Source organism: Tamandua tetradactyla, chromosome 9 (assembly GCF_023851605.1).
Source record: "Tamandua tetradactyla isolate mTamTet1 chromosome 9, mTamTet1.pri, whole genome shotgun sequence".
NCBI classification, from domain to species: domain Eukaryota; kingdom Metazoa; phylum Chordata; class Mammalia; order Pilosa; family Myrmecophagidae; genus Tamandua; species Tamandua tetradactyla.
This window is the reverse complement of record NC_135335.1, coordinates 93,290,327-93,351,274: the sequence shown is the minus strand read 5'-3', so window position 1 is coordinate 93,351,274 and position 60,948 is coordinate 93,290,327. Positions and strand designations below refer to the sequence as shown.

At 37.3% G+C, this 60,948-nt stretch overlaps 1 protein-coding gene across 8 annotated transcripts; it reads right to left on the bottom strand.

Annotated features, from left to right (window-relative positions):
* Positions 1-5,139: 5,139 nt before the first annotated feature.
* ZNF131 (zinc finger protein 131) lies at positions 5,140-32,640 on the bottom strand. Of its 8 annotated transcripts, XM_077117091.1 has the most exons (8): positions 32,581-32,626; positions 31,363-31,501; positions 30,192-30,293; positions 21,705-21,849; positions 14,851-15,211; positions 14,526-14,748; positions 7,812-7,942; positions 5,143-7,052 (listed from the first exon to the last, which is right to left on the bottom strand). In XM_077117091.1, the coding sequence occupies exons 1-8, from the start codon at positions 32,602-32,604 to the stop codon at positions 6,366-6,368; spliced, it is 1,812 nt and encodes a 603-aa protein (XP_076973206.1). In that variant the 5' UTR covers positions 32,605-32,626; the 3' UTR covers positions 5,143-6,365. The 8 variants fall into 8 exon arrangements, with proteins under 8 accessions (XP_076973207.1, XP_076973204.1, XP_076973200.1 ...); XM_077117089.1 differs by having other exon boundaries at positions 5,142-7,052; positions 14,526-15,211; positions 32,529-32,640; XM_077117085.1 differs by having other exon boundaries at positions 5,142-7,052; positions 14,526-15,211.
* Between the last annotated feature and the right edge of the window lie 28,308 nt (positions 32,641-60,948).

The window sequence follows — 60,948 nt, the reverse complement described above, 5'->3', positions numbered from 1 at the left end:
CTTAAACTTAATTCATTTCTTTGGGTGTTAATTTTGTAAATAGAACCTTTTGGTGAGGTTACTACAATTAGGGTGTGTCCCAACAGACTCATGAGGGATATTAATTCTATTACAGAAGGCCTTATAGGGAAAGACACAGAGAGAAAAGAAGCCATAGGAAGAAACTGGAAGCTGAAAGTCGACAGAACCCAGAAGAGAAGTCAGGAGACTCTCCCATGTGCATTACCATGACAAGGACCAAGGCAGTCAGCCCCTAAATGCCAGTTTTCTAGGAGAAAGCATCACCTTGATGATGGCTTTATTTTGTCCTAGCTTCAAAACTATGAGCCAAGGAGTTCCCATTGTTTAAGCCAACCCATTGCATGGTATTTGATTTAGCAGCCAGGAAATGAAAACATTGTCTAAGATCTTTGTGTTACCTGAATCTGAGTATTCATGTCTTTCAACAATTCAGAAAAATTATCAGGCATTACCTCTTTGTATAGGACACATCCCCCATGTTTTATCTTTCTTTCAGGGACTACTACTGAACATTATGTATGCGAGAACTTTTCATTCTATTCCACATCTTTTCTCATGTTGTCCACATATTTACCTTCTGTGCTACATTGTTTTAGAGCTTCCGTTTCACTCTTTCTTAAACTGTATCTAGTCAGTGGTTTAAACTATCCACTGACATTGCAAACCATGATAATGCAAATATAATTAACAAAAATCAAAAGGTGGAAGTATGAGAGTGCCAACTTTTTCATCTTTCACAGAAGGTGGTTGTGCCAGTTTGAATCTGTTTTTCACCCTCCCTAGAAAAGTCATGTCCTCTAATCCTCATTCAATATTGCTAGGTGGGAGCTTTTTGATTATCCATGGAGATGTGACCCATCCAATTGTGAATGATAACTATGGAGTAGATGGTTTCCAATGAGATGTCTCCACCCATTCAAGGTGGGATTGTTTACTGGAGCTCTTTAAAAGGAAACCATTTTGGAAAAAACTTTAGAGCCAGAGACCTATGGAATAAAGAAGGAAAATGCCCCTGGGGGAGCTTCATGAAACAAGAAACCTGGACAGAAAGCTAACAGATGTCGCCATTTCACCATGTGCCCTTCCAACTGAGAGAGAAACCCTGAACTTCATTACTCTTTCTTGAGTGAAGGTAACCTCTTATTGATGACTTAATTTGGACATTTTCATAGCCTTGCCTTAATTTGGACATTTTCACGGCCTTAGAACTTAAACTTGCAACTTAATAAATTAATCCCCTTTTAAAAGCCATTCCATTTCTGCTATTCCATTTCTGCATTCTGGCAGCTTGCAAGTTAGAACAATAGTCAACTGGATCATTCATTTACAGCCAACTATCAAAATCTGTTTTCTTAACTTTATAGGAAACTTTTAGGAACTACTATTTCCTGAAGAAATTCATTTCAATTTATCTGTTTCTTCTGCTTCTCTTTTTTTCTGTTAATTTCAAGCAAAATTAAAAGAATTAAAACTAGCATGATGATCTTCTTTTAAAAAGTTACCTCTTTGCATGTTTGTGTATGTTTGTAGGTATAGAGATATCCGGAATGATGCCTAGTTAACGTTAACAATAGTGGTTTCTGATTAATGGGTTTTAAGGTGTTATTTTATTTTTATGCTTCTAAAATATGTGAATCTTTTACTAGAGGAAGTGTAGTTAAACCACACACACACACACACACAAAAACTGAAAAAGAAAGAAGGTTGCAAATTTCAGTGGCTGAGTGAGGGGTCACTATCTCTCCCTCTGTCAATCAGTTTATCCTCTAAAGTCAACTGTTATTCTGGGTCCTTTATTAAATTCACTTAGACTTTCTTGCCTCATTTAATCATTACTGCAGCAAAGTATAGTCATTTGTGGAGTACTTGTAATCAGCATTTAGGCATTTTTCACAATCAAACAATGAAATACAGCTGAAGGCTTTCAGCCTATTGATACTTGAGCAGAACTGTCTCTTATGAGTTCTTAAAATCAAATTTAAATCAAGCCAACTTTGATGATTTTAGTCCTTAAACTTTAATAAATACTATTTTATTTTGGACTAGGGTTCTGAGTCCATATTTTACCACCAATCATTAATAACATTTATTCCCTCCATAGTGTTTCCTAGCTGTATTTAAAAGTTATAAATCCCTTATATACTTATTTCTTAAGACTCAGTTACTGTTCTAATGTAGCTAATTCCACCAGGTCCTCAAACCACTGATTTAATGACCAGTAATTTCTCATAAGTGAGTTCATACAATGGCATTTACTACACAGCAGATAATAGCTAATATTTTATGTCTACTGTATATTTTAATTACACAGAGGAAGCAAAAGTATTCTTGGTTATTATCTTCAGATTTTCATTTCTTATTGAGCTCTAATATCTCATGTCTGTGGAATATTCATTCCAAAGATTATAAAAGCAGTTACAAGAATCAGTAGAACGCTCTTGCTTGACATGAAAAAAGAAACAACAGTTCATTCCAATGAATGGTAAATGAGCAATAAGTAGCACTTGCTTACACTATAAAAAAGAAGAGCCCCTCAAAAAAGCTCATTCTGCTGGCTAATCGTAATCTGTACTTCTTCAAAGTGCCCTAGGACTAACAGGTTCATTATTACCTGGGAACTTGTTAAAAATTCTTGGGCCCTACCCGACCGACTGAATCAGCAATTCTAGGAGTGGGGTCCAGTTTTAACAAGATTCTGACCAGCCCTAAAAATGCAGAACTATCGCCTAGATGGTGTAGTCTAGAGGCAAGGAGATACAGAAAGGCAATTTGCTGCACGCATCATGCCAGCTTTTCTGCTCTGTCTCCTCCTCCTCTAACCCCATTAAGGTTTGTTTTTGGTGGTGAGGGGTTATCCCATTGTGCAATCCAGTATCCACTACAAAGAGATCTCCCACAGAGGTAACTGTATTGTCAGGATTAAGAGTGTAGGCCTGGAGTCAGTAACCCGGCTCCAGCCTTTACAGGCTGTTGTTCTTCATCTTCTTTTCATTTCCTCCATCTATAAAATGAGGGCTATTAATATAGTAACCTCATGAAGTCATTGTGATGATTTAATGTCAAGTGCTTGGCATAAAAGTGATTCATAAATTTCTGTTATTCTGTTACAATAGGATTTTCCTTTCCCAGGCTACATTTTGGTACAAATACCAAGATGGGCATTGCTTCAGTTGAATAAAAATGAGTCACATCTACTGTCATACTGTAGGAAAGGCAAGGAGAAAATAATGAATTCCCTCACTGCCTTCCTACTTAAAATGTCAACAGGATTAATGAAGCAACATATACACAACACTTGGAACAAAGTACAATTTTAAGATATCTTGTTAAGTCCAGAGTATTTATAATACATATAAGAAGGTAATGACAATCTCTGTGTTCATGATTTTAAAGCAGCACACATCTAGGCCTCTACCTATAAAGGAGCATTAGCTGTGATGGTTAATTTTAATTCCTGTTGCTTCTCATTTGAAAATCCATTATGGCAAATTCCTTAAGAGCTATACCATAGCTTAACACGTTTAGCCTAGGTTCTCTCTCTGATGTAACTACTGTTGGTATTAACCTAGTGAATTCAAAGCTAGTACATTTTCTCCAAGAAAATCAAGCTAAATTTTCAGTGTCAGGAATTTACTTGTACTTTTTAATGCAGTAATTGTGAAACACTATTTACAGATGAACATCTTAGTGATTTTCTGATCACTTGTTTAAAACAAGCAACCACGCTAAATTGAGATTGTGAATTAAAATCTATTTGTTTTAACCTGCATTTAGGCCTTAGTCAATACTGTTGATTATTCACAGCATATAAAATGGGCAGTCAGTCTCGAGGACCTTCATGACCGTTCTAATCCTGAAACCTTTAAGTTCCAAATTGAAGGTAGCAGAAGCATTCAATTTTTATGATAATATTCCTACTTTCAGCAGTATATGAGGATGGCAGCCTTTTTAAACTAGTAAGAATACAAAAGCCTTCTGCTTCTTATACAATTAAAAAGATTTCTAGGATTTAAATGCATTGTCTTAGTGTTTAGTTTTCCTCTTGTGTCTCGGATAGTAGAAGAGAGGAGGCTCCTTGTGCTCCAGTGGTACTTGGGATTCCTATGTGGTAACCAATGCTACACTCTGCTGCCCAGTTGTCAGTCTGTAGACTTGGCTAGAAAACCTCATCGGAATCAGAGAAATGATGTTGTAACAAAATGCCCAAAACAGTACACTTAAAGCAAATATACACCATGGTTTTTGATAGCTGTTTTGTTATATATAAAATGCTAGACAACATAAGGTTTATCATCGGGGGTAGTGTTCATTTCTTGCAATCAAATTCACATTCACATGCATTCTGAGCACACTGATAGCCTTTGAACCATTTGGGAAAGGAAAATTGACTATAATGCCCTTCAAATCTGTGTTGAAAGATCTTGCCAAATCTGAAAACTCAATTTTAATTTTGATGTGCCCTTGCCCCTTATCTCTACTTTGTGGACAAGGCTCTTGGAAGATTGTTTAAAATAAACCTCGTTTCATTCCTTGGCTTAAGGGATTTTCAGCATTCAAAAATCACTAGACAATAATCAACAATTTACATATTTGAGACCACCCTCTATCAGGTTTTTTTTTTTTTAAACAACTCAGGAACATAGGCATTTTCAGACTTCAAAGAAAAAGATACATAAATAAGCTTTGAGGTAGGTACCAACTGCCAATAACATTTTTAATAAAAAGAAAAACATTCCTGTCTAAATCTGTGACCTTTCCAGTTGTGGAAAGCCATTGTTTTTATGTATATTTCATAAATGTGATACCATCTATTATCAGGATTCCGACGGGGGGGGGGGGGGAGGAGTTAAATTGATCTTTTAAATGTAACACACGCAGCATTAAGAGAAATTCTTTGTTTAAACAGGGCTTTCTAAAAAAATTCCATTTCTTGTGTGACCACCATGTAGGAAACGTGAATACCAACTTCTTCCCTACTCTTTTTTGAGTTCATTTGGGGGATTGGAATTGTGTATTGACAATTTTATATCTCAGTTCTTGTAACAATATATTAATACAAATGCATAAAGAAACACATGAAAAAATGTTACTAAATATTTATATAATTTCCAAACTGATAATTAAAAAAAAAACAGCCATGAACACATAATTTTAAAGTTTACTTCAAAAACGTAAATATCTCCCAATATTCAACAAGTAAAGAAAATAGCATATTGGTTTCTTTTATGGGGCTGTTATATTTTATTTTCCAAATAATACTGATTAAAAATATTTACACACCTACTTTTAAGTCCACAGTTTAGCACTCTTATTTGTATGGCTTTAAAAGTTATAGCACAAGATCTTTATGTTAAGGATTGGGGAAAAAAGATTCCATTCAAAACAAAGCCTGATATATTATATACATGTTTTTCTCTGTACTTTATTTTAAATACATTAATTTTTAAATGATGTCTATCTTTTTTTTTTTCATCTGGTGGTAAAATACTAGTGCAACTTTTCAACAAAATAAAGTTTACCACAGATGTAAATGAATTTTCCCAATTGAAAATGGCCCTTCAGCTGCCATTAAATAAAATTTCTCAACCTAAGTGAAAAAAACAAAACAAAACAAAACTGATGGTTGACATTTATAAGCAAAAATATAAAATATTATAGACTCTTCTACATTGCTTCTGACCAACTGAACTTTGAAAATACCAGAGATGCTTTATAGAAGTTTCGTTGGTTTCGAAAAGGCACATGGGTGTGGATTTTTTTTTTTTAACATTCTAGAAATTTTGCCACCACCACTCTATTTCTGTTGCAGAGATGGCATCTGTGACTATCAGGGTAGACAATAACGTTGTTCAAACTCAAAGAAAGCCAGAAGCCAAAACTTAACTGCACAGTAACAATGCACTTTTCTTCATGCAGCCTTGTGGTTCCTATATATTCAATTTTCTAACATCCAATAGAATACATAAACTTGTATTCTAATGATTTCACATCTGATTTTACAACATGGAAAAATTTGAGGAAGGACATGACCTGGGAAAGAGAGATGGGAGAAGCCTTACCACAATGAAAATAGATACATTTGTACCCAACTTATATAATAAGAATATAATCCATTTAAATTTTCAGAAACATACTTTTCAAAGCTTCCCATTCATTTATGGAAAAGATTCCTCCTCTGTGGCATTATGTGTGGGGAAATCAGTTTGTTCCAAAAGAAACAGTTCAGCACACCAGGAAATTGTTTAACTTTGGTCCACTTGTCTTTTAGCTTAAGGACAGTCACACTGCCCATATTCAGTTCAAAAACCCAGCATGTAAATTAAAAAATATATTCCTTTGTTATTTCATTCTAAAACTGGCATAGCTGTTCTGTCCTCATTCCCTGCATTTTCAGCTTGGGAATCCACTGTTGTTTTGGTCTCTAAGCCCTCAGCATCTTCATGATCTTCCTGAGCAGCCTCAGCAGCATCTGCTTGGCTAGGATCATTCTCCTCCTGGTTCATGATTTCAGGGGTCACTTGATCCAAGTCGGTTTCTAAAAGCTCAGTCTGTACTTCCATTGGCATCTGATTTACCCGTTCAACATGCAGCTCCTCTACATGTACTTCAGTACCTTCTTCAGTCTGAATTCGACCCACTTCTAGGTAACTCACCTGGACCTGCTCTGGAAGCTCACTCATATGTGAATCGTGCACCTGGCTGTCCTGGAGGAGATCTGGATGGACTTGTTCCACAGTCACTTGTGCTGAATCCACTTGGACCTGAAGCAATGGTAGTACATGGACCTTCCCAACTTGTTCTATAATAGTCATTGATGTCACAGGTTCAGTTTGCACACGTGTTTCTACTGAAAGAACTTCTTCAGTTACTAGATGCTCTGAAATATTGTGAGTATCACTGAGATGCCTCCTTAGTTCGTTTCCTTGCATAAACCACAAGTCACATAAAGTACAATGGTTGGGTTTATCTCCAGTATGTATTACCAAGTGATCTTTGAACTGGTCCCAGCTGTTAAACACACTATTACAGACCTGAAATAAACACATGGTATCAACAATACTTAACAGTCAAACTGAAGGTAGTATATGAATAAGTTGAAGATTTATTCTGAAAATGTTACAAATACGGTATCTGCAATATAATCTAGACCAAGCTACCATATAATTCTTTAGTTTACTTGGTCCTCTAGTTGATGTAGATAACTAGTCAAATACATTTTGGGAAACATTTTAATACTGCCTTCATTGTTTAAGCATAAATTAATTCTAGGAATAAAAAGTAACAATACTGAGTTCTTCCCAGAATATCAACATTCAAATCCATTACATTGTTTAGGATAAAAATACACTAATCATGGAAGAAGATACAATTACATTTGATCTGCTCTCCCCCATGTCCCCCAGAATTCTAATGACTGCTCTATGATTAAGAAAATCAGCACTTTACCTGTTATTTAGAACATCTTTTTTTTTTTTTTTTTTTAAACACGGGCAGGCACTGGGAAATGAACCCGGGTCCTCTGGCATGGCAGGTGAGCATTCTTGCCTGCTGAGCTACCGGGCACGCCCATAGAACATCATTTTTGTTGACACTTTTGTTCATATTGGTGTTATCTAGGGTTCGGTAAAAAAAACCTACTCTCATCCCCCTTATAAAAATCAAGACGATGATGTTCTTCTCATTTTTTCTAAACTGTCAACTCCAAACCTTTGCTTTGACTGTTATCCTCACACTTCAAAATATTTAAAACATAGACTCCTTTGTTAAGGAGAGAGTTCAACCACACATACCTGGCATTCATAAAGCTTCTTTCTTCCCTTTTTTGCCCCAACTCCAGTTTGGCAAGCAGTCAGGTGACATTTAAGTGTGCTATTTCTAGCAAATCGTTCATGACAATTTGGACATTCAAAAGGTTTTTCACCTATAAGAGAAAAAAATGTATTAGTAAATTAGAAATGTAGCAAAAGCAAGTAATTTTAGAGGTTTTGTTTATTTTTAGTTTATTTTAATATCACATTGTAAGAAGTAAATCAGAATTCATAATTTTCAGATGTTCTCATGATTTTTAAGGATATTATCATTGTATCTATAATCCTGAAAATAAAAGAATATAAAACTTGGATGAGTTCTTTTCCATGTTTTTGCATTGCTTAAAAATTATTTATATATTTCCCCTTAGATAAAAATCAAGACCAATCTCTATTTCAGGAAATGTATCACTATCCCATTGCATATGCACTTTTTGAACTTTTACTGTGTACCAAACCATGTGCTGGGTAATGGAGAAAAAAAAAGATAAATCGACCTTCCTTATTTTCAAAGACTTACTTCACAGGCCAGAGGATGAATCTGAAATAACATTAAAATAAAAAAATCAATGTACTGTAGAAAGCCTATTACAGATATAAGGGACATGGAAAATGTACTGCAGCAGCACAAAGGAGAGAGGGAGGAACTAACTCTGTGTGGAATAGAATGGAAGAAGGAAGCTCACTCCAGGCAGAGGCGCAAAAGAGCAAAACAGGATGACAGGTGAGAAGTACATAGGGAAGAATTACTGAGTCTCCCAGATCTGTCTTAGAATACAATCAAGTGGTACTGTCAAGATAAAGAACATGACAGTCTAGGATCATACTTCCTTGATTATGCCAAATGTTGTCTGATAACATAGCAGTTCAAGAGAAGCAGATGTGGAGTATAGTGTGTCAGGAAAGACCGTAAATTCGCTTTTGTGTCTATTGAGTTCAAGGTACTCACAGAGCAGAGATCTTCAGAAGGCAGCTGTCTAAACAAATCTGGTGGCAAATAGAGGGTGGACTGCTGTAGATTAGGGGTTATTTTAAATGGTAATAAAAACCTTAGGTGTGGATAAAGTTTCTCAAGAATATCTTGTATGATACAAGAATCCAATGAAACACCAACTTAAAACAGTAGGTAGATAAGCCAGCAAAGAAAACACAAATGGAACAGCCAGAGGTAGAAGAAAAACTAGGAGAGAATATTGAGGGACATTAAGGAAGTCATATGAAGAAGATGGGGTAGTAAACTTCCAAAATGAATAAAGATGTCAGGTTAAGATAATAGGGGAGTATAATAACTTTAGAAAGAATCAGGTCAGTGGACTGGTGGGGTCAGAAGCCAAACTACAGAGGAATGAGAGGCTGAGAAGAATTAATGAAGTCACTACTGAAATTCTTTCAAGAAGGCGTGGAAGTAAGGAACAGAGGTAGATAGAGGAGGATAAGACATCAAGAGGGTTCTCTAAGTTAGGTGAGAAGACTTCATTATTTATTTGCCAAGGAGAAGGAAGCAGTGGAGAAAGAAAAGAGGAGCAGAAATGACAGATGGAACACAGTCTTGGAAGAGACATCAAGGCGTGGGATCAAGAACATGCAAGGGGGAAAGGCAGGGCAAGGGTAGTTCAGTCAGTAATACAATTCTCACCTGCTATGTGGGAGACCCAGGTTCAATTCCCGACCCATGCACTTCCCAAACAAACAAGCAAGCAAGCAAGCAAACAAATAAACAAAAATTCAAAAAATGGTGCCTGCAATAAGGGGATACTCACATGGAAAAAGAATGAATGTGAACCCCACCATACAGCATATTAAAAAAGAAAAAGAACATGCATAAAGGATTGGCCTTGAAGAACAAAAAGGAATCTTCTTCCTCTGAAATAAAAAACAGATGCCGCCATAGGTAACTTGGGAGCAGAAAGATAGTCATGTCATTTGCTGGGGGCTGAGCAGTAGGAAGGGGTCTTGAGTTCTGAGCGAAGGTTTGGAATAGCAGTTAGGAAAAGAAAAATGTACATCAGACACCAAAGGGTTTAACTTAAGGCCTGAGATCTAAACTTTCTCCAGTGAAAAACCAGGGAGTAAGAGTAAATGGATACAATGGTTCTAGGATGAAGCGATTTGTTCTGCTTTGTTTAAGAGAAGGCAGGGTCAAAAGCCAAGGGAATGTGCTTAGAGTACAGAAAAAGTGACTCAAGTAGTATACAACAAGGTCCAGACAGGATAGAGAAGTTAGAAATGGGATAACAAACATGGTGAAAGGGGAATGGATGGACTGGAAGTCTAAATGAGGTAAACATATAAGAAAAGAATAAAGAAACGAGTGGGTAAATTCAAGGGATAGAATGGCCTGCATAGAATGCAGCTAAGGTTTCAGAGGTAGGTAACAATTACAGATTTTTATTTTGTACAATTTTCATATGGTAAAAAAAATTTAAATTGAGAGAAAAGACTTAGTCTCCTAGAATTAGTGTTGGTACAGAAACTCCCTTTTTTTTAATACTTGGGCAGGCACCGGGAATCGAACCCGGGTCCTCTGGCATGGCAGGCAAGCGTTCTTGCCTGCTGAGCCACCGTGGCCCGCCCAGAAACTCCTTTTCAACTCTAAAAATGTTGGGAAATACTGCTAAATAAAATGGTTATCGTTTTGTGGTTTCATTCATATGTAATCTTTTTTTATTATGAATGAAACCAATAAAATTTAAAGGCTTAAAATCCTTGAAAATGGTCCCAGAGCCTTCATGTTCTCCTTAAAGGGCAATGTGATATTTATCAAGATTTAAAATGCACATTTTATTTGACCTCACAAGTCTGCTCTTCAATCTACTTGAATATGTCCTTTAACATGTACAAGTATACTTACTGCAGCATAGTCTATAATAGAAAAAGACTGGCTACAACCTAAATGTCTATCAGCAGGAGTGTGGTTAAGTATCATATACCCTTGCACTGAAATGCTATGCAATTTCAGTGAAAATGATTAAATAGATCCATAAATGTTAAAAAAAAAAAAAAAGGAAAACTAAGATAAATTAAATGGCATAACACTTTATTCCACATGCTTCTGTTTGTTGTTCCAAAAGCATGCATATGTGTGTGGGTATATGGCTACTTGAAATGTGAGGAATATATTTGGAAGGATAAATCAGGAAATGATAGCAGTAGTTGCTTCTGGAAAGATCTACTGAAGTAGGTAAGTGGCTCACTTTTCATTGCATGGTGAGCTTTTTTTTTTAATTAAAAAAATTAGCTTAAGAAGCTGAATAAAACCTAGAAATTGCAACAGACTAATTACATTTTAGATGTGGACAATAAGGCTTTCAAATTTTCAAAGTGCTTTCACTATTTTCTCTTGTCTGTCACAACCCTGCAAAATAGGTATCATTATCCTTATTTACATAGAAAAAGAAAGAGGCTCAAAGGTAAAGTGACCAGTCAAATTCTTCATGCTAGTAAATGTCAGAACTGGAGCTGGAATCTAATTCTGGTTTCCAGGCCCATATTCTTTCTATAACACAATACTATCTCTCTGAGAAAGTAAGCAACAACTATTTGAGAACATGGTCAAAGGTCACATCTAGGTTCTCTTCACACCGGGTGACCCACAGGTAGATGTGCCAATGAGCATAATATCCCCACTTTCCCCACAAATGCTTATCCTTCCAGATCTTCTTTTATAAGTTAATAATGCCTCTAATCATGTAGCCTCCCAGAAAGTCAGACTCAACCCCCATCTTGTACTCTACTCCTCTTAACGGGTCATCAAATCCTACTGATCCTGCCTATTTTATATTACTCAAATCTCCAACCCTTCCTCCCACTTTCACTGCCATTATTCAAGCCCTTATTCTTCTTCAGATTACTCCAACTCCTAATTGTTTTCATTTCATTTCAATCTATCTTCCCAGTCATCTTCTAAATTATTAATATGAATAGATCTCCTCCTGGCTTAAAACCTTTAAAATGGTCCCAGAGCCTTTAGAATAAGATCCAAACTTATTTACTGCATTTACAAAAGTTACTACACAATCTCAGTCTCACCTCCTATCACACCCTTTCTCTTGCTCTTAAACTACTTACAATCCCCTATAACCCTGGAGTGTGTGCTTGTAGTCAGCAATTCCTACCCCGTCAGTTGTATTTCCTGGCATTTCTCTACTTCAACCCAGTTCTTCAGTCCTAACAAATTACTAGCAGAGCTCCAAACAAGTCACATCCTCTCCTTCCTCTATGTCTGTGTATGTTTCACTTCTTCTGCCTAGAATGCCCTTCTCCTGGTTATTTTCCTTTGAGAGTCATCATGAACTAAAACTCATCACTGAAGGCTTCTTTGTTTCTTCTATCATAAGCAGCCTAGGCAGTCATTCCCAAGGGACTCTGTGCTTACCTCAATTACCTCTTAGCCTGCTGCACTGGGACTGTGGCATTGATCTCCCCCAACCCAACTGTGATCTCCTTGAAGGCAGGGGACTCTACACTGTCTTTACCACCAAGGCCTAGCAAATTTGCATTAATCTTATTATTTTCCATATGGAAAAAAAAAAATTCAGAGGACAACAGCAAAATTTTGCAAATTAAGCCAAGATCACAATGCATGTTTTAAGATCATAAAAGAAATATACAAGCTAAACTAACAAAAAATATGCAAAATATGAAACTGGTGTATATGAGAACTTTGGGGGATAGGGAACAGAATTGTTTCCTTATCTTTACATTTAGTTTGTTATAAGGGAAAAATAAAGTTTTATTAACACAAACACAATTTTAAACTGTTTATGCTCTTCTTCAATTCACTGTCACTATCACATCTGTAACTATGTTGTCATTGCTAATTACTAGTACAGTAAAAGGTTGAGGTTAAAAAAAAGACAATGAAAGTTCTCAAATTTGTTTATGTGCTGAACCTTTCCTACAACAGACATTTGATTCTATAATTAACAACTACTTAAGTTAATTTACTTAAATTATCTCACATCATTTTGAAGGGAAAGACAAAGCATGTAACATAATGTACTTTAGCTTTATATTCTGCTCTCTAATCTAAAATATAAAGTGCAGGAGTTTCCAAAATGGTCTGCACTGTCCTATTTTCAAACAGGTAAGTTACTAGATAATGTTTTGAGCAAAAAAACAATTTCTATTTCTTCTGTACTCCTGGGAAATAATGAAAAGTGACTCATTACCTATGTGGTACTTCAAAGCCCTATCAAAGTGCTTTAGCTACCTAACAATGATTTACTTATTAATTTAATGTGCTGCTGGTATATCAATTCTTTTGCAAAATTAATGCAGTTACTATAAAAAATGTTCATCAATATACTATTAAAGGAGAATAATGTTCATGTTTTTGAAGGACCCAAAAAATAAATGTAACTGTAGGTAGTCCCCAAATATACAAGTATATTGATACTATATATATATATATATATATATATTTTTTTTTTTTTTACATGGGCAGGCACCGGGAATCGAACCGGGGTCCTCTGGCATCCTAGGCAAGCATTCTTGCAGCTGAGCCACTGTGGCCCACCCAAGAGATACAATATTTGAAAATCAGAAAGCATTTTTCCCACCAAAACGTCATAAACACCTATTAGTTACCCAAACTAGGACCTTAAAGCCTTTTACATTCAAACTGTGCCTTAAGTACAGTAAAAGATTTCCATGCTAATTCATCTATTTATTCTGTTCTTAAGTATTAATACCAAGTATTTGGACAATGAGGGATACCATATTGTCTGAGTCTATTTGGTTCCTCAATTTCAAATAGGGTGTAGTAAACAACGTTAGACAGTGAGGGGGTCTATAAAAAAAAATCCCACCAGAAGCTGTTCAAACTCTTGCAAACTCTGAACAGTGTGAGATACCTACGTTGTATTTACTGTATTAATAGTCTAAAAGATCTTAACCACCACACATAACAAGGTCTTGGGAAACAAGTTCTCAAATGTCTGAAACTTAGCACACTCAGAGTAACTATTCTTTGCACACCCTTAATTATAGTGGATTTAGGGAGTCCCCAAGACTCATGGTAGTTCCTGTGCATGATGCAAAAGACATAGCAAAGAATGCTTGGGGAGCAGGAACAAGGATAGGGATTCTGACAAGGAAAAAACAAAGGCAGAGGGGATGAAGAAATGAGGGTCTCTTGTGCCTAGGATGGATCCCAGAAAGAAAAACCGCGTAAGACTTTACCCTTCTCATCTCCCTGGCTGTCTACCAGTTCTGACAAGTTGCTGTTGAAGAGGTGACGGGACGATAGTTATGCTGCCTATCTGGTCAAAACAGATGACCACATGTACGTAAAGGTATAAACATGTCAGTAATTGTCTGTAAATACAGCCACCTATGTCACATGAGACAGGAAATACAAAATTGCTTAACAGAAACATTCACTATAATTAGAGTTTAATGATTTATGACCTTTCAGTAAAGAAATAAACCTTGTTATAATTATTTCCTTAAAAAATAACAAAAATTGCCAGGGTAAGAGTGACATTTACTTTCAATGTTGATGCTGATTTTGCTTTCAAAGCATCAATATTTCAGCAAAGTAATAATATGAAAACAATATGTACTTAAGCCTCTACATTACAAAATACAGGAGATAGTTTCTGGGGTATTAATCAAGAAAAAAAGGATCATTAGCATTTAGACTTGAAGTGAATATGGAAAAAAAATTTTTAATGTACAGAATATGCTAATTACCTGTATGTTTTCGAAGATGCTCTTTAAAATGTCCAAAGTGGTCAAACTGTTTTTCGCAGTACTGACATATGTGAATTTTTTTCCCAGTTCTTTGTTTCTTACTGACTGCACCTTCCTCAAGATGGTAACAATTGAGGTGCTGTTTCCATGCACTCTCCCGAAGATACCTTTTATTGCATATTTCACACTTGAAACTCTCAGTGGAGTGTGATTTCATGTGTTCCTTAAAATGGTAAAACAATTTAAATGAACGGTTACATTTCTCACAATGGAACAAGTCCTTCACATGTGACAGCTGAAGTTCCACAATTTCAATACCTTCTACCTGTTTGCTTGTGGGGTCAGATGCACAGCCATCTTCTTCTTTAATCTGCCCTTTTCTATCACCTTGACGGTACTTGCTGGTAATATCTGCCAATAGTGCTAAAGCAGAATCATCAGAGGAACCTGTGCTCTGAATGTACTTTACGGACTGCTTGGCTGAAGACACCTTCTCTATTGTTTCAACGCCTTCATCTTCCACTTCAATTGTGTCTTCAGCAATCTCCACCTCGATTTCAACAGGTTCTGATTCAGCAGATGGTAGTGTCTCTGTGATAACATTTGAAGTTTCTGCAATCTTTCTTTTTTTTGCCTCACTTTTTCCTGTATTATTTTCCTCCAGTGGAGCTGAATTTTCTTTGTTCCTAAAATACATAATGGATGGATTAAAAAATCTACAAGGCAAATCAAAATCCTCGAAGGTTTTTTTGAATGAACTGACAAGCTGATGAAAGAGGAAAGGCAGAAAACAACATTGGAGGACTTATGCTATCTGATTTCAAGACTTACAAAAAAAAACTGCAATAATTAAGACAATGATACTGGTGACACGACAAAGATTAATGGGACAGCGAAGAGTGCATAAATAGATCCACACTTATAAGGTCAACTAATTTTTTTAAAAAAATTTTTAAATTATAGAAATTGTAGGTTTACATCAAATTTAGAGGGCTTCCATATACCCTCTTATTGTTGACACCTGTATTAGTGTGGTACCATTGTTACAAATGTGGCAAGAATATTAAAATTATACTGTTAACTATATTCCATAATTTACATTAGGACTATTTTTTCCCGATATGTCACCCTATTATTAACACCCTGCAGCAGTGTGGTACATTTCGCACAACCCATAAAAGAATGTTTTAATACTTCTACTATTAACTATAGCCCATCACTTATAAGAGAGTTCATTGTATTATATCCTATGTTTTATCTTTTCATTTTTATTCTAGTTACATGTATATAATCTAAAATTTTCCCTTTCAACTACATTCACATACATAATTCAGTGCTGTTAATTATACTCATAATTCATGCTACCAACCCTACTGACCATTTCTAAAACCTTACAATCAACCTGATAAAAATTCAGTGCAAATTAAGCATTAATTCCGTTCTCTACCCCCAACCCAGCTGCTGGGAGTCTATGTTTTACATTTTAACTCTTAAGAGTTGGCCCATTCTAATTATTTCACAATAGTGAAATCAAACAGTATTTGTCCTTTATTTTACTTATTTCACTTAACCTATGTTCAAGATTCATCCATGCTGTCATAAGACTCTTTTCAGCCGAGTAATATTCCATTGTATAAGACACCACATTCATCAGGTATTAGACCCTGGGTTGCTTCTATCTTCTGGCAATTGTGAATAATGCCACTATGAACATCAGTGTGAAAATATGTGCTTTAAATTATTTTGGGTATATACCTAGTTGACAGATTGCTGGGTCACACGGTAATTCTATATTTAGCTCTCTGAGAAACTGCCAAACTGTCTTCAACAGTAGATGTACCATTTTACATTCCCACTAACAATGTGAACGGCTCTATTCTCCACATCCTCTCCAACACTTGTAGTTTTCTGGGTTTTTTGGTAGTAGTCAGTCATTCTAGTGGGTGTGAAATCTCATTGTGGTTTTGATTTGCATTTCCCTAACAGCTAGAGATCTTCGGCAACTTTTCTTGTGCTTTTTCCCATGTGCTTTTTTTAGTGATATTTATATCTTCTTTGGAGAAATGTCCATTCAGTTCTTTTGCTCATTTTTGAACTGGGCTGTTTGTCTTTTTATTGTTGTAAATTTCTTTATGCATTCTTGATATTAAACCTTTATTGGTTTTGTTATTCCAAATTATTTTCTCCCCATTGAGTAGGTTCTCTTTCAACTTTCATGACAAAATCTTTTGTTGCACAAAAGTCTTTAATTTTGAAGAAAACCCATTTATCTATTTTTTCATTGAGTATGCTTCAGGTTTAGCCTAAGAAACTGTTGCCTAACATCAGGTCCTGAGGATGCTTCCCTACCTTTTCTCTTAGGAGTTTCATAATCCTGGCCCTTATATTTAAGTCTTTGATCTGTTTAGAGTTAATTTTTACATATGATGTAAGACAAGAGTCCTCCATTTTTTTGGCATACAGTTATCCAATTCTCCCAGCACCATCTGTTGAAAAGATATTTCTTGGCCAATTGAATGGACTTGGCAGCACTGTTAAAAATCAACTGACTACACATATGAGGGGTCTATTTCTGAACTCTCAATTCAGTTCCACTGGTTTATATATCTATCCTGTAACAGCACCACACTGTTTTGAGAAGTATAGTTTTGTAATATGTTTTAAAGTTATTCTGACTTCGTTCTTCTGTCTCAAGATGTTTCTGGCTATTCGGGACCCTAATCCTTCCAAATAAATTTGAGAACTGGCTTCTCCATTTCTGCAAAGTAAGCTGTTGGAACTTTTATTGTGATTGTGCTGACTCTATAGATCATTTTGGGTAGAACTACATCTTAACAATATTTAGTTTTTTAATCCATGAACATGAATGTCCTTTCATTTATTTCAATGTTCTTTGATTTATTTTAGCAATGTTTTGTAGATTCATGGGTACAAGTCCTTCACATCTTTCATCAGATTTATTCTTAGGTATTTTATGATTTTAGTTGCTATTATAAATGGAATTTTTCCTTAATTTCTTACTCAGATCGCTCTTTACTAGTTTATAAAAACACTACTGATTTTTGTGTGTTGATCTTGTATCCCTCTACTTTGCTGAATCCACTTGCTAGCTCTAGTAGCTTTGCTGAAGAGTTTTGGGGACTTTTCATATATAGGATCATGTCATCTGCAAATAATGAAAGTTTTAAGTCTTCTTTTCCAATTTGGATGCCTCTTATTTCTTTTTCTTGCCTAAGTGCTCTGGCTATAACCTGAGCAAAATGTTGAATTATAGCGGTAACACTGGACATCCTTGTCTTGTTCCAGAGCTTAGAAAGAAAGTTTTCAGTTCTTCAACACTGACTAAGATAGCAGCTGTGGGTTTTTCATACATTCCTTATCCTGCCTTAACCACATTGAGGAAGGTTCCTTCTATTCATATTTTTCAAAGTATTTTTATCAAGAAAGGATGCTGGATTCTGTCCAACGTTTTTCTCAATCAAGATGATCATGTTTTTTTTCCTTACTGTTGTTAATATGGTGTATTACATTAACTGATTTTCTTATGCTGCACCATGCTTGATAAATATCCCATTTTTAGTAGGATAAAACATACTTGATCATGGAGTACATTTCTTTTAATGTGCTGTTGGATTCCATTTATGAGTATTTTGTCGAGTATTTTTTGCATTTTTATTAATAAGAGAAATTGGTAATTTTCTTTACTTGTAGTTCCTGTATCTGACTTTGGTATTAGGATGATTTCTGCCTTATGAATAAATAAGGTAGTGCTCCTTTCTCTTCAATTTTTTTGTTAAGAGTTTGAGTAGGCTTGGAACACTTGGCAGAATTCACCTATGAAGCCACATGGTCCTGGGGCTTTTATTTGTTGGGAGGTTTTTGATGACTGATTCATTCTCTTTATTTGAAGTGGTTTATTGAGATCTTCTATTTCTTCTAGAGTCAGTGTACATTTTTTATGTGTTTCTAGGAATATGTCCATTTCATCTATATTGCCTAATTTGTTGGCATACAGCTATTTATAGCATACTTTTATGATCCTTTTTATTTCTGTGGGGTCAGTCATAATGCTCCCCCTCATTTCTAAGAGGAGGAAATTATTTGCATCTTCATTTCTTTTTTGTCAGCCTAGTTAAGTGTTTATTAATTTTATTTGATATTTTCAAAGAACCAACTTCCTGTTTTATTAATGCTCTCTCTTGATTTTTTTAATTCTCAATTTCATTGATTTCTGCTTTAGTCTTTATTTCTTCCATTGTCTTTGGTTTGGGTTTAGTCTGCTATTCTTTTTCTAATTCCTCTAGGTATGCAGTTAGAGCTCTGATTTTAACTCTTTCTTCCATTTTAATTTAAGTGTATAGGGCTAAAAATTTCCCTCTCAGACCTGCTTTTGTTACATTCCACAAGTTTTGATAGATTGTGTTCTCATTTTCATTCATCTCAAGATATTTATGGGTTTCCCTTACAATATCTTCTTTAATCCACTAGTAGTTTAAGTATGTGTTATTTAGCTCACATATATTTGTGGAGTTTCCATTTCTCTGCTTGTTTTTGATTTCCAGTTTCATTCCATATGGTCAGAAAAGATGATTCATATAGTTACAATCTTTTTAAAACTTGAGGCTGGTCTTTGACCCATGTTGTCTATTCTGGAGAATGATCCGAGAACATTTGAGAAAAATGTATTTCTTGCTGTTTTGGGATACAATATTCTGATCTAATACTAGATCTAATACAATATTAGATCTAGTTCACTTAACATATTATTCAAGTTCTCTGCTTCCTTACTGACCTTCTGTCTAGATGTTCTACTGACAAGAGTGGTGTACTGAAGTCTACAGCTAGATTAAAGATACCCATCTTTGAGGCAACAACTGTGGAAACACATGGGGGCAACTATTCAGCTAACTGTATTTTCCACTTATTTAGATGCTGATGGTAAGGGCCTATTCTATAATGAGACTAACTGAAATCAAGCTGATAGCTGAGCCTGTACTGCCCAGATCACCACTACTGGTGCCTGGACCCAACAGTGCCTGGATATGGTAATACACCCAACATTATAGACAGGATACAACGTAAAGGACCCTGCATTTCTGATGCAAAGGCTGCCAATGCATACTAGACATTTTACTTCTGCCAAAAGTTGGTCTGTCTCACGGTGAAGTAATTCACATTGCACAGGGCACTATCACTGCCTATACCCAGCAAACTGACTATCCTGGGCTTCTGACTCTATGTGGAGACCATCAGTGGTGCCTTGACACTGTTGACACAATTACCAATTACACCATAACTGTAAAAAGTTACATATTACAAAAAATGCTGAACTGTAAAAATCTATTTCATATAGTCACCTTTCTGGACCATGTTCACTATAATCATGTACCTTTTATCAGAAAACGTACTCAATAGTGGGCTGATAGCGAAGGTACTAATAGATCTTTCATGCTCCCTACCATCCACAAGCCCTGAAACTGTAGAGAAGCAATGGAATGGCCTCCTCAAATACTAACTCAAAAAAATTTGACTCTGTTTCCCTCGCCTCTCCTTGTCCAAAAATTTGAGTAAGACAGTTTGATCATCAAATTCAGCTGTCCCCAGAAAGAGATCACCTCTTCTCAGCTGCTTTCTGGATAATAATCAAGACAAAAGGTGTGGGAAATAATATGAACCCAATTGGAAAATTTGGAATTCTGCCTTGACCATTCACACATATTGTTTTCTTTTTCTCTAATAGCAACCCTAGACCAGCCTGGTTGGTATGTCTAGGTAATAGCCTGGCCAAAGGGGCCCAGGAGGATGAAATTTAATTCTGGTTCAGCCACCTGGATATGATTTTAGATTATAAAAATAGTGATTACTTGGTTGAATACATTGGTCTCCAAGTTTACTTATAGTGGCCTATACAAACCAAAATGGTTAACATAATGGATTTCTATAAGTTTTATAAAAATGTCTTTTTTCCTCTGGCACCTGACCAGTCTGGATGATAGATCTGGGTGCGAATAGGGAATGAATGGAAAAGAGGTGGAGTTACAGCTATTAGAATGAGACACACTTTCTGTGAAGGTGGAAGGAGAACTATGACTCTGGCACCACCTGGGTAGAAAACATCTTAAGACTCAAGGAGTATAGAGGATGGAAGGATATTAACCTTCAGAACCATCCAGAAAGACTTTTTCATGAAGAAAAATGTTCTGACGGTGCTCTCCCAAACTACTGCAAGCATCTTTATTGGACTCCTAAGTCTGTGACCCTCCACCAGATGGCTTTGACCATGTTCTGACAGCCATCTCTCTTAATTTACCAAGTAGTCTTTTGAAAAGAGCAGGGAGTGGTGGTCAAGCTCCTGCAGTCCCATGCAAAATACCAAGATGCTTGACCATAGCTGAGGTTAGATCTGTGAGGCAAATGAATGCCACTCAGCTTTTAGGTAGTGGTGACAAGCAAGACAGACTGAAATGACTGCCCAAAGTTAGTCCCTCTATTGGCAAAGATCAGACACTTTCAGTCTAAATGCACTGGGAAAGGGGGAGGCAACTTTAGAGGCAATGTCAACTTGTGCCTGGTTGATATAGGTCTCACACTGGGGACCCCAACAAATGTAAGCAACACTTTCTTTCCAGAGTCAACACTTGTATCCCAGGTGTTATTCTTCTTGTGTGGAAGCAGGTATTAACATCCTTCCCTCCTAAAAAATATGACTTGCACCTCAGGGATGGTTATAAGAGACCACCAAGTGTTTAGGGAAACACCAATGGTAGAATAAGCAGCGCTCAGATGACTGTGAAAATCTCTCCAAAATGCTTTACAATCCTCCTCATCTGTTTTTTAGAACAAAGCTTGGTACAAATAATTAATAGCTTGAATCCAACAAAACAGTTCATAGGGTGCCAGAGTACTTTTTAAGAGCTATTAGACAATTCCGCATAGTCTTCCATATTTTGAGATCCAAAAGATGCTACTTAATCTTAGCAGTTTTTACACAAAAATAAGAATTGAAGTGTGAGTGAAAGAACAATCCATATCCAAAGGAATTTTTATAGATACTTAAATATTCTTAATTTCAAAATATCAATTCTTCATGGCATGACACATAATACAAATCCTGACTAACAGTTATGGCAAACATGGCTGAATATGACTATCTGCATCTCACTAAGAACAAGTAATTACCTGACTTCAAGGGCTTTAATGGCTTCTAGCATTTGTAGAAACTCTGCTGCTTTCCATACATCATTAGCTTCTTCTTCTCCTTGTATCATTAATTTTGCTGTATAGGTGAACTCAATCAAATGACGAAAGGCCATTTTACTAACACCTGTAAAGAAGATATACAAGTATTAACACTGATTCAAATCTTACAACATTCAGCAAAAAAAAACAAGGCCTAGTGCTTGGAACCTGACTAATATTAGTCATCTTTAATTTCTGAAGTTAGTTTATGGTGAAATTCTTTAATAGTATAGTAACAGTTCCAGCACTAACAAGCAAAATACTTCAAGACCTCCCCCAAAGATTTCTATAGGCTCATAGAGAACAGTAATATATATCACACAAATATATTAATTGATAACTTTTTCATGCCAGACATGATATGTTTCCTGCCAAGAGACAACAGCTCGGTATCAACCCAGCTCTATAATTTTCAATGGTTCCCCACAGTTTAGCAAATAAAGATCAGTACCTCTGGTTAATTCTAGTTAACCCTTTGCATGTTTTTTTTTAACCACTATTTTCCTCCCACAAATTTAAAAAAATACCAAATCCAGACTATATATGATACCTCAAACAAATCTGCACTGTCTAATAACTTTCTTGCCTTTATTAACACTTACCCTCAATTCCTGAATGCTTAGTCTCTAGTTGTACAAATCCTACTTCCTTTAAGGCCCAACTCTAATGTCATATCTTCAACAAAATCTTCTTTAATACTGACCCAGGCTTAATTCTGTACAAATTCATGAATTATAATTACCAGCACAAGTACATTTACTGTACTACCTGAAGCTACCTGAAGAAAATGATTTTGTTACTGTATACTCACCTAACAGTACACAGTGTTTCCTAAAAGGTGGGCATACAATGCAGAGATAAATAAATAAAAGCCAAAGTCATTTTCAAAATTATGACTCCATGATTCCAACTTTTCTTTAAAACTGTTGTACTTAAAATTTAGTTCTCAAAACATATTTATCTCTTTTTACAACTTGATGTTATATATTATTGTTTCAGTCTGCTAAGGTGAGTATACAGGAAGTTACTGACAAGAATAAAAAAGAGAAAACTACTTTTAACATGGACTTTTAGCTAAGAAACGCCTAAGAACAAACTGCACACACTATGTACAATTGTAAATCATGAAAGTATTTTTATGTTTTTTCCATCACTTTCTACATATGAAGGTGACCTTCAGGATAGCAATAGTAAGAATACTGATGGAGTATCCACTTAGAGGTTCACAGTAGCATCCTTTGTGCAAAGGATACCATTCTGGGAGTTGAAACTTTCAAGTACTTGTCCCCACTCTTCCATGAGCTATGTGATTTGGGACACAACAGAACCTCTGAGCCTGGGTAAACTAATCTTCAAAATGTCTGAAAGGAATGTGAATACTGAGAAATACCTTAAAACATGTAATTAAGGCCAACTTATGTGGTACCAAATATAACTAACTATATTAAGGCTAATTTTATTTAGTTCTCCTAAGTCTTTTTTATCCTTGATGCTGTTTTGGATTATGTTATCTTTTATTATACGACTAGCCTGAAAGAAAGACAATGAGATTTTGTTCTTTTAGCAGTTTTCATCATAAGTTTGAAAGTACAACATATGTCTTTTCTAAAAACAACCTGAAATGGTAAATGTTTCCAGAAGTGGAAGAGATAATGACTTTTAATCAAACACACATATACAATGCTTACCCGTGAAATTCTAAGCACTTCACTAGTATTTACTTGTGAACTACTTAACCCTAATAACAACCCTATAAAATTATACTATTTTGATGCCCATTTTACAAATGAAGAAATTGTGGCAAGAGAGGTGACCTAACTTGACAAAGTCCTAGTTATTAAGTGGTAAAACTAAGATTCAAATCCACATGGTGTGACTCCAAAATCTATAACAAAGATTTTAAATAGGAACATAGCAGGAAAACTTTCCTGATTGGAAGAGACTGAATATTCATAGTATAAGTCACTATAGCTCCACAATCCCTTACTCACAATTCCAAAATCCCCTAACTATCTCTTAAAGCCAGAAGTTTTCCCATAAATTCGATCAGAACTAACATGAGGCTATCTCACTTAAGAGTGAATATTTAAACTACACTGCAGAAATATTGATATACGGTTACAAGATGCTGTCCTAAACTCTACTGGGAGTACTATGTAATATATGCACTGCTTTATCTTTAGAAAACGTGAAAAATTAGGAATTTCAAGAAACATCTGGCCCCTAAGAATCTAGACAAGAGACTGTGGACTTAGTTTCCAATCTTGGCTGATCTGAATCAACTGTTGACTGCAATGAAAATATGGGTTACCACTACTAGAATCTGTTTTCTGTAGGTACTTCTCATGTACCCAGTCCAATGTGGATCCTAGGAACAATCAATGACCTAAGCCATTAGCTCACATGAGCTAAGCTGGTAACACTTGCTCAGCTAGGTAAGTGAAGTAGTACTAGAATGTACAGGTGCAAAATAATTTATTCTCTATCAGGATAGTTTGATAACTTACAAATCTGAATTCATTTTTCTTATCAGTCCCTTACTCCCTTCCTAATGGAAGGGTGCAAGAGAATACAACTTTTCTAAGTGAGTCTCTAAGGAAAATGTTAATATGGACATCATAACCCAAGTCTTCTCCCTGACAGCAATGATAAGAAAGAAGCAAAAGGTTGACAACATTCTGGAATTTTTCCAATTGCAGGGAATTCTCCCCAACTATGGAAAACTCCTACTTAAAAAATACATGTGAATATATGTACTTGGATGTTTTGTTCTTGACATTCAGGGCTAAAATTTCTAGATATGATAGCAAAGTTGCTTTTAGAAATGTGGAGGGAGGGGATACTCAGAGAAATCCATGTTTTGCTTCTTCCTTCTTTCAGTCCCACCCCAAGGCAAAAATATCCAGTTCTAATGCATACCTGTGTCTGGTGACAGATATGCAGGCACCTAAACTCTGAGAGTAAAAGACAATGGTCCAATGAGCATGGAGAGAATTCCTGCTATTTTTTTCTCTCCCAGGGCTTCATCCAGGACAAAGACCCTGTTGCGAGAAGTGCAGAATAACACAGCGAGGCTAAAACCCCAACTTCTAAAGAGAGTACCAGGAAAAGGGGTTCTAAGAAGCTAGAGTATACTGAAAATGATGGAGAAAAGGGAGCTGGAGAAAGGAATCCTCTAAATCTGTATATGAAGTCTAAGGCTCAGCTCCGAGCTGCAAATGTGTGGAACTGGTCCAACGCAACATAGTAAAGGCTTTGAGAACTACACTGTGGAGCAGTCTACCATGCAGGCCCCAGGTGACACACGTGATTTTGAAAACAAAATTGGTACTGGGTCCACAGCCCACAAAGGCAGTCTCAATCTAAGCAAGCTGATTGCCTGCTAAAATAAACAACCCAAATCAAGGCAAGAACAAAAACAGTTTTAGAGGATTTTTAACAGCACCCAGCCTCATAACATAATATTCAAAATGTCCATGACACAACCCAAAGTTATTTGACATATTTTACAGATAAAAAGAAGGAAGCCAAGGTGGTCAAGGTCACACAACGGAAAGAAAGAAAAACCAAGACTAAAACTCAGGAGTTGTAATTCCACGCCCAGTGCTCATGATCCCAAAATTAAGGGCTCAAGCCTTAAAATAAGATATCAGTGGCTGAGAGAGTTCAAACAGAGCTGAGAGGCTACTCTGGTGGTCGCTCATACGCAAGCTTCGGGTAGTCACTGGTACCTATCATAACTTGCCAACGCCAACCAAAACCATTTCTGCCAATTCTAAAGAATACCTAGGATATTACATAAGATTCTACAAAGGTTCCGAACACCAGGGTAACTTTCCAGAAACCTACAACCTCCAAATGGGTCCCTGGGCCAGATAAGTCCTGAAATGCAGAGGGGTCAGCCTCTCCAGAACATCAACTAGTTCCATACCCCAATCCCATATTATCGACAGCCCCTTTCAACATGAATAGGTTAGAATGAGCATAGTCAAAACACCCCTAAAGAATGGGAGAAAGAGCAAAGGTGATGGAGTTATACAGAGAAGGCAAGGTTTAACAAGCAAGTATGACTGCTAAATCATTACACTATTTCTTTTAGTCTCCAGTACCTTAGAGTAGCTAGAAGTAAAAACCTAAAATTGCGGAATTTTAACCCATACCAAACTCTGAAATCTGCTCTACAACTGATTGTTGCGATGTACTTTGAAATGTATTGCTTTTTATGTACATACGTTATTTTCACAAAAAAAGAGGAGGAGTATAACAAAGAAGATAGCATTTAACAAATAAGTATGACTGCTGAATCATTATACTGATATTCTTTTGGTCTTCAGTGTCTTAAAGCAGCTAGAAGAAAAAAAAAACAAAAATTTGTGTAACTGTAACCCATACCAAACTTAAAATCTATCTGTAGCTGCTTGCTAAAATGTACTTGGAAATTTATGGCTTTTTTGTATATATGTTATATTTCACATTAAAAAAACTTAAAAAAATAAAAAGAGTATTAGCAGAAGCAAATATATTACAGTAACAATTTAATGTTGATCCTAGTAAAGATGCTAAGGACATGCCCAATTACAACTCTAAGTTGAAGCCGATGAAGTTCAGGGTTTCTCTCTAGTGAGAAGGCACATGGTGAACACGGTCAGGGTTCCTCTCTCATCTGCAAGGGCAAATGGTAAACACGGCGTCATCTGTTAGCTTCTTCTCCTGGCTTCCCGTTTCATGAAGCTCCCGGCGAGTTATTTTCCTTCTTCATCTCCAAGGGTCACTGGCTGGTGGACTCTCTACTTTGTGGTGCAGCATTCTCTGTTCTCTCTGAATCTCCCATTCTCCAAAATGTTTCCTTTTATAGAACTCCAGTAAACCAATCAAGACCCACCCAAATGGGTGGAGATGTGTCATCACCTAATCCAGTTTAACAACCACTTTTGACTAAATCACCTCATCCAGGGAGATGATCTGATTACAGTTTCAAACATACAGTATTGAATAGGGATTATTCTACCTTTTATGAAATGGGATTTTGATTAAAACATGGCTTTTATAGGGAGCATACATCCTTTCAAAGCAGCAAAGCAGGTATGCATCTAAATATCCTAAAAGATACAAAACAGCTTTCCACAACAAAAAATTACCCAACCAAGGTTGAAAAAGCCTAAATTGGTGATGTAAGTCTGCTTAAGGGCTACATTTGCAGGAAGGGAAAGGGGGAAGGAATCCACTGTACTAATTAATAGTAATAATAAACTATATAGATTTCAATTAAGCATGTTACACAAATTGTAAATACATATAACTGTCATTTGAATCTATACTAACTGCCAGGAACTGAAACCATTGAGAGACAGATGAACATGACTCCTCACCTCTAGGAGCTAGCTATTGCCTACTAAACAATTTATCTACATGAAAAAATTTCAAAACATCAGAAAATTTTTGACCCATAATGTGTCTCTTGTATTATTGTAATCTTGGCAACAATTCTAGTATGTAATCATAGGGGTTCCCTTTTTACATGAAGACACAAAATTAGCCACGCACATTAATTACATTAACCATAAAGGAAAAAATTAGTACCAAGGACTTCACAATCCTAGTCCCACTATTCTTTTCATTTGAATAAGCCCTATGGAGGACATTACCATCAATGACAGCAATTCTAACTTCCTTTTCTAAAATCTGAGATATTACTCTTGGGTTCAGATGGGTATATATAGTAGCCCTCAGACTACTAAAATTAGGACAAACTTCGTACAGGAGCTCCTTGGAAACACCTTTATTCTGTGCCCCAAAGTCCTTAGTCTCTTCTCATGCCATAAATCTATTCATGTACTTTCTTTCACTCCACATTTCAAGCACCATTTATACTGATTAATTTTAAATCTATTAACCCAGATCCCTTCCTGAGTTTTAGGACAATTGATTCAACTGCCTGGTGAGCATCATAGATCAATGTCCCACTGAAACTCCAAATTCAGCAAATCCAAAGCTCATATCATTATCACTTAGTAATCTGCTTTCCTTTCAGTATTTCCAAGCTTATTAAACGACAACACTAATTTATATCAACTCAAAATTGTAAATAACCTACATGTTCAATAATGGAAGAGCAGATGAAATAAATTAAGGTCTATCCCTTCACTGAAATACTATGCAGCCATTAAAAATTTATTTACAGACATGGCCATGATCTACTATTTAGTGAAAAAGTACAGATTACAAAGTGTTATTTATAATACACTTCCATTTTTTAAAAAATAGACTTTATAGTAATTTTTACATATAGAAAAATATATTTAAAAGCATTAACAGTAGTTTCAGGGTGGTGAAATTAGGGATTTTAATTTCTTTTTGTTTATTTACATATTTTCATTGGTCTTCAGTAGTGGTGCTCAACTGGGGGCGATGATGGCCCCTGCTCTGGAACATTTGGCAACTGTCTGGAGACACTTCTGATTAACATAACTGGGGGAATGCTACTGGCATTTGGCAGGTAGAAACCAGGGATGCCACTATACCCTCTACAATGCAGAGGGCAATCCCCCATAGCAAAGAATTAATCAACCCAAAATGTCAATAGGGCTGAGACTGAAAAATTTTGGTCTATAGTAAGTATATATTACTTACACTTTAAAAATGACAAGTCCAGACTCCTTATCACAGCACATTAAGATACACATTATCTCAAGACTCACCTCTTGCTATGTACCCTCTTAAAATCCATGATTTTACTTCCCCAGATCTGCTAGGAATTTTTATACCCCAGAACTTTTCCCTCAAGTTGTTCCTTCATATTTCCAGATTGGGCCACTTTTTTTTCTTCTCAGAAGACAATTCTTTTTTGAAATCTTTCCTATTTCTAACACTATTAAACCACTTATTCTCAGTGATAATATTCCACAGCAACAGCCCCTAAACACTTTTCGCACTTCTTTCTTTACCTGTTGCCTATGCCTATTAAACTGTAAGTTCTTTAAGGAATGCCTTACTCAACAATTTTTCATCTCTTGAGTCTAGGCCAGTACATAATATATAATAGGTATTCAACATGATAAATTAATAGCCTCCATTTACTGAACTTCTACTATATGCCAAACACTATGCCAGGCATTCTGCATGCATTATTTCAATTAATCATTACAAGCCTATTAACCCACTTTTCAGATGAGGAAGCATATTCATAACTGAGGTAAAATAATCTGCTTTGGGTCACATACTTAGTAAGCCTCAACTGAATGAATGGAAGGAATCTTGCCTTATAACAGAAACCAATCCTATCTAGGCAGCTAGAATCTCACTGTTGTATACTTTCTGGGTTTCCATTATGCCTGTGTTCTGGCCATTAAATATAATAAAGAGATAATCTAGCTGTGGATTTATCAGCTAGAATGCTAAACTGAAACATACCAAAATAAAAGGATATTCACTCTTTATATTTTCTTTACTCCCCTAGGCACCAAAATTTTTCCAAGGGAATACTATTTCTAGGCAACCCATTCATAACAAAGAATATGTACACAGTGAAAGAGATACAAAATCAAAACCCAAGTACCTCGAAAGAAGCTAAAATTCTGTGTTATTTGTAGGCAAATGGATTTACTTCCTTCTATTTTGGATTGGGGTAGAGAGTGGGCAGGGGGTAGTCAGAAGACAAAGGTAATTAATAACACAAACTGAACACCTTGCTAGCTGGGCAAGTAACATTTCAGTACCTGTTCCCTTTTATGTAAACTGGAAATAAAATCACCTACTTCAAAGAATTGCTGCGAGCCTCAGAATATACATACAAACTGCAGAGCACAATGCCTGGCACTTGGCAGGCACTATAAATGGTAGCAATTATTACCAAAACATCAAGCAAGTACAAAAATCACTTTTTGTTCAAGGCACTATCCAAGGGCTGATCCCTTCCATTCCAGACATTTCATACCCACTAGAACTTCCTCTGAATGCTACTTCAGTTCATCTTTTCTAGCCTTTTCCACATTACATCAGCCCACTTCACACTGTCCAAGTCATTTGTTCATCTGCTAGTAAATATCACTACTTTGACTAGTACAGACCTCTACTGTAATTTGCAGCTTCCCCACCCGTGTGAAACATAAGTTCACTGACCAACGATGGCAATTCACTTTTTATACATGCTTTCAAACGACAGTGACCACTGGTTTCAACAATGGAAAAAGTAATTGATGAAGTAAGACTCCTTTAAGAGACTAACATGTACCATCTAACAGAGTTTTTCCTGGCAGATCATTTTACCCAGCACTTTACTGAAAGAATTCTCAGGTGACAAAAGCACAATCTACTTACTCATATACTAGGAACTACTGATGTCCGTTTCCCAAGGTATCTTGCTAAATAAACTGTTTAAAATTTCTTCATGAACTATAATGTAGTATTGTATTTAAAACAAATACTTACCTTCTATCTCCACCAAAGGTTCCTGAGTAAACTCCTGAAAGAATTTGTAGAAGAACTTACTGCAAGCAGCCAAAACAGCCTTGTGGGCCTTAAAATGATGTCCTAATAAAAAAGAAAGAAAATCATTCATATTCACAAAATCAAATGTAAAACTATAAAACAGATTTTTCAATTATGTAAAGTAAAATAGGCCTTTCTTCATAACATAATTATATAAGAAAATAAATTACTGAACTAAAGTCAGAATATTCCTGGCAGTTATCTTGGCATATTTTAATCTCATTTAGACACGAAGCCTTATCTTTACCTCAAAGATCTTACTAAGTAAGTTTTATAAAAGCCAGTCAACAAAACTTCAGGAGGTAAGGGGCTTCGTATCACTAAAGGAAAGTGCATTCTGTTACTTCAATTAAGCATATCCTATGTCAGTTGAAACTGATAAATATAAATACAATCCAAAAAGTTATATATCATTCGGAAAGAGAAGGGAGTAAAAGCCATAAAATAAACACAAAGTTGGATGTGTCTGCTCTGGGACAGTTGTAATATGCCTGATATTTGAAAGTCCAACCTATGGTAGACTTACAATAAAGAAAAGCCTGCTTTGAGAAGTCTATTATCACTAAAAGGAAAAGATACTCAAGCTAGGTTTGCCAAAACTATACTAATAACTCCTGGGAAAGACAGGTAAAAATTCCCTTTTATTATGGTGATTCCCAAAGTGGGTGGGATTCCTGCAAAAGGAGTCCTAAACACTCGCTCTTCAACATCAACTAGGAAACCAGAAACAAATCCACATTCCCAAATGACTCCTATGTGGGACTCATCAAAGAAGCTTACCAACAGGAAGATATTAACCGAACCTTTAGAACTACTCTACCTATCTCTACACCATCATCTCACTATCAACTGTGCTCTAAGACAAAACTTTAAGAAGCTGTAAGAAGTTACAATGCTATTAACACCAAGACTTTGCGGAAAGCGTGACTGACCAAACGAGCCTTCTGCAGCACAGCACCATCTCTGAGAGCGCACTGACTGACAAGTGACCTGAGGTCCTAAAGCACACTCGGTAGACTTTTAGTAAGGAGCTCCTAGAGGTGTCCAAGAGGCAGATGGATGGGGAAAGGGGAGAGAAAGGATGAAGCAACAAATTCGCTCTTCCACCTACCGTCGACAATCAGAGTGATGTCAGTAAACCGGTCCTGCTCTCGCTGTTCATTCAATCGGTCCAAGATCATTTTATGATGTTCAGGAAACTCCTGAAGGCATTCCATCGTCTCTTCGGCCTCCATGGCCATCGGGTTGCTCTACAAAAGAGGAGCATGATAACGTACACCCATGAGCTCGGGCTGAGGAACGACAAAACCCCTAAAGCATAAAACAAACAAAAAAACAACAAAACCCCAGTAACGTGAAAGGAAGGGGGCAGGGCAAGACGAGAGGAAGGCGAGGGAAGAAAGAAAGGCGAACCGGGTGGCCGCCGCGCGTAGGGGGCCGGAGCCGCGGCCGCGGGACTCCCAGCCTGACCTAATTGGAGTCGGGAGACGCGAGCTGGAGCGGGGTGGGCGCAGCGCCCGAGGCTTCGGGTGCCGGGGCGCGCAAGTCCAGCAGGGGAGGGGACCCGACAGCCGCAGCGGCCCGCTAACGGCCCGCCAAGCCCTTCCGCTGGGCCCGGGCTCCCGCCGCCCCGGGACCCGATCCGGCCCGCGGCCCACAACGACTCCCGGGTCGCCTTTCCCTCCCCCCCTCCCACTTCTCCCCCGCCCCGACCCTGCCGGCACTCACTCAGGGAAGGAGGAGCGGCCCAGACCTGCGCGTCACTTACGTCGACGTATCGCGTCACGGCGTAAGGCTCCGGCCGACGTGACGCCTCCCGAGTACGGACCAAAGAGGGGGCAGCCACGCCCCCGCCCAGCCTCCTGGGGGCTGGACCAAGGAGCCGGAAGGATTTGGCCCTAGGCCAGAGCAAGGCCGCGCGCTTTGAGAAGTATAATTCGGACTGAGCTAGCCTGGGGCCGAGGTCTGTTTAGCGCCAGACAGTGCACGGCTGACAGAGGCTGCCCTAAATTACCTCTCTTCCACCTCTTACCTTCCCCCGCCTAGTTCTAATTGGGGTGCTTCCGAACCCTAGCTCAGAATAAACCTGCCAATCACGCTCAGTACGCTTTTATTCCACAGCTCCTCCAGCCACGCCCTCGCCACGCCCACTTTCCACCCAAGCCAAAGGTCGGCCCGCCTTACCTAGCCCCTGATCCTCCCTCTCTCATCTTCGATCCTCAATTCCTTCCCTCTTCTCCCTTTCCAGGGCGTAACTCGCCCCGCGCGCTTCCCTACCCCCAAGCCGCGGCTCTCCTTCCATTCTCCCTGCGATACCCTAGGCGCTCACTCCGCTTGGGTCCGGCTGGTGCATGTGCTCTCAGTCCGAGACCCTGGCGGCCTCCGGAGATCTTCCTCCCTAGTGCCCGCCCCTGCTGCGCCCGGCCGCCACCACGTGTTTGCTAGGCTGGAAAACCTAGAGCCTGCTTGGAATTATTTACACATGAATGCTGTCCTCTCCCCCACTTAAAGAGACCAGTTACTCATAATCATCTGCACGTGGTTGGCTATAATAACAGATGTCTTCATTATTCTTGAGGATAATGAGATAGTGGAAACTCTTCTTTCCGGGGGTTTGAGAGTGGGGATTAGGGAAGAACACAAATAGCTACATACAAGGGTGAATGAAATGATTATCTCAGCAGATTTTTCATTGAGAGCTAACACTGGACTAGGCGCTGTGTAAGGGACTGAGGAATACACTAGCGAAGACACATGGGGTCACTGCCCTCCGAATCTTAGTCTGATACAGTAGGTAGACACTTTGAATAGTAAATGCCTAGGTGCTAACTGCTGAGTGCAATAGAATGTGAAGAAAGAACAAGGTAAGCTGGAGGTCAAGGAAAGCAAATGACTTATAACGAAATATGAAGTTTGAGTGTCCCTAGCCAACAGTACAACACATACTGAGGCACTTAAGAGTTAACATTTCAGGAACTGAAAGAATGTTGCTAGGTCAGAGCGTTGGAGACCTTGTAAACTCTGTTAAAGATAATAGATTTTCTTCTAATCTCAAGGGGAAGCCTTGAAGGTAGAATGGTGTGGTGATATCCTAAGATTTACTTAAAAAAAAAAGTACTCTAGTCCCAATATAGAGAATGGGTTAAATGGACATGAAGCAAGGAGTTGGGAGGATATTAGCAATCCGGGTGAAACCATGATGGCAGATGGAAATCTAGAGGTAGAATCAACTGGGCTTGGTGATTCATTGGTGGGAAAGCATGTTGTAGGTATTAAATGATTATTGGTGGGTATACCCATAACCAAAGAACAGTCAAGGGTGGCTCCTAGATAGGCTTGAGCCTATGAAATGCTAGTGCCACTTAACAAAATAGGGAATACAACATTCTCTGTTCATTGGGAAGAGAGACTGGCAAGAAGACATTTAGTGGAGTTCTAGTTGGGGATGGGGACAAGGGGGAGGTAAGCAGTCTCTAGTCAAGGAAGCTGAGGAATAATAAGATGAAGAAATTGAGGTGACTGTTAGGTCGGGGCGGGAGGAACGGGGAAGGGCACTACAACCTGAGCTGCAGAGTCTGTGTTGCCCCCCACAACTTGACTTTAGGACGTCACCTGACCTCCATCCTTAAACCCTGCCCGGGCCAAAGCTCACGCTCGGACTCACCTCTCTCCATCTTGGGTTTGGTGAGCTCTACCCGGGAGCACAGAAATAAACTCGCCCACTTTAAATTTCCTGGTCTACTTTTCTTCTTTCTCACCCTTTCGTCTCCTAAACCTTTCAGTGACAAATATAGAACTCTCATTAAAAATGAGGGAGGAAAAATAAATAAATAAATAATTTTTTAAAACTGAGGGAGGAGACTAGATTCTGGAGCAGCTGGAAGGAAAACTCTGAGAGGATTGTATGGTAGCCCATGACAAACTCTGGGATCTGTCCTGTAACTGCTTGTTGAAGAGTGCTTTAAGAACTATTGGTTTTTTCTTTCTTTCTTTGGTAGATATGTTATATTATACAATAAAAAAAGTTTTAAAAAATGAAGGAGGAGAGAAAGGAGTAATTTTAGGAGGCTGAGCCAGTTCTAAGGTGTTGAGTCAAGCCAGTTTTAGCTTTTTGTGTTTGTAGCTGGGAAGGACTTGTGTAATTTAAATGTTGATAGGGAAAGGTCTGGAAGAAGAAATGATAAAAATATCATAGGAAAGGGGTTAATTGTGCAAGAGAGGGAAAGCCTAGACAAGATGAAGTTGAGAGGATAGTGAACAGATCTGTCTTAGATAGGAAGGACACCTCTTCCATTATCACAGAAGGGAGTAATGCATGAGATGCTCTTAGAGTATAGATTTGCTTTCAAGAAGTTGAAGGAATTCCTATCTAACTGAAAGTCTCTGGCCACTCCACAAAATAAGTGGCCAGTTCATCTACTAAAAGCCAAGAGTAGGAGAGGAAATATGTGTATAAGTATACATACTTATATGTATGTATGTGAAAGAGAAGTTTAAGATTAGGAGATGTATTAGTTATCTATGGCTGCAGTACAAACTATGCCAATATATGGTGGCTTAAAACAATAAACATTTATTATCTCACATTTTCTGTTGGTTAGGAATCTGGTTTGGCTAGGCTGTGTCCTCAGGATTTCTCAAAGGCTTAAATCAAAGTGTCAGCTGGAGCTGCAGTCATCTCTTGACTTGGGAACAGTCTACTTCCAAGTTAATTCAGTGGTTATTGATACAATTCAGTTCCTCCTCAGCTATTAGACTAAGGACTTCAACTATTTTCAAGGCCTTCCTTGATTCCTTGTCTTTTGATGACTAGAAATTTATATGAGAGCAGCCAGACATTGTGATTTCCTCTAGAAGCACTCAGAAGGTGCATGCAAAGAAAGTAAAATAAAAATGAAGTCAGGAAACAGTCTCTGTGGTGCAGAATTGGGGCCAGTTAATAACCACCAGGTTTACAGATTTTCTCTGGGGGAAAAAAAAGGATTCTTAAAATGTAGCAGAAGTGACAAATAGCTCTGGCTACTTTAGTGCTGTTTCTTTATATGTTTCAAGGCGATGCTGGGAAGGAGATAGCATGTAGCTGAAAGCATTGGTTTGGACAATAGCCGGTGTTGAAATTTTGGTTCAACTTAACAGCTGGTTGACTTAGGAAAAGTTGTTTAACTTCATTAAGCATTCATTTCCTCACCTTTAAAATAATGTTGTGGTGGAAAGCAAATGAAATAATACATATGTGTTGGTTTGGAGTTATGTAACACAGAAAAACATGTTCTTAATCTTAATCCATTCCTAAAGGTGTAAATCCAGTGTAAATAGTAACTTTTGATGAAGTTACTTCAATTAAAGTGTGGCCCAAGTGAATCGGGTTGGGTTTTTTTTTTTAAACAATGTATATTTATTATGTCATCATTTCTGTAAGTCAGACATCCAGGTGTAGCATAGCTGGGTTCTCTGCTCATGGTTCCACGAGGCTACAATCAAGGTGTTCTCTGCACTGCAATTTATCCAAGGCTCAAGGTCCTACCCCAAGTTCAGTCAAATTGTTGGTTCATTTCATTTCCTTGTGGTTGTAGAACTTGGGTCTCCATTTCCTTGTTTGCTGTTGAGTGGTGTTTTAGTTTGCTGAAGCTGTCAGAATGCAGCACACCAGAGATGGATCAGCTTTTAATAAGGGGATTTATTTAGTTACAAATTTATAGTTTTTCAGGGGAAAGGCAGGTAGCTTTCATTTGAATTTTCTGTCACATGGGAAGGTACACAGCGATGTCTGTTAGCCTTCTCTCCCGGCTTCTGAGTTCCAACAGCTTTCCCAGGTGAGAATCAAGTTGAGTTTTAATCCAGATTACTGGAATCCTTTTAAAGCAGAGTAAAAGTCAGATGGATAAAGAAGCCACAGGGTGTAGCCAGAAGCTGGAAGTCAGTGGAACTCAGAAGAGAAAGAAGATGTAGTTGCATGCATTGCCATGGCAGGAAAAGCCAAAAACCAAGGATCACCACAATGCCACAGTCTTCAGTGAGAAAGCAGTGCCTTGCTGATTCCTCAATTTTGGACTTCTGCTAGCCTCCAAACCATGAGCTAATAAATTCCCATTAAGCCAACCCATTCTAAGGTATTAGTTTTAGTAGCTAGAAAAACTAAACCAATGTGGAAAGCACTTAGATTTGCACCTGGTGCACTGTAAACGTTCAGTAAATGGTCATCGTAACCCAAGTATAAAGGTTAATATTCTACCTACTGGAAATAAAAAAGCTTTTTCTGCATCAAAAAATGAAGTCTTCTTCATGACTGCCTAAAGGTACTGAAAATTCAGGATGCCCCCAAAGCGTACACAGAAATAGCAAACTAAAAAAAATGACTGTGCTAAGTCCAGTTTTTGGGGAGGCACATAATATTCCATCGATACCACAAATGGGAAACTGACACGATTCTTAGAGCTATTTCCTCTTTTCTTCCTTCAGGTACAACCTAGACTCTGGAAGGTGTTACAGATAGTTATTTGGTCCTTCCCAGCTTGTTAATCAAGGCATAGTAGTCTTTATTCATATGGGTGTCAAACTCTAATATTGGCTCAGAAACTCTAAATCAGGGTAGTACTCAATTAATCCTGTGAAGCTGGGGAAGAAGGCAGTACAGGAGCAGGTCGCAGGTAGCAAAAACCACAGAATAAAGGAGACTAAACTGGCAGTGACAGGTCAGACCAGAAGTATTTTTTTCAGCAAGATTGAACCAAGCAGCTCCTAAATCTTGAGTGTCCAAGAGCATCTCTGAACTTCAAACTCGTATCACTTTCCTCTTCTTGAAGGACACTTTTTAGTATTTCCTTTTTTTTGCATGGACAGGCACTGGGAATCAAACCCAGGTCTCCCTCATGGTAGGAGAGAACTCTGCCTGCTGAGCCACTGTGGCCCACCCTTTAGTATTTCCTTTAAGGTGGGTCTGCTGGTGATAAATTTTCACAGTTTTTGTCTGAAATCGAGTTTATGTTACCTTTTATGGTAGGCAGCCTCTATGATGACTCCCAAACTGGGCCAGGACTAGTGTGAGATGAGTGAGGCACTTTTCTGGGGTGCAAAATGACAGGGACTTCCAAAAAGTCCAGTAATCAAGATAAGTAATATTTTAAAACAATACCTTTAAAAATAAACACTAATGCAAGTCTTCCACTTCTGGGAAGGTAGAATAGACAAACTTTTCACTATTTTTCTAACTATACAAAAACCTAGGATGTTTCATAAAAAACAAACATAAAGAAGACCAGAAGGTAGAGAGAAGAGAATAGACCAACCAGGAACCTCTGGACACAAGAAACAATATGGTGGTGAGTTCCTTGGGTTTTCTTTTCGCTTTATATATTGCAGATTTGGAGCTGAAGAAGCTGCCATGACAGAAATGCCAATAAATGCTGTCTTAGCTTGACAGAACTGTTATGACAAGTATCGCACAAGGGGTTGACTTAAACAAAGAACATTTATTACCTCATGGTTTTGAAGACTAAAAGTCCAAAATCAAGATGTTGTCAAAATCATGTTTTCTCTCACAGTTGGTTGCTTTCTGATGATGACAGTCTTCCTTCATATGGCAATTTCTCTCTACTTGTGTCTGCTTTTGTGCTTTGTACTAGTTCCTTCTGATGTCTGCTGGTTGGCTACAGCTAAATTTTATCTTTTTATAGGCATCCAGTAATACAGGTTAAGACCTACACAGATTCAATTTGGCCACATCTTAACTAATGATATCTTCAGAAGGCCTTATTAACAAATGTGTTCACACCCACAGGAATATTAAGATTTTAACATGTATTTGTAGGGTACATGGTTTAATCCCCCCAAAGTACAAGAAGAAACCAAGTAAAAGCCTGTTCTTTTCTAGCCAAAGGATGAGAAAAGGGGTAGCCTACTAAAAAAGAAAACTTTTAGACAAAATTGCTCTATTGAAGCCAAACACAGAACAAAATATGGCTCCCACCCAGTACGTGCCACTAAAGGTCAAGTGGGGAACCTAAACTTCCATCCTCTCCAGCTGTAATGAGGCATCTCAATTCTCTCCCTTCGGAAGGGGTGTCAGAGAAAGTTGAGTGGGGGAGCCAGGACTTTTTTCCCCATTTAGTAGAAACATGGTGCCTCTCCCTCTTCCTCTGAAGGAGGGAGAAACATCAAAGGAAGTCTCAAAGGAGGCCTAGTGGAGAGTCAGGACTTTCACCATTTTCCAGTACTAACAAGGGCACCACCATGTAGTGTCAGTACAGACCACTTGGGGAGCCAGAACTCCCACTCATGCCCAACTGTGACAAGAAGAACCCCTCCTCAGAAGTCAGTAGAAGCCAAGTGAGGAACCTAAACCTTTGCCTCCACCTAACAGTAATGATGGCATATACCCCCATGCCCTGTTGGAATAGTACCATAGAAAGTCAGTTAAAACAGAAGGTTTAAATAACATCCAAAGCCTCATAACATAATATAATGCTGCAATAAGCAATTAGACACATACTTGAAACAAATGAAAAAAATAGAAAGCCTTGTCAAAGAAATAGAAAATATAAAGAAGAAACAGATGGAGATTTTAGATCTGAAATACAACAGCAAAAAAAAAAAAAAAAAGCTCAGTTAATGGGCTCAACATCAGAATGTTGGGTATAGAGGAAAGAATCAGTGAACTGGAAGATAGAAGAATAGAAATTATCAAATTTGAAGAAGAGAGAGAGAATAAACTGAACAAAAGAAAAAAACAGAGCTTCAGGGACATGTGGATCTATAAAAAGAGATCTAACATTTGTGTCCGAGACTTAGAAAGAGGAAGAACCAGAAGGAAAGAGAAAGAGGGAAAGCTGGAAAAGTACTTGAAATAATGACAGGAAACTTTGCAAATTTGGCAAGGGACATGAAACTACAAGTTCAAGATGCTGAAGAAAACTCAAAACAGAATAAACCCAAAGAAATCAATGTCAAGATACATCATCATAAAACTTCTGAAAACTAAAGACAAAGCAAAAATCTTGAAAAAAATGCAAAACAAAATCTTATCTTTAATGAAAAACAATTTAAATGGCAGTGGACTTCTCATCAGAATCCACGGAGGCCAGAAGGAAATGGCACAACATTTTTCAAGTGCTGAAAGAAAAGAATCTTCAGTGTAGAATCTTATATTCAGGAAAGTATCCCTCAGGAATGAAAAGAGGTTAAAGACATCCTCTGATGAAGGAAAGCTAAGATAATATGTCCCTAAAAGAACGACCACAGGAATTTCTTTGAACAGAAAGGCAATGATAAAAAAAGGAATCTTGGGACATCAAAAAGGAAGAAAAAATACAGTAAATGAAACAATGAGTAAATAGACTTTCCATCTCCTCTTGAATTTTCTAAATTGTGTTTGGCAGTTGAAGCAAAAATTATAACACTCTTACATGTTGTTCAATGTATGTGAGGGAAATAGTCATACAATTGTATTTTTAAAACAGGGATGGTAAAGGGACCTAAATAGAATCAAGGTTTCTACACTTCATTTGAAGTTGTGATACATCAATACCAGTAGACAGTGATGTTATATATGTAGACTGCAATACTAGCGTAACCAGTGAAAACAATATGGAGTGTTATACCCAAAAACATTGTAAACAAACAAAAATGCAATTATAATAGATGTTCAAATAACCCAAAAGAAATCAATAAAAGAGAAAGAGAGGAATGACAAACAAGAGAAAACAAAAAATGAGAGGACAAACTTAAGACATAACAAATCAATATTACATTAAATGTAAATGGCCTGGGTACACAAAATAAAAGATAGAGAACGGCAGAGTGGCTTTAAAATCATGACATAACTATATACTGTCTATGAGAAATTCACTACAAGTATAATAAAAGCTTGGAAAAAGAATATCATGCAAAAATTAATCAAAGTAAGTAGGTATGACTATATTCATATCATATAAAATAGACTCAAAAGCAAATAAAATTGCCAGAAATAAAGAAGGACATTACACAGCAATAGAGAAGCCAGCCCATAAAGAAGGCATAGCATAAGATAATGGGTAACTGGAGCTGAAGGGATACAGACTGTGCAACAGGACTAGATGCAAAAACTCAAAAATGGACAGCACAATAATACCTAATTGTAAAGTAATCATGTTAAAACACTGAATGAAACTGCATCTGAGCTATAGGTTTTTTTTTTTACTATTATTATTACTTTTATTTTTTTCTCTATATTAACATTCTATATCTTTTTCTGTTGTGTTGCTAGTTCTTCTAAACCGATGCAAATGTACTAAGAAACGATGATCATGCATCTATGTGATGATGTTAAGAATTACTGATTGCATATGTAGAATGGTATGATTTCTAAATGTTGGGTTAATTTCTTTTTTTCTGTTAATTAATTTTAAAAAATGTTAAAAAAAAAAAGAAGGCATAGCAATCCTAAATGTGTATCAACTAAATGACAATGCTGAAAAATATGTGAAGCAAAACCAAGAGAAGGATAAATAGACAACTTTATAATTATAGCTTGAGACTTCAATAAGCCACTCTCAAGAATGATAACAATTAGAAAGAAAATCAACAAGAATGTGGAAGAATTAAATAGCACTATTTAAGAAGAAATTAAATAGCAACCAACAAAATTTAATTACATTCATAGAACACTACACCCAACAACAGCAAAATATACTTTCTTTTCAAGCACCCACAGAACATATACCAAATAGATCATATCCTAGGCCGTGAAACAGACTTCAACATACTTATAAGAACTGAAATCATTCAGAATACATTCTCCCACAACAATGGAATCAAACTAAAAATCAGTAACAGAAAGATAAAGGAAAAGTCTCCAAACATTTGGAAATTAAACACATTTGGATCAAAGAGGAAGTCTCAAGAGAAATTTTAAAAAATACATTGGACTGAATGAAAATGAAAATACAACACATCAGAATTTGTGAGATGCAGCTAAAAGAGGGAAATTTACAATACTAAATACATGCAACAGAAAAGAGATAAAGTATTAAAGCAATAATCAAAGCTCACACCTCGAGAACCTAAAAAAAAAAAGAGCAAAATAAATCCAAATAAAGCAGAAGGAAGAAAATAATAATGTTAAGAGCAGAAGTCAAAGAAATTTAAAATAAAGAAAAATCAGTGAAACAGAGCTTATTCTTTGAGCAGATCAATAAAATTAACAAAGATCTAGTAAGACTAATAAAGAAAAAAGAAAAGAAGACACACATTACCAATACCAGAAATGAAACAGATGATATCATGATATACCCTGTAGACATCAAAAGTATAGTGAGGGAATACTACGAATAACTCTACCCACATAAATTTGACAACTTTGATGAAATGTTACATCCTCTAAATGCACAAACTTCCATAACTCACTCAATGAAATAGATACTTTGAGTACCCCTGTAATTATTAAGGTAATTAAATTTGTAGTTTCAAAACTCCAAAAGAAGAATTCAAAAGAAATCTCCAGGCAAACCTGAATTCAATGGAGAATTGTTCCAAACATGTAAAGGAGAATTTACAACAATTCCTCACAATCTCTTCCAGAAAATAAATGGGGTAGAAACACTTCCCAATTCATTTTATGAAGCCAGTATTACCCCAATACCAGTAGTATAACAAAAAAGAAAATACAGACCAATATTCTTCATAAATATATAGAAAAAATCCTTAAAAACACACTACCAAATAGAATTCAGCAACATACAAAAAGAATTATACATCATGAACTGTGGCTTATTTCAGGTATGCAGGCTGGTTTAAGTCTTAAATATCAATTCATATAATCCCCGATATTATCAGACTAAAGAACAAAGTACACATGATAATATCAATGAATGCTAAAAAAATCATTTGAAAAAGTTGACACCCATTTATGATAAAAATGTTGAGAAAAACAGAATTAAAGGGAACTTCCTCAGCTTGACAAAAAGAATCTATAAATCCTTATAGCTATCATTATACTTAATAGTGAAAAACAATAATTTCTCTTTCTATGGAATATAGTGCTGAAATTTCTATCCAGTGCAATAATGCAAGAAAAAAGAAGTAAAAACATATATATTGGAAAGGAAAAATTACAATTTTCCCTATTTTCAGATGGCATGATTTTCTAAATGAAATCCCAAGTTAACAACAAGAAAATATTCAACAAATAAGTGAGTTCAGTAAGACTGCCAGATTCAGATAAATATACAAAAATCATTTGGATTTCTATATAATAGCAATGAACATGAGAACACTGACAAAATACCATTTATAATTGCTTAAAAATTCAAATATTCAGGTATAAAACTAACAAAATATATGCAAGACATATGCTGAAAACTATAAAATGTTGATTTTAAAAAATCAGAGAATACATAAATAAATGGAGAGACATACTTTGTTAATGGATGGAAGATTCATATAGTAAAGATGTCAATTCTCCCCAAATTGATATACAGGCTTAACCAATTCCTTTCAAAGTTTCAGCAAGATTTTTGGTAGACATAGACTAGCTTATTCTAAAATGTATATAGAAAGGCAAAGAAACTAAAATAGGTGAAAATAATTTTGAAAAAGAACAAAGTGGGAGAAATCAGTCTATCCAAAGCATATGTTGATATGCTTAATATTACCCTACATTTCTCTGATGTTTTATTTGTTCTTCATTCTTTTTTTTTTTTTTTTGCATGGGCAGGCACCAGGAACAGAACTCGGGTTTTTGGCATGGCAGGAAACCGAGCCACCATGGCCCGCCCTGTTGTTCATTCTTTTTTTGTTTATTGGATTATATAATCTTTATCAATCTATCTTAAAGTTCTCTTTCTTCTGTCAGTTTAACTCTACTGTTGAGCACCTCTACTGCATTTCTCATTTCAGTTATTGTACTTTTTAACTCCAGAATTTCCTTTTGATTCTTTATAACAATAATTCCATCTCTTTATTGATATACTGTATGTGATATGATACTATTATTGTACCTTCCTTTACTTCTTTAATTATGGTTCTTGCCTGTTAAATCCAATATCTGGTTGCTTTCCCTGGCAGTTTCAATTACCTGCCTTTTGTCCGGTGTATGGGTTTTATATAGCAACTCTGGGTGTAGCCATAAATGGGATCCTTGTTGTCAGCAATACGTTGGAGTAGGAAGCTCCAAACATACCTGTTCTAGTTTGCTAGCTGCCAGAATGCAATATACCAGAAACAGAATGGCTTTTAAAAAGGGGAATTTAATAAGTTGCTAGTTTACAGTTCTAAGGCTGAGAAAATGTCTCAATTACAAGTCTATAGAAATGTCCAATCAAAGGTATCCAGGGAACCTTGGTTTAAGAAGGCCAATGAAGTTCTGGGTTTCTCTCTCAAGTGAGAAGGTACATGGCAAACATAGTCACAGTTTCTCTCTCATCTGGAAAGGCACATGGTTAACATGGTCAGGGTTTCTCTCTCATCTGGAAGGGCACATGGCAAACATGGTGTCATCTGCTAGCTTCTTCTCCTGGCTTCCTGTTTCATGAAGCTCCCTGGGAGGCATCTTCCTTCTTCATCTCCAAAGGTCACTGGCTTGTGGGCTCTCTGCTTCTCATGGCTATGTCATTCTTCTCTGCTGTCTCTGAATCTCCTTCATTCTCCAAAATGTTTCCTCTTTCATAGGACTTCAGAAACTAATCAATACCCATCCAAATGGGTGGAGACATGTCATCACCTAATCCAGTTTAACAACCACTTTTGATTAAATCATATCTTCGGGGAGATAATCTAATTACAGTTTCAAGCATAAGCATTGAATAGGGATTAGAAGAAATGGCTGCCTTTACAAAATGGATTAGGATTAAAGCATGGCTTTTCTAGGGTACATACATCATTTCACACCAGTACGATACCTTCCACAGAAACATAAAAAACAAGCAGAAATTGACAGAATCAACTTTCTCAGGACTCAAAAACAGTCAAAGACATATAGCAGCTAAGTGAATGCTGAATCAAGAAAAATGCATTTAAAAATAGAAAAGCTTAATGGTGCTTTCATTTGCCCAGCTCCCTACCCAAAGCTTGGTTGCAGTCTATGGGGCAGTGCCCAATGCTCCCGCTGGTGGGTTTCTGATCTCTGGTTACAGAGGAAGAAAAGCACACCTGTGCTGGTCTGAATCTGTGGTGGACCCAGAAAAGCCATGCCCTTTGATCCTCATTCAATATTGCTGGGTGAGAGCATTTTGATTGTTTCCATGAAGATGTGACCCACCCAATTGTGGGTGGTAACTTTTGATTAGATGATTTCCATGGAGGTGTGTCTCCACCCACTGAAGGTGGAGTTGCTTGCTGGACTCCTTTAAACATTTTGGAGAGAGTCCCTTTTGGTAGAGCCACATGAAAGCCAGCAGATGCCTCCATGTTTGCCATGTGCCCTTCCAGCTGAGAGAGAAACATTGAACGTAGTTGGCCTTCTTGAATCAAGGTATCTTTCTCCGGATGCCTTAGATTGGGCATTTCTATACACTTAATTGGGACATTTCCTTGGCCTTAGAACTGTAAACTAGAAACTTACTAAATTCCCCTTGTTAAAAGCCATTCCATTTCTGGTATATTGCATTCCGGCAGCTAGCAAACTAGAACAACACTTTATGGATGAAATTAGTGTATGTATGTGTTTGTGTCAATTTGTCTGGTGGCTACTTGAAGGACTGATCAAGGCATTCATTTCTGTTTACCTAACCCACAACTCACTGGTAGTGGAGAAGCAGCAGGCTTAGCTGTGAAAATACTGCAGGGGAACAATCAAGTCACGGCCTCCTGGGATGAAAACTTACAGTTGAAACATGTAATAGAGCATTCGAGGCTTGGGAGGATACATGGAGACACTTCCCAGTGGAAAGTTGAATATCCAGGAGCTTTTGTGCATACCTGGGAATTTTTTTATGTCTCATGTGTGCCCAGGGCAAGATGTATCTTAGAAAAGACTTGAAAAGACCCTACATGTTCACCATAGGGCTGATCCCTAAACTCAGTGTAAGGTGGGCTCTATGAAGGAGAGCTTCAGTACGAGACAGTTTTCAAAGAATGGTAAAAGATTTTTGCTTTTTTGGTTGCTGTCTTTTTTTCCTGAGCTCCTGGCATATAGGGAAATCTCTGTCAAAACAAATACTAGCTGTATGCAAGCTAAAGGAAAAGAGACTTCTATGACCTCATATAAAAAGGAATACTGTGGAGGCCAAAAGACAGAGGAACGACATATTTAAAGTGCTGAAAGGAAAAAAAAACCTGTCTAACAATGAGTTCTACGTCTAGCAAAACCATCCTTTAAAACTGAGAGAAATTAAGACATCTTAAGATAAATTAAGGGAGTTTGTTATCACTAGATCTGACTTACACAAATGTAAGAGGGAATCCTTCAGGATAAAAGGAAAGGACCCTATACATAACTTGAAGTTCAAGTAACTTGAAGCTACAGGAAAGAATAAACGTTTGTGATAAATGTAAATACATGAGTATATATCTACTATGCCATAATATGCCAGTATTATGTTCTTGGTTAGTAATTTCATTTTTGTGTGTACTACATGATCTAAAATACAAATTCATAAAAAAATCATAAATCTATAACACTGGACACACAATCTATAAAAATGTAATTTGGGACAAGTTTAACAAAGAGTGGAGGAAGTGGGATATAGGAGCAGAGATTGTGTATGCTATTCAAGTTAAGTTGCTATCTAATCAAACTAGAATGTATGATAAAATGTAGAATGTAGAATGAAGGATATTAAATGTAATCCCATGGTAATCATAATGAAAATATCCTTTAAAATATGTAAAAGAAGGAAATCACAGTCATCTACCAAAAGGGTCAACTGAAAAAAAAGACAGTAAAGGGAAAAATGAGGGACAAAAAAGGTATAAGACATACAAAAAATAAATGACAAATTGGCTGCAGTAAGTTTTGTCCTAACAGTGATTACTGTAATTGCAAATGGACCAAACTCTCCAATCAAAAGACAGAGATTGGCAAGTGGACTAAAATAGCATGATTCAACTAGCGTGATCTCTTAGTGTGGGTTCAGTTCTAGACCACCACAGTAAAGTGAATATTACAATAAGGTGAATCACATGAATATTTTGGTTATGTTTATACTATACTGCAATCTATTAAGTTTGCAAAATAATTTTATCTAAAAGAAAAAATATGTACACACCTCAGTTAAAATGTGATACAGGCAAAAAAAAGAAAAAATGAAAAATAAATATTGAAAGCAAATCAAAAAAGAAGAAAAGAAAATAAGGGGGAAAATGTGACACAGAGATAGAAAGTGAGCACATGCTGTTGGAAAAAATGGCGCTGAAACACTTGCTCAACACAGAGTTGTCACAAACCTTCAATTTGTAAAACAACAGCAACAAAACTTCAAAGTTCGGGCGGGCCATGGTGGCTCAGCAGGTAAGAATGCTTGCCTGCCACGCCCGAGGACCCGGGTTCGATTCCTGGTGCCTGCCCATGTTAAAAAAAAAAAAAAACTTCAAAGTTCAATGAAGTGAAAGTATGGCTGTATATTCTGTTTACAAGAGACTCACCTTAGAACTGAAAAGGATGGAAAAATTTTTCCATGCAAAGAGTAGTTAGGAGAGAGCTGGAGTGGCAACACTTATATCAGACAAAATAGACTTTAAGTTTAAAACCATTATAAGAGACAAAAAAGGACATTATATAATGATAAAAAGATCAATTTACCAAGAAGATATAATGATTATAAACAGAGCCTGTTCTAGTTTGCTAGCTGCCAGAATGCAACACACCAGAAATGGATTGGCTTTTAATAAAAGGGGATTTATTTTGTTAATTCTTCAGAGGAAAGGCAGCTAACTTTCAAATGAGGTTCTTTCTTGTGTGGGCTGATCTCTGCTGGCCTTCTCTCAAGGCCTCTGGGTTCCAACAACTCTCCCCAGGGTGATTCCTTTCTGCATCTCCAAAGGCCTGGGCTGAGCTGCAAGTCCTGAGATGAGTCCTTCCTACATTGGTCAAGGTCCCTAACCAATGTTTCCATTCATCTATCACATACAAAGACTATTTCCAGAGTTCCATAACAATTTCAAGTTAATCCCTCTTCAAAGGATTTTACCATTTTACAGTCTGGATTGGCTCTTAAAGTATATTTCAATTCTAGAAATTACATTTGTCAAATCAATGGCCGTTTCTACACTCTTCCCCATTTTCTGGCTCATCTTTTAAACAAAGAGGGGGGAGCAAGTCGCCAGTAAACTAAGTACTCAAAAATAATGAATAATCTATTCGGAAAAAAACCAGCTTGCACACCACCTCAAATACGTGAAAGTTTTTCTGAACCAAACAAAAGATTAATAACTGAATTTCAGACTTACAGCTAATATACCTCAGGAATGTACTTAGCGATAATGACTGAAATACAATATTTGCTAACATTAAATATACTTTAGTGTTACAGAGTAAATATGTGAAACATATAACCTTGTCATTCCCTGAAACTCTGGGTATTTTTGTCACGCCTGAGACTCAGAGTTAGAGCTCCGAAGCTATGAAAGTCAGCTCTACCCTATATAGGAACTGTTTAAGGAGTTGAAAAAGAGATCAGACTTTGACTAGAGATATGAATGAAGCTGCTCTGGATAAGACTGGGGTAGATCAGAATACAGGGTAAAGGATGATATGGCCTATATTTTAAAACTTTAACTTCTGTATGAGACCAAAGGAAGAGATGTTTATTTGGTGCAAATTTATATTTTGAGTAGTGCATTACCGAATTTAACTTCTATGCTCAGTTTAGTAGAACATGTAAGTATGTGGAATCTTGAATAGGGTGTGAGATTTTGTTGGTTTGTCCACGTTAGCGTGATGCCCCAATATATCTCAGAGTAATCTTGGAGTGAATAAAGAAGTATTTGCAAAGTTCCCTTGGGGGATTTTTAGGGAGAAAGGAGGAAATATTCAACCTCCCCATTTGGAGAATTCCTTGGTATTCCCAGAAGCAGTGGGGGCAACTAAACCAATAGTCTGAGCCCTTGATCTTGGGGTTCACCCCTATGAAACTTATTCCTGCAAAAGATAGGCTAAACTGGGTGGGCCACAGTCGCTCAGCAGGCAGGAATGCTTGCCTGCAATGCCAGAGGACCCAGGTTTGATTCCCGGTGCCTGCCCATGTAAAAAAAAAAAGTAAAAAATAAAAATATATTAAAAAGATAGGCTAAACCTACTTAAAAGTAGAGAAACTAAACCTACTTATAATTATGCCTGAAAGTCACACCCAGAGAACCTCTTTTGTTGCTCAAATGTGGCCTCACTCTCTAAGCCAACTCTGCAGATGAACTCACTGCCCTCCCCCTTATGTGGGACATAACTCCCAGGGTGGTAAATCTTCCTGGAAACATGGGACAGAACTCCTGGGATTTGCTGGGACCTGACATCCTGGGAATGAGAAAGCCTTCTTGACCAAAAGGGGGAAGAGAGAAATGAGATAAAATAAAGTTTCAGTGGCTCAGAGATTTCAAACAGTTGAGAGGTTATCCTGGAGGTTTTTCTTATGCATTATATAGCTATCCCTTCTTAGTTTATGAAGTTTTGAAGTGGCTGGAGGGAAGTACCTGAAACTGTTGAGCTGTGTTTCAGTAGCCTCGATTCTTCTTTTTTAAAAATTTTTTTAGTAGCCTTGATTCTTGAAGATAATTGTATAATGATATAGCTTTTACACTGTGACTGTGTGATGGTAAAAACTTTGTATTGGATGCTCCTTTTATCCAGGGTTTGTACAGATGAGTAAAAAAAGGGATAAAAAATGAATAAATAATAGGGGGGATAAGGGGTAGAATAAATTGGGTAGATTGAAATACTAGTGGTCAATGAAAGGGAAGGGTAAGGGGCATGGGATGTATGAGTTTTTTCTTTTTACTTCTTTTTCTGGAGTGATGCAAATGTTCTAGAAATGATCAAGGTGATGAATAAACAACTATGTGGTGATATTATGAGCATTTGATTGTACACCATGTATGGACTCATGTGTGTGAAGATTTGTCAATAAAAGTATTTTAAAAAATAATCAAAGCTACTGGAGCACAGTTCAACAGCTTCAGGTACTTCCCTCTAGCCACTCCAATAACAACAAACTGAAAAGGGATATCTACATAACGCATAAGAATAACCTCCAAGATAACCCCTCAACTCTGAAATCTCTTAGCCACTGAAACTTTATTTTGCCTCATTTCTCTCTTCCCCCTTTTGGTCAAGAAGGTTTTCTCAATCCCATGATGCCAGGCCTTGATTCATTCTAGGAGTTCTGTCCCACATTGCCAGGGAGAGTTACACCCCTTGGAGCCATGTCCTATGTAGTGAGGGAGGACAGTTAGTTCACCTTCGAGTTGGCTTAGAGAGAGAGGCTACATATAAGCAACAAAAGAGGTTCTCTGGGGGTGACTAGTAGACCTAATTTTAAATAGGTTTAGCTTCTCCTGTGCAGAAAAAAGTTTCAGAGGACCAAACCCCAAGATTGAAGGCTCAGCCTATTGAATTGGTTGTCCCTATGCTTGTGAGAATACCAGCAATTCCCCAGATAAGGAAATTTAATATTTACTCCTTTCTCCCAAGCCCCCCAAGAGGACTTTGCAAATACTTTTTTATTCTCTGCTGAAATTACTCTGGGATATATCAGGGCATCACACTAAACTGTACAAACCAGCAAGATCTCATGCCTTATTCAAGATTCCATGTACTTATGGTGTTCTACTAAACTGACCATACAAGTTAAAATGATAATGCACTACCAAAAATATAAATTTTGCACCTGATAAACATCTCTCCCTTTGTTCTCACACTGAAGTTAGAGTTTTAAAATATGGACCATATCATCCTTTATCCTGTGTTCTGATTTACCTTAGTCCTATCCAGATTAGCTTCATTCATATCTCTAGTTGAAGTCTGATCACTATTTCAATGTTTTAAACAGTAGCTGTATTGAGTAATTGCATTACTTTTGATTTTTTAAAACTCTTTTATTGTATAGTATAACATATATACAAAGCAAAGAAATAAAAAAGCAATAGTTTTCAAAGCACTCTTTAACAAGTAGTTACAGGACAGTTTCTAGAGATTGTCATGGGCTACCTATGATCCTCTCAGAGTTTTCCTTCTAGCTGCTCCAGAATAGGAGGCTAGAGGGCTTATATACTTTATCATCACAATCGATGTTTTTTCCTTATTTTTTATGAAAAAACGTATATATAAAAAAGCAGTAAATTCCAAAGCACAGTACCACAATTAGTTGTAGAACATATTTCAGAGTTTGAAATGTGTTACAATTTCACCATTTTAGGTTTTAACTTCTGGCTGCTCTAAGATACTGGAGACTAAAAGAGATATCAATTTAATGATTCAGCTTTCATATTCATTTGTTAAGTCCTATCTTCTATGTATAACTCTGCCATCACCTTTGACCTTTCCATCCCTCTCTTTATGGTTGTTTGGGCTATGGTAATTCTAAATTTTTTATATTAGAAGGGTCTGTCACTAATATGGGGTAAGAAATTGGAACTATCTAATGTTCTGGAGAGGCTGAGCTAGGTTTCAGGACTTATCTGGACCAGTGACCCATCTAGAGGTTGTGGGTTTCTGGAAAGATACTCTAGTGCCTGGAACCCTTGTGGAATCTTATATATTGCCCTAGGTGTTCTTTAGGATTGACTGGAATGGTCCTGATTGGGGTTTGGCAGGTTATGATAGGTAGCAAGGTCTACCTGAAGCTTGTGTAAGAGCAACCTCCAGAGTAGCCTCTTGACTCTATTTGAACTCTCTCTGCTACTGATACTTTATTAGTTACACTTCTTTTCCCCCTTTTGGTCAGGATGGAATTGTTGATCCCATGGTGCCAGGGGTGGATTCATCCCTGGGAGTCATCTCCCATGTCGCCAAGGAGACTTTCACTCCTGAATGTCATGCCCCACGTAGGGAGAAGGGCAGTGATTTCACTTGCAGAGCTGGTCTTAGAGAGTGAGGCCACATCTGAGCAACAAAAGAGGTCCTCTGGGAAGTAACTCTTAGTTACAGACCAAATTAACCTTTCTTCCATACCTTAGACATGCCTATAGGTAGTCTAAGCTTCGCTACCTACATAAGCTTCACAAGGGTAAGCTTCATGATCAAGGGCATGGCCTATTGATTCGGGTATCCCTAAAGTTTGACACAGTATCAGGAGATTCCCTGATGGTATGGTTCAATAGTTCCATATTCTTTCCACCTTCCCTCAAGGGATTTTGCCAATACTTTTTGATCATCTGCTTAATATACTCTTGGATGTATCCAGACATTACAATAATCTATACAGGATTAAAGGACCTGTTATTCTGGGCTCCCTATGTTTCAGTTGTTCAAATGAGCTTTACAGATAGGTTGAGTTAGATTATGAGCTACAGAAAATTTCAGTTCCAGACCAAATAAACCTTTCTTCCATTGGTCTCAAAGAGTATGTGTGGATCTAAAATATAGACGCTGTTTTCCTTACCCCTGTGTTCTGAATTACTTTAACCCCAACCTGTTAGGCTTCATTCTTATCTCTAAATATTGGTTATATATATAAAACAGCCACTTGAAATCCAGAAATAATAATCACCTCTCTGGATTTAATGTGTCTGCTCTAACAATTTACATTCTAGCCCCCTGTTTTCTTACAGGCGTTTTCTAAAGGTGACCATACCATTATTGTTTTTTTGTTTCTGGCTTATTTTGTCTCACCAAATGTCCCACATGTTCATTCACATCATTTCATGCTACATGACTACTTTTGATGTTTTAATATATTACATTAAAATATTATTTATCTTGATTTTTAGTTTTTGGAAACCCCTTAAAGTTCTTCCCACAGGGGAATGCCTTACTCTCTCCCCAGCTCTACTCCCTCCAATCCCAGTCTCCCTGCATTTATGCTCTGTGTAATTCCCACCTCTTGAATGTAGGCTGGACTTAGTGACTCACTTCTAACAGACAGAATATGACAAAAGTGATGACATGTCCCTTCTGTGGTTAGATTATAAAAAGACTGTACCTTCTGTCTTGCCCTTGTACTCTCAATCTGTTTTGGAGTCTTTACTCTGAAGGAAGTCACTTACTGTACTGTGAACTGCCCATGCGATACGGGCCTGAGGTCTGCCCACAGCCACATGAATGAGTTTGGAAGTGGCTTCTCCTCCAGTCAAGCATGGAGATACTGCAGACCTGAAAACACATTGACTGCAGTCTTTTTATAGCTCCTGACTCAGAAGAACCCAACTACACAGGGTCCAGAAGCTTAACTCAAATAAACTGTAAGAAAATAAATGTTGATTGTGTTAAACTACAAGAAGTGTATTTCAGACACTAGGGCACCTCTAGCATTTTAGCACTCTGTGACCTATAACTATAAACATTACCTCTTGATACTAACACAGTTCAGTGTCCAGTAAATGCTTCTCCATATTTTTTCCCTTAGGTCTTTGAAACAAAAGTGACTATGTTTGAGTGACACAAAAATCTGTGGGTTTTGTGGCTGCCTGCTACAAAACAAATACTGCATTGAACTACGGAGAGGATATGAGCATTGGCATCACTTAGCTAATAGACAATTAACTTTTCAAACTTTCTTCTTAGACAATATAAAGTCAATATATTCCCGTTTAATAAAATGTAATTTCTTAGTACACCAGTTAACCCTTTCCTTAATTTTTTCTGGTGTTAAAATTCATGGTTCCAGAGGTGCTCACAAATTGATGTTGTATTTTCAAGAGTTGCAAAAAGTTTCTGGGGAACATTAGGCATTATTAAGCAACACGTTAACCTTAAATTTGCATATATGTATTTTTAGATGCAATGTTCATGAAGTATGATACTTATTCTTTCTAATGGTGGACTAAATAGAACTGAATGCAAGAAATGAAAAGTCTAAGTTTTATAAGACATTTATTAATTGTAATGACATTTTCTAGACATTAGATTTTAAATAATTCAAACTAATTAAACAATTTTATTTTAAAATTTGATATTCATCAATTATAATTTGAATTTGGCTTTCCAACGTTAGTAGAAAATTTTGAATAGTTAAAAAGAAAAATACTCAGTGGCAGAGTTCTTACCTGCCACGCTAGAGACCTGGGATCAATTCCTGGAGCCTGCCTATGACAAAAAAAGAAAAATCTTTTTTGAACACATAGGAAAAATAGTTTAAACTCTGGATTTTTACATTTACTTTAACTTGCATTTTCAATGAAATATGCTCAAATTGAGCACATATTGAATACAATGACATTTTGTGTTTAATTTATTGTCATAACTGTCACAATTATATAAGAGTTTAACCTCAAATTATGTGAAAGTTTAGATGGTAATAAGGTAGTTACTGATTTTACTTGGTTGAAAGCAAGAAAAATAAATTATATGGAAAATATGTTATTTGTTAATTATATTTGTCTTTATTATCCTTCACAATTTGGAGGCTAGAAGTCCAAAATCAAGGTATCAGCTGCCCATGCCTTCTTTGAAGTGTGCAGCATTCTGGTGGTGGCTTGCCGGCCATCATCCTCTGCCTCTGTTAAGTGGTGATCTGCTTCTTTCTGTCCCCTCCCTTGGCTTGGACTTCCATGTCCACATTTCCTTTGCTTTTAAGGACTCCAATCATACTGGATTAAAGCTCAACCTGATTCAACTTGGCCTCATTTAAGTAGGATAATTGAAGATGCTATATACAAATGAGCCTATACACACAGTTCTGGGGGCTGGGATGTGAAGGTCCCATTTACAAGTGAGTTTATATCTCTAGCACCGGTGGTTAGGACTTACACGTGTCTTCGTGCAGGCCATCATACAATCTACCACACAGTCCTACAATCAGCGTCAGTCAAAAAAACTAAATAAATAGCACTATCGTGAGTGTAATCAGAGACATTGGGGATCGTGTTGAGTGAGCAATGTGCTTATAACGGGTGATATGGAGATGTGGTATGGTCGGACTGCAGACCCTCAATTTGGATGGACTTTAAACCAAATAATTTGTCCCTCCCTGAGACAAAGATGACTCATAATCTCATTTAATGAGATGACATTATTTAGATTATGAAAAGGCAAAATAATTCTTTCAGTACATTTTGAACATTTATTGAAAAAAAAGAAGGGAATTGCAGACATGCTCAAGGAATGAATTGAAAAATGTAAATTCAGCATTTCCCCTCTAGTATTAAACACTGCAGTTTAAGCTCTGGTTTGGCCCAATCTATTATTATTATTGCTGTTTTTATTGTTGTAATTGCTATGGTTTTGTCTTAAAAGGTGTCTGCAGAGGGTTCAAGGAAAGCTTCAGGTTCATACAGTATGGAAATGGCCTGTTGATGCGTTTGTTTCTACCCTACATTGGAGTTTATTGAGGATAAGGGACTATGTCTTAGCTCTTGTCTCTCAGAGGTCAACAGAGGAAGGGCCACTTTCTTTGTTGGAGTTTAAGGATATATTTAAAAAATCAAGAAATACAAAAACACATCTCTAAAAATTATGCTCTGTTTTAAATCTTAACACAATAAATTTTTCATAGAATGGAATATAATACAGTAACTACGCTTTTCAAAAGATGGTGACAAGATCTTTAGAAAGAATGTACTAATTCATAGAGCCCTGTAGGGACAAAAGTTTAAAGTTGCCGAATTGCCATCCTTCACTCTGTCCCTGTAGCTCCCTCTGTATTTTATTCCCTTCACGAATATGAATCCTGGAGTCAGGGGGACCTTCTTATTTCCCTGGTCCCAGGTCTTGCAATGGTCCTGGTCTTAATCATCTTTGTACCTTGAGTTTAGCTTTTGTTCATAGCAGGTAATTCAACAGATACTTTTTGACACGTGTCTTTTAAACCAAGTTCTTTTAAGAATGAGTCATTTGAATTCTGCTGAAAATCAAGACATCAGAAAATGAGTTTGCTATTTGGTTGCTAGGACTCCTAAACCTCTATTCTACGTGTAATCTTTAGGCATTGCGTGCTGTTACCAAACTTCTAGTGCATGATTTTCCTTTGAAGTGCTTTCCTAGCATGATTCAGATTTCTTAAATGGAAAAATCTAAACTAAATTCAAGTGGGAGTGGGAGTGTGTGGGGTCAATTTATAGAAAATCAATATGAACACATTTTATTAGAGATAAACTCAAGAATGACATTCAGAGACTTCTAGAGCCCTCTCAGATATATGCTAGAACAGATGAAAGCCCCAGAATACCTAGAAATATCCAATTCATCCCAGGCTTCTCCAGACCAGGCTTCCTGGCCAAAGCCCATATGGGACAATGGGAGTTTTCTGGAGCTCAGCCTTTTCCCTCTTTTTATTCCACTCACTCTAGCTAGATGATTTCACCCATGTGCTTGCTTAACAAATCCAGATCTATACCTCCAGTTCAGACATTCCTCAGTAAGAGGAATAAATGTGACATTCAGAAGATTAGAAAAACTTTTATTCACTTTTTGCTATGTATGTTTGCTATGTATATAGTCACATATCTATATACATATACAGCTCTGGGCGGGTAGCTCTGCTGGGATGCCCCTCGGGCACCTCAATACGTTATCTTCTGAACGTCAAATTTATTCCCCTTACTGAGAGCCTATTCTTGGTTATTGACACCACACCCAGCCCAAGTCAGAAATCTGAGAGCGTTCTTTTTCTTTTCTTCTCTTACTTTTCTCTTTCTCAAACACATACATCTGATCAGCATACTGCCGAGACCTGTTGATTTAATCCCTTTAATAACACTCAAACCATGATAAACAATCTGTCAGGAAAGCCATTGATAAGTTTTATGAAGAGGGTTTGGCAGTTTCTATCTTTTCACAAACCATATAACGATATGTAAAACAAGGGTACAGTTAACCCACAAATTATCAAACTGAGATATGTGAGTATATCCATAGCAAAAAAGTGAATTAAAAATACACACAAAAAATGTTGACATTAACTTCCTTTGGTGGTGGAATGACAGAATGTTTAACTTTTCTTACTTATAAGGTTTAGTATTTTAAAAATATCCACACCAAGCATGTATTATTAGATGTGGCTGCATGAAGACTGAGATATTTGTATTGTTCACTCTGAATCTGAAGTGCCTTGAACAGTGCCTTATACACAGTAGGTGCTCAATAGATATTTGTTCAGTGAACGAATCTTTATAATGTAAAAAGATTAAAAAAAAAGATCTGAAAAGAAACAAATACAGATTAAAATTCCATTTCTCCATCTTCCTTGATTGTTTCTTATTATAATATACTCATCCTTTTCTTTAGACTCTCTGGCTAACAGCGGTCAGCCCCGCCGCATCTGCAGAAACAGCCTCTGGCTCTTTATCGGCTCGACCTTATAAAAGATTCACACTCAGTCCTTCCTTTCACCTTCCCCAGCAGGCGTCGGTAGACATCCTGGTCTAGCAATGAGTTTTCATTTCCACTTTTTTGGGAGAAAGCAGCACTTCCTCCTAGTGCCTGAATTTAGAAAGGCTATGTGTCAATCTCAGGGCCTCGCGGACTGCTTTCGGACACTGCGAACTCCAGGATCACACCAGGCGACCGTGTCACGCTAGCGCTCGTCGTGCTGCTGCCCTCTAGTGGCGCACAGGCCGCCGTAGAGCCCATTGCTTTTCTCGCAAGACAAGGGGCCTCATCTTTCAGACAAGGGGTTCTCAAGCGCGAAAAGTACTGGGTCATTGAAACTAGCCACAGTCCACCATTCTCCCACCAAAACAACCAAAATAATCCAGTACCGGGGGGAGGATTTTCCAGGCCCAGCACTTGAAGGTTGGGCTGAGATGGTGTTCCTCAGACTGAGAGCAGAGTCTGAACACTGTCTTTTGTGCTACCCTCTGCTTGCAGAGATGCAAAAGCAAAGTAACCTGAGAAGAGTGATTCTCCTGGCCAGGGACTCAGGGCCCAGGTGTCTACCTTGATGGCAAATGAATTTAGGGGACGAATGGGGAGGAGGCAGTATTTTCTGGTACGCAAAAGGGGACCTGTCCATTATAGTTTAATTAGCCCCTCAGTTCTCCAGGATTTTGGTCTGGTTTGTCTGTTTGATTTGTTTTGTTTTTGCATCTGGACACAAGCTTTCCTAACCTTTCACCTTTTTCTTTCTTCACCTTATTTTAATCCCTGATCCCTGCTTCACCTGCTCTGATAGCTCCAAGCCTGTGCTCACTCATCCTCTTTTCCAAGCCTACAATCCAGACTCACTCAGCCTTTAAGGGGTGTGGCATAAATGTAGATGGTATTTAAAATGAGCTCCATTTCTGTTTGTCTCCTTATCCTCTCACAGATACATTTGAGTCCATTGTCCTGAAAGAGGATAGTTTCAGTGATTAAAATGCCTTAAAAGGGATAAGCCAATAGAACAGTGGAACAGAATATCATACCTAAAACCAACTCAGCATCAATATGGGAGCTAAGGTATTTTACAGCACCTAAAACCTAACATTTGTAACCCATATCCTGATTCTAAGTTATAACAAGAAAAAGTGTCTAGAATTCCTCTCTGTATAACCGATCTTCAATCTTTGAAGCCACCTCTTTCCCCTTCCTCACTCCGCTGGCTCTGACTGTCATTGTTGGGACACCTCTCCATATATAGATTCTCTTTTCATACCATATGGGCCCAGAACCTTGCCGAGTGTGGCAGGCAGCCTCTGAGATGGCCCTCTCTGAGGCCCATCTCCTGGTAGTGAAGCCCTGTGTAAAATCCCCTTCCCTTGAAAGTGGGCTGGATCTCGTTTCTTCCAAAAACAGAAGTGTAATTCCCAGGGCCGTCTTGATCCTCTGACCTCTCCAATGGGTAGGGGTCCAGATTCTTCTCTCCAGAAACTGTGGATGAAAGATTTAAAGTTCCAGGGTGGTGATTTAATGTGAAGGGTCTACAAAAGTCCCTGGGCAAAAGGAGCAAGGATGTTTGTGTATACACTTGGGGAGGAGAAGGTGCATGGGTGGAGATGTTAGGGAAAATTCAGTGTTCTAAGGTCTAAAGTTTTCGAGGAGCCAGGCAATGATTTTGGCTTGCTTCCTCTTGCAGTAGCTCCCGTCCCCTTTTCTGCTTGCTTCTTCCATTGTTAAGATCTCCCTTGCCGTCTCCACCCCTTTTCTCCTGCTTTTGCAGTGCTGACTTGAGCTAGGAAGCAGGACTTTTAAAAAGCTTTATTGATGTTTACTTGATATGCAATAAGAGGGCATATTTAAAGTGCATAATTTACAGCATGTAAGCGCATAATTTGTAAAATTATCACTATAAGCAAGAGCATGAACATATCCATAATTTCCAAAGATTTTTTTTTCTCCTTTGTAATCCCTCTATCCTGCCCTTTCTTGTTCTCCCTGTCTCAGGCAACCACTGACCTGCTCTCTGTAACTTTTGATTAGTTTGATATTTTAGTTTTTTATAAAAATGGTGCTTTAAAAATTCATAGAATGGAAAATGAGATGCCTGTATAGTTTTACAAAACAGTTTATCTTCTTTCGCCTCTGGAAATTAATTTGTGGTTAATTATGGGATGTCTTTCTAGGGAATTAATAAAATTGATCTTGAAATTGTGTGAGTTATTAAGATATGGTCTCTCTATACCCTGTTTTCTGAAAGAGCAGCTGGATCTCTGCAAATAAATGCCTTTCTCCTAGGTTATTCCTTAGCAGCCTTTCTCCTAGGTTCTTCCTTAGCAGATGCTAGAGAGAAATTGCACGACTGGAGGAGAGAGCAGGGACTTACTCCTTCCTGGCTGCTCCCTGTTGGTTTCCTGTTAGATTGCCCTGAAGCTACTTCTTCATCCTTGAAGCTTTCATTCTCTTCACAAGGCAGTATTTGAATCCCATTTGCTGGATTTTAAAAACGTGTACTACCAGCGCATGTGGCCCCATGCAAGAGACACCAGCATTAGTCAACAGATGTCCACTCCTTAGTGAAAAGGATCCCTCTCTCTGACCACAGAGAACCAGCATCAGAAAAGTAGTGCCACTTCCTTGTCAATCTTGGTTTCAGCTCAGCAAGGCTTCTTTTTTAAGTTTCAACGTTTAATAACTCTAAGCATCTCCCCTTTGTTCCTCAGCTGCTTTCTACGGTTGCTATTTTCATGTTTCCTTAGAGTTGTCTCTCTCTCTCTCTTTTTTTTTTTTAACCCTCTCTGTTACCTAATTGGTACTTTTGTATCTAGTTTCTAATTCTATATTTTAACTTCTATCTGTTCTAATAACTGGTGTGGCTTCTGTCACCTGACAAGATTTTAACTGTTAAAGTAATAAACAGATATATATATATATATATATATGTATGTATGCTGGCCTTCTTTATTTAAATTTTCTTGCCTTGAGTTATTTGATATTTTCTTTTCTTTTTAAAGAAAATATGTAGAAGATATCTCATTATTCCTGGTAATTATATTCTATAAAGTATTTGTAAACACTGAATTAGTGAATACTAAAGCTTTGCTCCCAGGGGAGATACATGATGAGGTTCCTATAAGCATGGTCAAAACGTTTTCATTAGCAGATCAATATATAACCTTGTTTTATGTACATCTCTGTTTAAAGACACCTCATTTACTATATACTGTTGATTCATTAACACTGGACTCACTGTCAACAGTAATATACCTCATGTCCAAGCAAAGCTTATCTAACACCTGTATTTTCTCCATTAGGCACACACAAGCCTTCTTGCATTTAGGAGCACCAGACAGCACTTCAAAATTACACTTCAGGTCCATTAAAACCAGCAAAATTACCAACAAAACCCCACAAAACTGCAGAAAATGTGGCAATAGATATACCATGAAAAGGACGCTTGTTTACAGTATGGGAGCTGAAATAAAAAGGTGAAGAATCGCCTTGATTGATCTCAGCTAGGAATATATACCTCAGACCACTCAAAATTTTCACCTCTCCATGCACGTTTGCATATGACCACGAAAGTGCTGTGAGTATTGATTTTGGGGTTACAAATAAATTTTAACAAGTAAGTGAATTTGCAAATATAGAATCCATGAATTTGAAGAATAAACTGTACATATTATAATATTTATTACTATATATTATGTCATATATAGTATATTTTATATAACTGCATATAAATTTACAATATTATACATATATGCACAAAATAAACCCCACAAACCGTCTGCCAAACAAAATCTGGGACCTTTGAGTGCTCTAATTGTCCATCATTCAGAAGCACATCTATAATTCAGAAGCACATGTAATCTAATCACTTCTGTCCCGTTACTTTCCTTCCGATCCCCTTCATGTTCCTTTCCTCCTCCATTCTCCATCTCAGGCTGTCTTTTCTTTATCTGTCATATTCCTAATCTGCTAATTCCTAATTCATTTTTAACTTTGACTCCAATATTTTCCTTCCTTTCCTGAACTGAGGGAAGCAGTGTGTTGAGGTGTGAGAAGGTAGAAAGGAATAGAGATTGTAAGGAATGAAGTTGGAGGAGAAAGACTTGAAATACATTGTGTAAAGTATGTTCTGGGTCAGCGGCTATCTCAGAATCCTGCTTTGCCTACTCTATGAAAATAATTCTTTTCTTTAAGTGATTTACCTGGACTAAAGTGGACTAACACTCATTTTGTGGGAAATTATCACTTTTTTCCCCCAAATAGATTCATAAGCTTCTTTTGGAGGCCCTTCGGTTCAGTTTCATAAAGGAGAATATAAGCAAACACATGAAAAAC

Coding starts and splice junctions, on each gene's coding strand:
- ZNF131 (XM_077117085.1), bottom strand. CDS start 32,604: ATGCACCAGCCGGACCCAAGCGGA. Junction 30,294..31,362: donor CATCACTCTGATTGTCGACG/GTAGGTGGAAGA, acceptor CTTTTTTATTAG/GACATCATTTTAAGGCCCAC. Junction 7,943..14,525: donor GCATCTTCGAAAACATACAG/GTAATTAGCATA, acceptor TTTCTCTTATAG/GTGAAAAACCTTTTGAATGT.